The 68,311-nt window shown below is 42.4% G+C and overlaps 3 protein-coding genes across 4 annotated transcripts in view; all 3 read right to left on the reverse strand.

Moving 5' to 3' along the window:
- Nucleotides 1–8,736: 8,736 nt before the first annotated feature.
- On the reverse strand, nt 8,737–32,293 carry LOC114053489 (trem-like transcript 4 protein). Of its 2 annotated transcripts, none has more exons than XM_027876592.1 (7): nt 32,277–32,292; nt 31,999–32,165; nt 30,984–31,325; nt 29,810–29,933; nt 27,202–27,320; nt 25,503–25,561; nt 8,737–8,835 (listed from the first exon to the last, which is right to left on the reverse strand). In XM_027876592.1, the coding sequence occupies exons 2-7, from the start codon at nt 32,048–32,050 to the stop codon at nt 8,791–8,793; spliced, it is 741 nt and encodes a 246-aa protein (XP_027732393.1). In that variant the 5' UTR covers nt 32,051–32,165; nt 32,277–32,292; the 3' UTR covers nt 8,737–8,790. The 2 variants fall into 2 exon arrangements, with proteins under 2 accessions (XP_027732393.1, XP_027732392.1); XM_027876591.1 differs by lacking the exon at nt 8,737–8,835 and adding an exon at nt 21,477–22,372 and having other exon boundaries at nt 32,277–32,293.
- Nucleotides 32,294–46,787: 14,494 nt separating this feature from the next.
- Nucleotides 46,788–52,026, reverse strand: LOC114053502 (natural cytotoxicity triggering receptor 2-like). The gene is made up of 5 exons (XM_027876610.1): nt 51,871–52,026; nt 50,864–51,205; nt 49,711–49,795; nt 47,923–48,030; nt 46,788–47,382 (listed from the first exon to the last, which is right to left on the reverse strand). Exons 1-5 carry the CDS (start codon nt 51,920–51,922, stop codon nt 47,379–47,381), a joined length of 591 nt encoding a protein of 196 aa, XP_027732411.1. The 5' UTR covers nt 51,923–52,026; the 3' UTR covers nt 46,788–47,378.
- Nucleotides 52,027–63,703: 11,677 nt separating this feature from the next.
- LOC114053614 (trem-like transcript 4 protein) overlaps nt 63,704–68,311 on the reverse strand; it is a 16,732-nt gene continuing 12,124 nt past the window's right edge. The window contains exons 3-4 of the mRNA XM_027876705.1: nt 67,946–68,287; nt 63,704–64,266 (exon numbers count right to left, since the gene is read on the reverse strand). Coding sequence (XP_027732506.1) covers nt 64,214–64,266; nt 67,946–68,287 — 395 coding nt within the window. The 3' untranslated portion in view covers nt 63,704–64,213. The remainder of the gene's footprint in view (nt 64,267–67,945; nt 68,288–68,311) is intronic.

The raw sequence follows: 68,311 nt of genomic DNA on the forward strand, positions 1-68,311 counted from the left end.
CTGGTCAGGGCTCTGACCCCCAGGATAACCTAGGGACCCTCCAGAAGAAGTGCCTTGGCCCTTAGAACCTCTATTGCAGCTTGTCTTACACCATAGGCTTTCTGATCTCACACACATCTATCCCATGTCTAGGTGTCCAGTGAGCCTGGGCAAAGGGGAGGGTGAAGGTAAGGAGAACTGGGCCTAGCACTTCATCAACATCCAGGCAAATGGAAATGGAGCTGTCTGGTCTGAGAGGACAACTTCAGGTGGATGGCAGCTGCTGGGGATATGGGGTTCTATTTAAGAAGAACATCCAGGAGAGAAGGCTGCCATCTCCTCCCTTGTCCTCTCCCTGTGGCCAAGAGGAATCAGAGAGATTCTTCCTCTTCTTCCTTGTCACACTAAGTCCTCCCCCCCCCCCAGCATTCTCTGTCCTTTCTCCATCCCCAGGGAAATCATTTGGCTAAAGGGAGTTGGGAGAATGGGGAGGGGTGATCCTGGACACACAGTCTTGTGTTCTAATCGGAAAATATTGTCCATTATTCCTCTGGGGGAGCGACGGTAATATATCTAGGATTGCCATTCATCTAAGCTATGTCATAGGACCATAGAGGATAAATCCACAGCCAAGAGAAGCCTCAAGAACTATTTAATCCAGCTGTTCTCAATGGTCCCACGACCTCTGGAAGAGAGGAGAAGGGAATAATCATTATATGGTGCCTACTATGTGCCAGGCACTATGTTAAGTGCTTTATACAAATATTATCTCCTTGATTCTCACAATTACCCGGGGAAATAAGTAGCATTGTTGCCTCTCATTTTAAAGTTATAGAAACTAAGGCAAAAAGAGGGTTAGTGACTTACCAAGAGTCTCACAATTAATAAGTATCTGAGGCTAGATTTGAATCCAGTTCTAATTGATTCCATGCCCAGAACTCTATCCATTGCACAATAAGTTGCTTCTTACTCCCTAATCCTCTTTTCAGAGGTCTTCTTAGGTCACAACTATTTACATAATTGTACTAAGTCTCTCTTTGCCTCTTAAAATATACCTCCCTTTTCTGACTGTATATCTGTGAGAGTCCAGACTTTTTTTATGTACTTCAGCTAAAGCAATGAGTAGCAACAGATTGAATGGATAACAGATATGAGAATCCAGTTTTGTCCTGTTAAGCCAGATACTGGATAGATTTCCACAGTTACGTAAAACAATGACACTTATACTTAAAAAAATAATTGTTTTCAATTTTGAATTAACATGTAACATGTTTATCATTGTTATTATTTTAATTGAATCAATGAATAGTTGATTCTAATTTATTGGTTTAATTTCTGATGTGGTAAATATCAATGGATGTAACTCATAAAGAAAATCATTTTGGGGATTCTCAGTAATTTTTAAGATTGTATTTGGGTTCTAGGCCAAAAAGTTAGAGAACCACTGATGTAAGAGTTCAGTTGAGAGGATATTCTGAGTATGAACTCATTTGATAACTTGTATATTTTTAAAGCTTTTCCTGCATAAATTCCTGAGAAGGTGGTGAGAGTTACCCCTCTTCAGGTACAGTCTCCTGATCTTTGGAATCTGACCAGCTCACAGATGTATCCAGGTGTGAGGCTGAGCTCAGGGAGCAGTGAGAATATAAATTGTTCTTAAAGACATTAAAAACCTAAGGTGAGGCAACGTAGTATGACCCTCAGCTATGTCAAGTCCCATGTTGGAGAAGAAGGAAATCTGTGCCCTGGCCACATTCATCTTAATGAGACAAGAGAGACCAGGACCCTGTGCAGAAGCAGACACCACGAGGCTCCATGAATGCCTCTCCTAGCCTGACTTCACAGTGATATCATTGGATTAATACATCCTGCTGTCCTGTGGATTAATGTAATGTAACATAAAGTGATTGACTGTGTCAAGGATGACTTTTTCAGTATCTCAAATCTGTCCCACTACCAGAAAAGGGAGAAATCTTTGGTGAGATTGCCTTCTGGAAGGAGTCTATTGACTTTCTTTTCAAAGTTTTGAGCTAACGTAACACAGATGCATATAAAGGGAGTTAATAGCTACCCTTGGTGGAGTTCCTGATACTGATATTCCCAGGGTCTACCATTCATTAGAGGGGGAGGGGAGGGAGTATAATTAGCCACAGAAGGGAAAGTTTAGGTTGCTAAAGGTTATCCTGACCTCCCTCCTGTTAGCAGGGCATCTCTGATACAAAAACTATATGTGTGTTGGAGATTTATTACTTAGCCAACAGAAAATATGTGAGTTGAAGTTTGTTTTGTTTGTTTTATTTTTTTTTTTACTACTGAGTCTTTTAGTGACATAAATCTCTTACAAGAGTTGCTGGACTCTGCAGCCTACACATGGAAAATGACTTAATTAATTTTATCTTCCTCTTTTAAAAGATGAGGGAATGCAGAGGAGTTCAGAGGAGTCAAGTAACATTTCCAAACCAAGTAAAAGCAGATCTGGGGCTAGAACTGAGGTCTCCTAGTTCCCAGGACAATGCTCCTTCTAACATACCATAGTTCCCCCACTTAAAGACTGTGCAATAGGATGCTACTTCTTGCACATTTTTCATGGCAGGCTTATGGTCTTCAATAAAAGACAGGCGTAATGTAATTGCCTCTAGCAAATGGGGCCTTTGATGATTCGTGGTGGGGTAAAACCCTTTTAACAGAATAGAGCGGTTATCATTGGTTCTACTTCAGAATAAGAAGCAGAGGCAAGGCCTGGGACAAATCCTATGGGATGGAAGAAGGGACTATTATGAGGCAATAGATGAGGAATTATGTGTCAGTAAGTCAGTTGGCAAACATTTATAATAAAGGGAGTTAATAGCTCCCCTTGGTAGATTTATAAACATTTATTCAATTTCAATTCAATTCAATAAAGATCTAACTGACAATTATGTCCCAGGCATTGTGCTAAGCACTGGGGATATGAATAAGAAAAAGAGATAATTCCTGCCCACAAAGAGCTTATAATCTAATGGGGGAAGGCAACACAAAAGAAAGCAGAAAGGAGGGATGGGGCTGCTGATAGCAAATGGAGTTACCTTCTGTAAAGGAAGGCTTTGGTAGGAGCTTAGTGATCAGTCCTCCAGCCCTACAATTAATGGTAAGAGTCAGCTAAAGGTTAGTTGAGAAGATGTAGACTATCAAAACCTGAGTCATCCTTTCTGGTGATGAAATCTCAGGTGTTACCTTTTCCTGATGGGAAGGGCGTGTTGTTCCCTGAAGTGGAAGCCAAGCAGAGCTACTGATGGAAAACAGTTATTATTAAGTTATTATTAAGGCACTTTAAAAAGTCTTTCAGATACAAAGAAAGACAAAATCCAGTCCCTGCTCCCAAGAAACTCGCAGTCTAAAGGACAAATCAACATGCAAACAATTATGTACAAACATACTGTACACAGGAAAAAAATTTTAAGTAATCATCAAAGGAAGAAACTAAAATTAAGGGAGAATGAAAAAGGCTTCATGTAGAAGGTGGAATGTTAGCTGGAACTTGAAGGAAACCGTGGAGGCCAGGAGGCTGAGATGAAGAGGGAAAATACTCCAGGTACGGGGGAACTGGTGAAAAAGGACCATCAATAAAGGGAATGTGTTGTGTGAAGAATAGCAATGAGGCCAGTGTCACTGGATCCAGAGTACATGATGGGAAATGGGGGGGGGCGTTAATAAGTAAGAAGACTGGAACTGTGGAGTGGGAGTGAGGGTGGGGGTAGTTATAGGGGCCTTTGAATGTCAAGGAAAGGATCGAATATTGAATCTTAGAGGTCAGAGAAACCCATTTAGAGGTGAGAGAGTGAGAGGTGAGGGTCTATGCTTTAGGAAGAGAAGACTGATGGATGATGGATGGTGGTGGTGTCAGACTTGAGGGAGGGAGACAAATCAGCACCCTGGACTATGACATTGGTCTAAGATGAAGCAATAAGGGTTTGTACCAGGAAAGCAGCAGTTTCAAAGGAGAGAAAATGCATTCGAGGAGTTTATGGATAAAATGGATATGCGTTGGCAAGAAATTTCATGGCTAGAGGACAGGTGGGGGGAGTGAGGAGTCAAATATGAGACCTGGCCTGTCCAGCTGGCCTGGACAATTTGGAGGATTGTGATGTCCTCATCAGTAGGTAAGTTAGGAAGAGAGGAGTATTTGGAAGGAGAATGTTAATGAGTTTATACTGGGACATGCCGAGTCTAAGATGTCTATGGGATATCCCATTCAAGATGTCAAATAGGTAGTTAAAGATGTGTGACAAGAAGCAAGCAGACAAGTTGACTGTGGATAAGTAGATTTGAGAATCTTCAGCATAGAGATGATAATTAAATTTAAAGAAGGAGATGATATCACCAAGTAAAATAGTATAAAGGCAGAGGAGAAGAGGGTACAGGATAGAGCCCTGTGGAAGACTCACCTTTAACTAGTATCACCAGGATGAAGGCCTAACAAAGAAAGCCAAAAAGGACCACTCAGATATTTAGGAAGAGACCCAGGACAAAGTAGTGTCACAAAAAACTAGAGAGAAAAGAGTTTCAAGGAGTAGAGGATTAGAGATAGTTTCAGAAGTTGCAGAGAGGTCAGGAAGGATGAGGAAAAGATGGTTAGATATGCCAAATAAAAGATTGTTAATACAATCTTTGGAGAGAGTTGTTTTATTTGACGTCAAACTATAGAGATTTAAGAAGAGAGTGAGAGGAAAGGAAGAAGGTGACTATTTTCGACAGCCTTCAAAAAGAGTTTTGCTACAAAAGGGAGAAGAGATATGGGGTGAGAGTGGGTATGGGTAGATCAAATGAAGGTTTTTTAGGTATGGGAGAAACAAGGCCACTGGTTGTACAAGGCACAAAAAAAGTGCTTATTAGGGAGAATGTATATCATTAGCGACAGGAGTTATAGAAGGCATGTGTCCTTGTTAACATAGCTTCATAAAAATCAAAGGGAACTACTTGTCAGGTTACACAAGGGAAGACGACATCCCAGAAACTATGAAATCCTCCTTCTTAGCAATTAAGTCCCTTTTTATACCAATTAATAATAGAGGAAAGAAGACACTGAAGGAAATCATGGCTGGTCTTGCAGTTCAGGCAGTGGTCATATATAGTAAAATGGTCATTTCAGAACAAAATGAAATCAGTTATATTCTACCAAAAATTCACTTTCTTTTTTTCTCTTTAAAAATACATTTTTATTATGAATATATTTTAATTATGATTGTTTGTGAAATTGTGACCTTCTGTTATATAGTGTTCTTATGTTGTTAAATTTTACCTTCTAGTAACAAAACTACCCAGTTGTTTTCCTTTTCTGGGCTTCTTTCTGCTCTACTTTGGATATTTTTATAGGTTTCATTGAAGCACTTTCATTTTTCTTCTTTTTGATAGGACAGAAATTATTTTCTCCCTTCTCCCATTCCTTGTCCCTACTTTTAAGTTTATTTGGTATATAACTTGTTTTTTTGAAAGTGATGAAGAAGAACTGGGTTCAGGTATTGTTAGAATTGGATACTAGGCATTAAAAATAACACTGCTATGACACAAATATTTTTATGATTTGGACTGCTCTGATCATTTATTTGTTTTCACTCTTACTTCCTTACACCACCCCAGCTGTAGAAGGGCATGATATTAGAACTTTGGTAGACCAAGGTTTTTGTTGTCTTTCTTCAATGCACCATTAAACTTAGCCTAAGTCCCATCTTCTGCTCATTTCACAGAACTGTTCTCAGAGGATGTAGACCAGTGGTATCAAACCCAAATAGAAATCGAGGGCCACTAATCCATCTATAAAGATCCCTGTGGGTATATATTGACTTAGTTTTAAAATGAAATATCTACGTTCTAGTGTATTTTTATTTATTTTGTTAATATTTCCCAATTATGTTTTAATGGAGCTCTGGCACACTTGGGACAAGCCACATGTTTGACACCTTTTAATGTCTACAGAAAAGTCTTTGAGGAAACACAAGAATATTGAGGGGGAATAAACTCAGGGGAAAAGCAAAGAACATCAATCTAAACCTGGATAATAGGAGAGTACATATCTGGAGAACATCCCTACCATGGAAATTTCCAGTGAGGTATGTGACTAGGATTTGAAATTAGGGCAGCTAGGTGGTGCAGTGGACAGAGCACTGGGCCTGGAGTCAGGAAGACCCAAGTTCAAATCCAACCGCAGATACCTATGAGCTGTGTGACCCTGGGACAGTCACTCAACCTCATTTGCCTCAGTTTCCTCATGTGTAATATGAGCTAGAGAAGGAAACAGCAAACAACTCCAGTATCTTTGCCAAGAAAACCCCAAATAGGGTCACAAAGAGTCAGACACAATTGAAAAATGACTGAACAACAACAGCACTTGAAGTTGAGGAGTAATGGTGACACCAATTCTTTGATTAGCTCTTTTTTTTAAATTATAGAGAGGATCAGATTACTACAGATAATTTCTCTCCCTTTACCCCATAGTTTTTCTTATTTTTGTCCCCTTCTTGGTTTAGCCCATTTAAACTCTGGGGATCCTTACACCAACTCCTATTCCCACTAATGAGTTATTTCCTCAGACTTTAGCTACATCTTCCCCTCAGGGCTCTAGGGGTAACCCTGAGGAGTCAGGTATAAGGTTGATCTCCCAATGGTAACACTCTCCAACTTTATTAGTTCAGAATCATTTAGTCATTCAGCCTTCAGTAGATTTTGTAAATGAGTAATTACAAAGGTGTTAGAGTAAGAACCCTAGATTTGAAACATCACCACCAAAAATCTATGACTTGCTCTTCCATAAGTATTTACAGAGTCCAGGGTAAAGTGGGCCCAAACTTAAAGATCACATCACAGCAAGGGTGTGCTGCTAAATGTTTAACAACCAGATCTGGGGTGCGGTTGGAAGTAGAGGTAGGGGAAGAATATGTCTACAGGACACACTTTTTTTTTTTATTTGATATATTTATTTTTAGTTTTCGACATTCACTTCCACAAGACTTTCAGTTCCAAATTTTCTGCTCATCTCTTCCCTCCCCCCCACAACATGGCTTGCATTCTGAATACCCCTACCCCCAGTCTGCCCTCCCTATATCCCTACCTTCTCTTATCCCTTCCCCTTCTATTTCCCTGTAGGGCAGGATAGATTTCTATATTTCATTGCCTGTATATCTTATTTCCCAGTTGCATGTAAAAACAATTTTTAACATTTTTTTTTAAAACTTTGGGTTCCAAATTTTCTCCCTTCCTCCCTCCCCATCCACTCTCATTAAGAAGCCAACCAACTCAGTATAGGTTATACAGGTATAGTCATGCAAAACACTTCCATAGTTGTCATGTTGTGAAAAACTAACTATATTTCCCTTCATCCTATCCCGCCTCCCATTTAGTCTATTCTCTCTTTTGACCCTGTCCCTCTTTAGAATGTTTGTTTCTGATTACCCCCTCCCCCAATCTGCCCTCCTCTATCATCCCCCTGCTGTCTTATCCCCTTCTCCTCTATTTTCCTGCAGAGTAAGATAGATTTCTATACCCAATTGAGTGTGTATGTTATTCCTCTTTAAGCCAAATCCAATGAGAATAAGATTCACTCATTCCCTCTCACCTTCCCCCATTTCCCCTCCACTGTAAAAGCCTTTTCTTATCTGTTTTATGTGAGATAATTTACCCCATTCTACCTCTCCCTTTCTACTTCTCCCAATATAATGCTCTCTCATCCCTTAATTTTATTCTCCAGATATCACTCCTTCATCTTCAACTCGCCCTGTGCCCTCTATCTATCTATCCATCTATACATACATATAATTTTTCCCTCCAACTACCTTAATACTGACAAAGTTCTCATGAGTTACAAATATCATCTTTCCATGCAAGAATGTAAACAGTTCAACCTTAACAAGTCTCTTATGATTTCCCTTTGCTGTTTACCTTTTCATGCTTGTCTTGAGTTTTGTACTTGAAAGTCAAATTTTCTATTCAGCTCTGGTCTTTTCATCAAGAATGCTTTTAAAATCCTCTGTTTCAGTGAATGTCCATTTGTCCCCTGAAGGATTATATTCAGTTTTGCTGGGTAGGTGATTCTTGGTTGTAATCTTAGCTCCTTTGACCTCCAGAATATTATATTCCAAGCCCTCCTGTCCCTTAATGTAGAAGCTGCTGAATTTTGTGTTATCCTGATTGTGTTTCCACAATACTTGAATTGTTTCTTTCTGGCTACTTGCAATATTTTCTCCTTGACCTGGGAACTCTGAAATTTGGTTACAATATTCCTGGGAGTTTTCCTTTGAGGATCTCTTTCAGGAGGTGATTGGTGGATTCTTTACATTTCTATGTTACTCTCTGATTCTAGAATATCAGGGCAGTTTTCTTTGATAATTTCTTGAAAGATGATGTCTATGCTCTTTTTTGATCATGATTTTCGGCTAGTCCAATAATTTTTAAATTATCTCTCCTGGATCTATTTTCCAGATCAGTTGTTTTTCCAGTGAGATATTTCACAATCCCTTCTATTTTTTATTTTGGTTTTGTTTTACCATGTCTTGATTTCTCATAAAGTCACTATCTTCCAATTGCTCTATTCTAATTTTTAAGGAAGTATTTTCTTCAATGAGCTTTTGGACTTCCTTTTCCATCTGGTCAATTCTGCCTTTTAAGCCATTCTCCTCCTCATTGGCTTTTTGGACCTCTTTTGCCATTTGGGTTAGGCTATTTTTAAGGTATTATTTTCTTCAGTATATTTTTGGGTCTCCTTTAGCAAGCTGTTGACTTGTTTTTCATGATTTTCTTGCATCACTCTCATTTCTCTTCCCAGTTTTTCCTCTACTTCTATTACTTGCTTCTCAAAATCTTGATCCTATTCAAAAAATTTTGATCCTAATAAAAAAAAAACAAAAAAAAAAAAAATTTTGAGGGTGGGGGGGGGGGGGGAGAGAGAGAGAGAGAGAGAGAGAGAGAGAGAGAGAGAGAGAGAGAGAGAGAGAGAGAGAGAGAGAGAGAAGATAAACAGAAAAAAATAGAATGGAGAGAAATACATAGTAATCATTATTGTGATTAAGAAGAAATCATCCATAAAATGGTAGAAGATAGCAAAATGGATTAGAAGCCAGAATCAAGCAATATGCTTTTTTTTTTTCACAAGAAACATACTTGAAATGGAAAGACACACACAGATTTAAAATTTGGGGGCTGGAGCAGAATCTATCATGTTTTAGCTAATGTAAAAAAAAAGCAGGGGTAGCAATCATGATCTCAGACAATACAAAAGGTAAAATAGATCTAAGTGAAAGAGATAATCAGGGAAATAACATTATGCTGAAAGTTACCATAGACAATGAAATAAGGTCAATACTTAATATACATGTACCAAATGGGGCAGTTAGGTGGCACAGTGGATAGATTACAGGTCCTGGAATCAGGAAGACCTAAATTGAAATCCAGCTTCAGACACTTAATAATTATTTGACCCTGGGCAAGTCATTCAGCCCTGTTTGCCTCAGTTTCCTCATCTGTAAAATGAGCTGGAGAAGGAAATGGCAAACCACTCCAGTACCTTTACAAGAAAATCCCAAAAGGGGTCACAAAGAGTAGGACACAACTGAACAACAACATACACTAAATGGAATAGTACACAGATCTTTAAAGGAAAAGTTAAATGAACTGCAGGAGGAAATGGAAAGTAAAACTGTACTAGTGGAGGAGCTCAATTTACCCCTCTCAGAATTAAATAAATTTAATCATAATATAAATAAGAAAGAAGTTGAGGAGACAAGCATCTGAGAAAGAATTCAAACTCAGGTTTTCCTGACTCCAGGTCTAATGCTCTATCCACTATGGCAGTCACCTGTCTCCAAAATCCAGGGAGAACAGAGCATTATGGAGAAGGAAGTGCTTATCAGAGTAAGATACTGCAGACAGGTCAAGAAGGAGGAAGATTGAGGAAAGATCATGGATTTGGCAAGTTAAGAGAACATTGGTAATTTTGGAGGGTACCATTTCAATGAGTGATGAGATAGGAAGCTAGATAACAAGGGAGTTGAAAAAGGAGTGAGAGGATCAAGGAAAAAAAACTGTTTTCTAGACAAATTTTTGTTTTCTTTTTCAGTAGGCAAAGTTTCTCTGCTCAATTTTGCTTGGAACCTTGCAACCTTCAATTTCAAATAGGAGAGAAAAGTACAGCCTCCTTCCCTACCCTTCAGCCCCATCTACCATTATGTATACAATCTCCCTTTCTCTTTTCCTCCTATTTCCCCATCTGCCATCACCATCCTACCCTCCCTTAATTCTTTCCTCCTTCCCCCACCCCACCCCAGATTCCTATTAACATGAGTATCAGGTGCAACTGTAGGCCTGCCTGAGCCATCATGCCTCCATAAGCAAAAAAAACAAAACAAAACAGGGTGTACTGGGGGGATTCCCTGCTCACTATGGCTCTTGGGCTGATGGATGACAGAAGGGTGTTAACTCTGATGCTCCTCTGTCTGACTCTGAGCTTCTGAAAAGAAAGAATTGAGGGAAGGTCGGGGAACACTGTCGTTGGGGAAGTAAGAGTAGGGAGAAGCAGCTAAGTGACTCAGTGGATAGAACACTGGTCCTGGAGTCAGAAAGATCTGAGTTCAGTTTTTTCCTCAGATACTTGCTAGTTGTGTGACCCTGAACAAGTCAATTAACCTTGTTTGCTTCAGTTTTCTCCTCTGTAAAAGGAGATGAAGAAGGAAATGGCAAACCATTCTAGTATCTTTGCCAAGAAAACCCCAAAGGGGGTCACAATGAGTCAGGGGTGACTAAAAAAAAAAGAATGAATAACAACAGAACTGGTGCAATGGTTAGAGCAATGGCCCAGGACAGGAAGACTTGAGTTCTAAATCATGCTCAAATACTTCAAGTCACTTAACCTTTGGGGCAGTGGAGGGACCACTCCTCCATCCTTCCCATTCCTAATACAGCTCTTCTGCAAAGTCAGCTTGACTCTGCACAGCCCTCCACAGAGCTTTCATTCCTGGGTTAAGTGCAGGAGTAGGGCAAAGTTCTTGGATCATTTTCTCTAAAGATTCATTTCCTGCTTCCCAGATGCCCATTTAGGCTCCTCTCTGTGGAGATGAAGGTAGCAAGCCTTACATCTCCTTTACAGATTTTTTTTGGCAAGAAAGCAGAAATGAATCATAAGCCCAATGAGTCTGAAGAGAGAACAGATACCTCCAAGGAGGAGAAAGGAAGGAGAGCCTTGAATCTCCCAGGTAAGGGAATAACTGAAAATACTCTATTCTACATATCAAACTACAGAAGGGATTCAGGTCCCTGAGAGAAGATGGTTAGAAGGACTAATGCATCTCCTGTGTGAAGCAGCATAGTAACGGAGATGGGTACACCAGATGGACCTTTTCTTTGGGATATAAGTGAACCATTGTCCCCTAAGGCCATCAATGTCTCACCCCTAAAATCAATCCAGAGAAAGGAAATTTTGCCAAGGGTTAAGGTAAACTGATGAGCACCAGCAACAGAGATATGAACATGGGTCTAACTTTCCCTAAACAAAATAAAACTGGGAAAAGGGAATCATGGAAGTAGATGTGGGATGCTGACTCCTTAAATTTACCAATGAAGATCACGGAATCCAACTCCTACAGGTTTATAGTCTCTTTCCCAATTTACTCTTTATTTTGTTTATTTTTATCACTTTGCTTATTGTTTGAAAAAGTGAAAATCCTTATAAAACCTCTTGAGGTTTCAGATTGCTTATTTCAGAGACAAGGGGGCATGGGGAGAAGTGAATGTCTGGGTCCCTCTAACCTTGAAGAAGTCAGGCAGAGAGGGAAGGAATACTAATAAATCAAGGGAACAGAGAGGACAGCCCTTAGCATGGGAGGGAAAGAATAGGAGGCAATAGTTTCAGTCTTGTGGGGGTTTTTTGGGGGGATTTTTGCAAGGCAATTGGGGTAAGTGACTTGCCCAGGGTCACACAGCTAGTAAGTGTCAAGTGTCCGAGGCCAGATTTGAATGTAGGTCCCCTGACTCCAAGGCCAGTGCTCTCTCCAATGCATCACCTAGTGGCCCTGGAGGTAATAATTTTAAAGGCAAAAGCCCTGCCTTGAGACTCAACAAGAGCTAGGTTTTCATCTGCTCTTCCTTACTGTGTGACCTTGGGCAAATCCATTTCCCTCTCTGGGCCACAGGTTCCTCATTGCCAAGCAATTGGGAAAGAGTATCTCTAAATTCCCTTCCAACTGGGATAGTCCATGAGTCAGCCGAGTCAAAGGTTTCAGCATCAGAGGGAGGAAACTTGCTACTGGTACCTGAAAGACCTGAAGGTCTCCTGAAAAGGGAGACTGAAGAAGCAGAAATACTCAAATTAAGTTGAGGTCAGCCTCTCCTGGTCTCCAGTGGTTTAGCAAGAGAATACCACCAAGCAGGGTTTTCCATTTGAAACTTTGTTTTATCTTTTAGAAAAATTTAGACCTTAGCAAGTATCAACTAACACAAACATCCAAGACATAAAAGAAAAAATGAGGAAGAAAGTTGTATAAAAAATTCTGATCCATTTTATAATTTTTGAAATATTTCTCTACAGTTTTAAAAGGTAGTAAAAAAAACAAACCCCACCATATCTCTATATCCCCTTCTGTACTTTTTTTCCTTCTGACTTTTTACAGATGTTTTATTTGTGCTTCCCCCCCCCCATGTCCATCACTACCCATCTAACCCACCTCCACCCTAGCTAGCTACCCCAACCAGGAGTAGAAACCCTCCTTTGTATCAAATAGGTATAATTAAACAAAACAAACCAATAAATTGATTGTGATTGAACTAACACATGTCTTGTCCTGCACTTCTAGTTCATTCCTCCTCTTCCAAGCAATAGGATGGGTGTTTTAGCATCATTCCTTGGAAGTCATGATTGGTTATTGCTCATTTCCAAGTTCTGAGGTTTTTTCAAAGTCATTTCACCTTACATTGTTGTTGTGGTTATCACCTGAATTGTTTTCCTGTTTCTGTTCTCATTTCACTTTGCATCATTTATATAAATCTTTCTACATTTCTATGAATCCATCATATTTCTTATGGCAAATAAAATTCCATCATGCTCATATATATTTCCCTAATTCAGAGGTTCTCAAAGTATTATCCATGAACCCCTGGGGATCCCTGAGACCTTTTCAGGGTGGCTACAAGGTCATAACTGTTTTTATAATAATGCTAAGATGATCAAAAAAATAAAGCTCAGTGATCTTAGAAAAACATGGAAAGACTCGTATGAAATGAACAGGACCAATAGAACATTGTATACTGTAACAGCAATATTGTTTTTTTTGTTGTTGTTGTTTTTGGGGTTTTTTTTCTTTTTTTTTGCTTTATGGTGAGGCAATCAGGGTTAAGTGACTTGCCCAGAGACACACAGCTAGTAAGTGTTAAGTGTCTGAGGCTGGATTTGAACTCAGGTCCTCCTAACTCCAAGGCCAGAGCTCTGCGCCACCTTGCTGCCCCAGCAATATTGTTTTAAGAACAACTTTGAGGAAATAAGTCATTCTGACTATTATAAATACCCAAATTATCAATAAAGGACACATGAAGAAAGATGCTATCTACATCCAGAAAAAGAACTGACAAATAGAAGTATGTGCAGAATAATTTTACACATATATACCTGTTTGTGTCTCATGCTAGCCATCTCTATAATGCAAGGGGGAGGGGGAGGAAGGAGGGAAGAAAAAAATTTACATGAGAATTTTATTAGACATTTAAAGGAACAGCAAGTCGTACATAATAGATTTGCAGTTTCATGTACAATCATCTTTTTTTATTACACTGTTACGGAAATGCTTGTTTAATTCCACAAATTAAAATAAAATAATTTTTTAAAAAATGTTTAGTTGTTATTGCTTATTAAAATGCTTCTCTTTTTTCCAACTACACATTTTTGGCAAATTACTTAACTTCTCAGTGTCACAGTTAGCTTTTTTTTTTTTCGTATATATAAACAAAAGCAACATATCCCAACAGACTGAATGCAGATTCAGATATGAGAATCCAGCTATATTCTGTTAAAAGAAGGGAAAGAGGAGTAAGTAGAAAGTGGAATGGGAGAGTTATAGTAGGGGTAAATTAAGGATTACTCCCAAGCAAAATACACTCTAAAGTGTACAAAAATACAGCTCCTTTTGAGGTATCAAAGAATGGGAATCTGAGGGAATGGCTGAACAAGTTATGGCACATAAATATGATGGAATACTATTGGGTTGTAAGAAGTGATGAAAGGGAGAGTTTCAGAGAAATTTGGGGAAACTTGTATGAAATGATAACTGATACAGAGTGAAGTGAACCGATAAGGAGAACAATATGGTAGTTATTATATTAATATTATGATATTATATGATAATTAATACTGATGATCAACTGTGAAAGATTTGGTTACTCTGATCAATACAATGATGAAAATCCTAGACATCTCTAGAGTCAGAACTGATGAACTCTGAGTACAATTTGAAGTATAATTTCTCACGTTGTTTTTCTTGCTTTTTTAAAAAATATTGCTAATATGGAAATATGTTTTGCATTAAATCATATGTAATATTGATAAAATATTGCTTACATTCTCAGTGGGTGCAGGAGAGTGTGAGAGAGAGGAAAAGAATTTAGAACTCAAAATTTGCAAAGAAAAGAATATTAAAAGTGAATAAATATTTTTTTTAAAAAGAGAGAGCTCATTGGTAACTTTGCTGAAGGTAGTTTCCATTGGATGATGCAGTCAGAAGCTAATCTCTGTCTAGAAAGTTTGAAAGAGACTGAGGGGAAATTAAGTGAAGGCACCAGGTATAGATGGCTTTCTCAAGAAGTTTAGCCTTGAAATGAAGAAGTGATGTGGGCTAATAACAAGTGCGATGGTCAAATCAGATGAACAGATGGGGCATAAATTTGTAGATAGGAGGGAATCAGCATGTAGATAGGGAGAGATTAAAGGGTAGTGAAAAGGTAGAGATGATAGAGAATTCAATCTACTGAAAAAGTTTGATCTTCCTGCTACGCAGAGAGGTCTGTAAGTCATGTGAAAAATTTCTTATATAAATTCATTTGTAACAACTCACAGAAGATAGTGGAAGATTGTGAATAATGTCACAATAGTGCCTAGGACACAGAGAGGCAGCATGGAATAATGTATAGAGAACTGGCCTCAGAGTCAAAAAGGATTGAGTTTAAGTCTGGGCTTATATCTTTTTATTTTGAGGTAATTGGGGTTAAGTGACTTGCCCAGGGTCACACAGCTAATAAGTGTCTGAGGCTGCATTTGAACTCAGGTCCTCCTGACATCAGGGCCACTTTGCCATTTAGCCTGACTCTTGCATTATTGCTGTGTAACCTTGGGCAAATTACTTAACCTCTCAGCGTCACAGTTAGCTTTCTTTAAGGATAAATTGCAAAGAAGTTGTGGATCTGTTTAAGCAAAGGCATCCCCCCATACCCCATATTAGAAATCTAGACAAAATAAAAACTTTATAGAATGTCAAAAAGCAGTGGAAGGGGATTTTTGGGAAAATGGTGGTGTATTAGAACCTAGAGGAGCCCAGATCTACTGCAAAAACCTCAATATTTCTCTATAAAGGAACAAGAATATAGAAAACCAAAGATAAACAATTGCAAACTTTTCCACTCAATCCATTATTGCAAAAAGACTCCTGGAAGCGTAGGGCAGAGATAAGTTAGTGTAGGTGTAAGATGAAGTGTGAAATAGCCCATCATGAAATAAGGCTAAAGCTTCACCCAGAATGAAGTGACTTAGGGGACCCATCATCCTGGGAAGAGCCAGAGCCAGAGCATCATCGAACACGGGATCACCTGGGCCCCTCTCTGCTAGACCAGCATTAGACAGCCTGCACCCAATCCAGCATCCTGGTAACCCATACCCAGCTTAGGATTCAGGCATCCTCTTCCTAAACCAACATCATGCAGCCTGGACCTGGTCTACAGCAGGAAATAAAGCGAGACGATTCCTACAGAATGTGGTGCCTGCTGAACTGAAGATCAAGCAAAACCTTTTGACACTATCCAGGAGCACAGAAATAGATTTTGACTCAAGCACAAGTTCTTAGTCCAGAAACTGAGCCTGGAGAGATGAGCAAACAGATCAGAGAGATGAGAAAATATCACCAGACTACCTGGAAATCATGACCAAAAATTTTTATGAAAAAACTTAGATATTACATTTCAAGAAATAAGAAAACTGCTCAGATCTTTAGAATCAGAGGACAATTCACCCTGATTCCAAGTCCTGATCTCTACTACAGCACCTAGATGCCAAGACCTGATTCTGAAAAGGCTTTTGATAAAATCTAACACTTGCTTTAAACACTGAGCACAGGAATAAACTGACTTTTCCTTAACACAATAAATAGTGTCTACCTAAAACCAAAGTAAGTATTATATGTTGGGAAGAAAGGACAACCGTAACTCTAATTCTAAGTTTTAAAAAAAAAATCAGGGGGAAAGCAAAAATGTCCATTATCATGACTACTATTTAATGTAGTTCTAGAAATGCTAGGTATCGTTGTAAAACAAGAAAGAGAAATTGAAGGAATAAGCACAGACAACAAGGAAAGAAAACTATGAAGTTTTACAGATGTCGTGGTTTACCTAAAGAACACTAGGGAATTAACAAAAATTAATTGAAACAATCAATTCTGCTGTTTTGCAGGATATCAAATACATTTTCATGTTTCATCAGCATTTCTATTGCCAACAAAACACAGAAGAAAGAGCTAGAAAGAAACATCAAATGTGACATCAAAAACAAATTAGAGGAGCAAGGAAGATGTTATCTCTAGAATAGATTGATAGGTGAATAGTTTGTGACCAAACAAGTGACAGAGAGAATAACAGAAGAAAAATTTGGACAATTTTTATTCCAAAATTTTAAAGTCTTCTCATTTGCAAAATCAACATTATTAAAATTAAAAGGAAAAGAGGAAACTGGAAAAGAATATGCTGCAAGTTTCTACAATAAAGTCTTACTCCTAAGATATATGTGGAACTGATTCCAATTATAAGAGCAAAAACAATTTCCCAATAGATAAATGGTCAAAGCATATGAACATTTTTCAAAGGAAGAAATTTGAGCTACCAATGATCATATTTTAAAAAAACCTCTCCAAATCACTAATAAAGAAATGTAAATAAAAGTGACTCTGAGGTTCCACTTCTGACTTAGCATATTAGAAAGATGACAAAAGTGAAAAATGATAATTGTTGGAGGGGATATGGGAGGATGGGCACAAATACAATGATGGTGAAGCTTTGCATTGATCCTGTCATTTTGGAAAGCTATTTCAAACTGTGCCCCCCAAAGCCACTGAACTGTGCATACTCTTTGATCATCAAAACTACGACTAGGCTTATTATACCCAAGGAAATCAAAGAAAGAGGAAAAGGACCCATATATGCAAAAACAGTTAGCCTTCTTTTTATAACAGCAAAAACTGGAAACTAAAGAGATAACCATTTATTTGAGAATAGCTAAACAAATTATGGAATATGAATGTAATAAAATATTGCTAGACCATAAAAGATGATGAAATGGATGGTTTCAGAGAAACCTGGGAAGATTTGCATAAACCAATGCCCAGTGAAGTGAGCAGAACCAGTAGAATAATTTACATAGTAACAACAATACAAAGAAAATCAACTTTGACAGACTTAAGAACTCTGATTAATGCAATGATAAACTAAGATTCCAGAGAACTGATAATGAGGTATACTGCTAACCTGTTGATGGAGAGATGATTAAATTAAATAATTAAAAAATGCAGAATAAGACACATTTTTCAGTTACAGACAATACTGGATTGGTTTTTTTTTTTGTTTGTTTGTTTGTTTTTTGCTTAACTATTCTTAATTTTTACAGGACCGTTACCTCCTCTAATCGGTAGGGGATGCTGGTGAGATGGTAATAGATATAAGGGTAGAGTAACAAAACAAAACAAAACAAAAAACAAAGAAAGAAAGAAAAGAGAAAAAGAAAGGAAAGAGGTACAGACAAGCAAGACAGCTTTGAAAGCTGATTAACGGTAACTAGGAACTACCTTTAAGACATTTGGTGACTCAAGCAAGGAGACTAAATATATCTTGGAACAGCTTATCGTCCTCTATAAAAAAGAGCTGGTCAAATTTCCCCTCTTTGTCTCTGTCATAGTTTCTATATGTTTTTGAGTCTGTCCATCTGTCTGTCTCTGTCTTTGTTTCCCTCCTTCTCTCTGACTCTGTCTCATTGTCTCCCTTTTTCTCTTTCTCATTTCCAGACCACAACATAACATAGGAACTGTATTTCTAGGCAGGATTCCCTTGTGCTCCCACCACAAATGGCTAATGGAAGCTTGGGAGGGAAGCAAATAGTCTACGAGTCCTGGTGACCTAATAGGAGATGGCATTATGTAAGAAAAGTCACAAAATGGTTCATGCCCTTTGACCCAGTGAGCTCAGCACTGAGTTTATATTCCAAAGATGTAGACTGCTATAGAATATCCTTTGGAGAAGCTTACCTAGCCTTGTTGATACAGTAAATTGGTGTAAACTTCATATAAGTATAGATCAAGTTGATAACAAATATAAATCACTCTGTAGAGATTCTATTGAGTGAGAAAGTAGATATAAGAGTTGTTAGTTATTGGGAGCAGCAAGGTGGTGCCGTGGATAGAGCATCAGCTTTGGAGTCAGGAGAATCTGAGTTCAAATCTGGCCTCAGACACTTATTAACTGTGTGACCTTGGGCAAGTCACTTAACCCCCATTGTCTCCAAACCCCTCCTCCAAAAAACAGTTGTTAGTTGTTGATGGATATTTTGTCCATAAGTCACTTTTGGGTCATATTTTTTTTTCTAATCATTCAATATCTTCTTCTTTTTTAGGTATCTTGTAGTTTAATCTCCCAGTATCCTCAAAATTGTGTCATCTACACAGGAGCTTCCTTCAGTTATATTTGATCTGTGTTAGTGCCATTTCCAGTATAGGAATAATTTTTTTTATATTTTTACAACCTGATTATTTTACTATACTTTATGCAAATTCAGGGTTTTTTTTCTATTGCTCATTTTTTATGAGTCAATTCTGTCCCTGTTAATAATAATTATAACATATTGCTTCTTAAGGTTTGCAAAGTATATAATATAAATTTTCATTCCACTATCTTCCTCTTTAAGATTTTGAAAAGGAACATCACCTTTGATTTCCATGACTCTCTGCTTGGCAAGAAACTCAAATGCTTGCTGGCTGGGGTAGTATCTAAACTCTTTTGAACTCATACAGGTGATTGCTTTGAACTTCTATAACAAACGGTGTTAGTTCATGTCCATGACTTTTCTTTGTTCCATTTCCCATTTTTCAGTATCATTGACTTATTTGAATGAGCCAAATTGGAGCTATTTCAATTGGAAAGGGAAAAAGACCAAACACTTATTAAGTACCTACTATGTGCCAGGCACTATGTTTAGTGCTTTACTAATGTTATCTCATTTGATCCTCACAACAACCTTGGGAGGTATGTGCTATTATTATTCACATTTTACACTTAAGGAAACTGAGGCAGACAGAGGTTAATTAAACCTAGCATCAAACAGCTAGACAGTGTCTGAGGTTGTATTTGAACTCAGGTCTTCCAAACTCCAGGCCCAACACTCTATCCATGGCACCACCCATTTTCCATAACTTCTAGCATGTCATATCTTGTTATTTTTACCTTTCTAGATCAATGTTGATTTTTATCTTTAGTTAGATTGCACACAAATAGCTGATTAAGAAATGACTCTTACATCAGTAACCAGTTGTTTTTTGTCTGTTAAGGTTACATCCACTTTTTTTTGCAATGTTGTTTCATATTGAATTCCATACATGTTGACTTAAGTTTAGAAGATCTCTGAATTCTACAGAAAAATTTCTACATCTCTTCAATCTCTGAAACAGATATTGGCACATAAGATTCAATGATCTTTGTTGCAGTTTTTGTTTTTTTCTTTAACAAATAATAATAATTATATGGGAAAGTGGGGTGATGCAGTGGATAGAACACTGGGCTTGGAAACAGGAAGACTTGCCTTTATGAGTTCAAATCCATTCTCAGACACTTACCAGCTGTGTGACCTTGGTCAAGTCACTTAACCCTGTTTGCCTCAGTTTCCTCATCTGTAATAAGATCTGGAGAAGGAAATGGCAAACCACTCCAGTATATTTGCAAAAGAAAACCCCCAAATGGGGTCACAAAGAGTCAGACATGACTGAACAAGAACAATATAATTATGTTTCACCTTCACATTCCATCTAGCTGTCCATCCTGGCAATTTTGGTATGTTGCCATCTTGGTATATTTCCATGGGCTAACCACCCCTTAACCCAAAAAAAGACAATAACGATTTTCTACTCCATGCTCTGAGCACAATAGTTAAATAAATGGTACCATTAATTTTGGAAAGCTTCTGTCAATTGATTACTGTATGGATCAGCTCAACATCCTGGTAACTCCTTAGACCAAATCTCCTTTCTTTGCTACCACTCTCCTATATGTGTACTCTTCCCCAAATAGAATACAAACTGCCTCTCTTTTTTGTATATGTATCCTTACCACTTAGCATAGTGCCTGGCACATAGCAGGTGCTTAATAATTGCTTTCTTATTCATTAATTTATACATGCAAGCACACATACATGCATTTTTTTCATCATGAACACTATGAAAAGAGGAGAACAAATGTGCTTTGAAAAAATGTTTCTATTGCCTTTGGGTACATAATAAAGTCAACTCCACGATCTTCATCAACTTGATTTGTCTTTCCAAGACAACTTATGAACCTCCTGTTTACCATCCAACTCCCTTATTGTTGCGGTTTTAAAAGTGGAATATTGTCTTGGTCATACCTACCATAGGCATTGCTAAAGACATCAGGACACTAGAAGTAGATGCCTGCTAATTTTGGGCAGAGGTCTCCCAGATTCTTTTCCTGGATTCCCTGAGGATTTTGCCTTGACCTGAGAACTGTCAGGGAGCCTGATTTGACTAGCAAGAGAGCTTGAACTCATCCACCAGATTAATGAGAAATAAAAGCTTTAGATAGATGAGTGGTCAAAGGATATAAACAAATATTTTCTTTTTTTTAAAATAAAGGGATGGGGGCAGGTAGGTGGTGCAGTGGATAGAACACCAGCCCTGAAATCAGGAGAACCTGAGCTCAAATCCAACCTTAGACCAAACACTTGACACTTACTAGCTGTGTGACCCAGGGCAAGTCACTTAACCCCTATTGCCCCCCAAAAAAAAATTTTTTTTAAAAGACTTTAAAAAAAAGGGATGACAAATTGTACATAATAGATTTCCAGTTTCCTGTGCAATCATTTTTATTATACTCTATTATGGAAATGGTATTTTTATTCCATAAACTAATTTAAGTTTTACAAATAAAATAAATTAAATTAATTTTTTTAGTTAACCCTCTCTCCTCCCCAATTGAGGATGAAAGAAAAACAAAATCCCAGTTACGAACATATATGTATAGTCGAGCAAAACAAATTTGAACTCATATCCTCCCATTCAACTTATTCCCTTCTTCTGACTCTTCTTTCATTTCACTAAGAGCTGGGAAGAACCCCTCTTGTTACTTGTCTCTTCTATTGTCCTCCCCTCTGCTCTAAGGCTCTCAGAAATTGGAAAAATATGTCATCTTCTTGGTGCCTTGTCCCTTCCTCTGTACCAAAACCCTCATCCTTCTCTCCCCCATATACAGTAACTCTGCTTCACAGAGGGTCCTTGTTCTCACTTCCAAGGGTTCAAGTTTTTCACATGGGACTGATTAATCCTTAGGGGTGGTGGGGGTAGGGAAGGGGTAAGTAGGCCTGCTGAGTAAGAATCCCTCATATAGAGAAGGAAGACTGAGCAGCAGAGAGGGCCCACAAATTTGTGGTGGGTAAACGAGCCCATTAATATATGAATATGGAGAAATCAGCCCATAATGTATGAGACAATCAATCCCTTAATATATTAATATGTTGATTTTTCAATTATCCTCAAATCATTTCCTGCCTTGGTGTTCCCAGTGAAACTATTGCCACCTCAATAGCAGGGGCTAGGTCTCCTCATGCTTTCTCTCCCATGCCCCTCATGTCTCCTATCACTCCAAAACTTGAGGTTCTATACTAAGTATGTCCTTCAATGACTATCCAGTCCTTCACCACTGCCTCCTGAGGGGAAACTTATTTGAGAAGCTGGCGTCCAGTTCTTGCAATGCTGGCGTATTCCACAGACTCACTGCAGATAGGAGTCAAATCAGGGTTGTGCCCCATCTGTGTGTTGGCATAGATTGAATCCCCAAGGCTGAGCTGGGTTGCATGGACCACCGAGGCATATTGGATGACTTCAGAACCCTCGTCTTGCATTTCTATGGTGACGTCCTAGCAGCCAGAGAGAAAGAGAGAGAAATAGAGAGAGAGAGAGAGAGAGAGAGAGAGAGAGAGAGAGAGAGAGAGAGAGAGAGAGAGAGAGAGAGAGAGAGAGAGAGAGAGAGAGAGAGAGAGAGCTTTAACCAGAAAGTAGAGATTAGGGTGGGGGAAGCTGCCAGTGCCAGCTTTGGTGATCTCATGGTGTAGGTTGTGGAGAGTGGAGGAGAGGAGAGGGAAGTCAGATATTACAATGGGGAAGGGAAACATGCCTCAGAGATGTACCTGGGAATATCCTAGATTCACATATAAAATATTGGCGCTATCTATTACTTTCCCTCATTTTATAGAAGAGAATACTGAGTACAAGTGAGGAGAGATGACTTTCCTAAGGTCACACATGGAGTTAGTGATATAGCCAGAACTAGATCCAAGATGTCCCAGTCACATTCATTTATTCAACAAGCATTTATTAAATGACTACTGTGTGCTTTGCACCATGCTAGTTGCTTCCTTAGTCAGTCAGTAAAAATTTACCAAGTGGCTACCATGTGCTAGGACTGTGCTAAGTGCAGTTATTTTAATTGGATATTGGGGAATTACATGACATAGCTTATGATGCAATAGGAATCATACTAGGGAATTCAGATCAAGTCTAAACTTGAATTCTGTAGCTGCCATACACAATGGAAGTAGTTTATAAGGTTCTAGCATGCAGCACAGTGTTTACAATGAGCATTGGGACCTCTGTTTCAGTCCTAGACCTCTCAGGAACCTTTGATACCATCAGTCACCCATTTCCTGATATTCTCTTTTCTCTAGGTTGCTATGACATTATCTCATTCTTCTCCTTCCTGTCAAACCATTCCTTTTCACTCATCTTTGCTGGATCTTCATCCAGTTACATTCACTAATAGTGAGCATCCCCTAGGGCTCTATCGCAGACTCTCTTCTCTTCTCCTTTTCTACTATTTCACTTGGTGATCTCATCAGGTCTCATGGATTTGTCATCTCTGTGCTAATGATTCTGAGATCAACTTATCCAACACTTACTTCCCTCCCAGCCTCCAGACTCAAATCTCCAAATGTCTATTGGATATCTTGAACTGGATAGCCATAGATATCTCAAATTCAAAATGTCTAAAACTGAATTCATTATGTTTCTCCACAAACTCTCCCCTCTTCTAAACTTCCCCATTGCTGTATAGGGGACTAACATCTCTCCTCTCTCTGTCTCTCTTTCTCTGTCTCTCTTTCTGTCTCTCTCTCTCTCTCTCTCTCTGTGTCTCTCTCTGTCTCTCTGTCTCTCTCTCTCTCTCATCTTCTATACCCAATCTGTTACCAAGGCCCCTGTTAATTTTACCTTTATAATATCTCTCTCACATACTCTTTTGCCTCTTTTGACTCTGTCATCACCCTAATGTAGTGCCTTATCAAGTAGTTGTTGTTATTCATTTGTTTTTCAGTCCTGTCTGAGTCTTCATGACCCATTTGGGGTTTTCTTGGCAAAGACACTGGAGTGGTTTGCCATTTCCTTCTCCAGCTCATTTGACAGATGAGGAAACTGAGGCAAACAGACTTAGATGACTTGCCCAAGGTCTCATAGCTAGTAAGTATCTGAGGCCAGATTTGAACTCATGAGGATGAGTTGTCCTGATTCTAAATCCAGTGCTTTATCCACTGTGCCACCTAGCTGAACTCTTGGGCTATTACAATAACCTGCTGATTGGTCTTCTTCCTTCAAGACTTTTCCCATTCCAGTTCATCCTTCACTCATCTGTCAAAGTGATGTTACTAAAGCTCAAGTCTAATTATGCCACTCTACTCCCCAACTCCTCCAAATTCAATCAACTCCAGTGGTTCCTTATCACCTTCAGGACAAAGTATTACCATCCTTTGCCATACAAAGCCCTTCACAATCTGGTACCCTCTACATTTTTAGTCTTCTCACTCCTTATTCCCCACATCTCTGAAGTACTCTGTGATCCAGTGCAAACTTCCTTGCACAAGACAGTCTATCTCTTGATTTGGTGCATTTTTGCTGGCCATTCCCCATGCCTGGAATTCTCACCCTCCTCATCCCCACCTTCTGCCTTTCCTGTCTTCCTTCAAGTCTGAGCAAAAATCACATTTTTACAAGGTCTCTCCCAATACCCCTTCATGCTAGTGCCTTCGCTTTGTTGATTATCTCTAGGGAGACAGTCAAGAAGCACTTATTAAGCACCTACTATGTGCTAGGCATGGAGAATACAAAGGAAAACAAGAGATTGACCTTCCTTCCTCTCAAGGAACTCATAGTCTAATGGAAAAAACAAAATACAAACAACTTCATAAAAGCAATCTACAAAGAGGTTAAATTGGAAATAATCAACAGAGGCAAGGCACTAACCTTCTATAATTTATCCTGTCTATATGTAGAGTCAGAAGGAACCATGGAGGTCATTGGGTCCAACTCTGACCCCCATCCCCATTTTACATGTGAGGAAACTGTGGCCAAAGGAGTTACCTTGTGACTTACCCAAGACCACACAGCCAGACATATCTGTGGTGAGGTTCAAACCTATATCTTTCTCACTCCAAGTTTAGTAATTTACTAGTCATCATACTAAATGGCTGTGTGACTGGATAAGTCAATTGTCCTCTGTAGGTCTCTGGTTCCTTATTTCTAATATGAGAGGGTTAGGCCAGATAATCCCTAAATTCTTTTTCCCTCTCTAGACCCTATGATCCTATCGTCTGCTTGGAAGTGGTTTGTTGTTTGTTTTTTTTTTTTTTTGGTCCAGAATGATGATTTCACTGGGGAACTCCAAAGGAAGAAACTCACTTTACTAGTGCAGATCAACCACTGTTTTCTGACTTAACTGTCTTAAGAGCATTAGCTGCCTGGGGCCCCCAAGAGGCTAAGTGGTTTTTCCAAGGTCACCCACCCAGTGTGTGTCAGAGGCAGGACTTGACACTAGGTCTTTCCTACTATTTTGACAGTTCTCTATCCACTGGGTCATACTGTTTTGTGCCATGGAGAGAGCACCCTCCCACTCCAGGTCATAGGACTGTTGTCAGGGGCAAATGAGATAAAGTATGTGAAATTGCATGGGAAGGTACAGTGCTCTGTGGATACAAGTAAAGGATGATTAGAATTACTTACCCTGGCCTTTTGCTTCTGCTCCTCAAGGTCATCATAGACATGATGGCAATCATCATCACCTGTCAAACACATGCCTTTAGAGGACCTACCCTTTAGGAGAGAGCTGAGATCTACTCCACTCCCTCCCCTCCCCAAAATTGGGACCTACCCACTGAAAGAAGTGTTTGTTGTGTTTCATGATACTTTTCACCATTCCCCCAATCAAAACTTGCCTGTTTTGTGATCCACTTCTACTTAGTGCCTCAAAGAGTGTCTGTGTATGCTTGTGTGTGAAAGAGAGACAGATAGAGATAAAGACAGAGACACAGAGGCAGAGATATCAGAAAGAGACAGAAAAAGAGATAGAAACAGAGACAGAGAGAAAGGAGAGGGGGAGAGAGAGAGACATACAGACAGGCAGACAAAGACAAAGAGAGAGACAGACAGACAGAAAGAGAGAGGGGAGTGGGAAGAGGCTGACAGATAGACAGAGACAAAAACAGAGGCAGAGAAAGAGAAAATCAGAGAGAGAAAGAGAAATCAAGTTTCTTCTCTATTCAAAAGCCTTCAGTGGTTCACTGTTGCCTCTTGAATAAGGTATAAATTTCTAGCTTGGTATCAAGGCATTCTACTATCTTATTATCAAGTACCTTTTCCATACTTATTTTGTATTACTCATCATTAACTCTATCCCACCTTTCTCATCCTGACTCTTGCTGTCTCCATGCTTGTACTCATGATGCCTCTTGGACCTGGAATAAGAATTCTCATTCCTTAAGCCCATCTTCCTCTACTGAAGTCCTTCTATTGCTCCCTGGGTTAGGACAGGTGCCACTTGCCCTATGAAGTCTTTCTTGGTCCCCTCACATTGGACCTCTTATTTGGCTCAAAGTGACCTCTTCCTTTTCAAACTTCCATTTTGCTGGACCTCAGCCATGACTGTCTTTCACTTTCTCTCTTTTGATCCTATTCATAAACAAGTCTTTCCCTCCATTATCAGGAGAATTCTAATGTAAGCTCCTGGAGGGTAGGCTTTGGGTCATGTCTTTCTTTGTATTCCTAGAACCTGACATAGTGCCTTGCTAATTAGAAGTCCATAATAAATACTTGTGTCTTTAAAATGATTTGTGATGGATAGGATAGGAAAAAAAAGAGGGAAAGAGAAAAATTGCTTTTGTAGGAAACCTTTTTTACTTGAGATTTCTAGCAATTCATTTATTAAATTTACATGCAGTGATTGATTACCTTTTGTGTGCAAAGCACTCTGCTAGGCTCTGAGAATGAAAGGAAGGGGGAAAGGGGAAAGGTATAAACACTGAGTAGTACCTACTATGTGCCAGGCTTTGTGCTAAGGACTTTACAAATATTACCTCATTTTATCCTTACAACAAACCTGTGAGAAAGGTGCCTGAATGAAAGAAAGATGAAAAAGAAGACAAGACAGTATCTGGTCCTGGGAAGCTCCCAGTGTGTCAGGGGGCAGATAAGAAAAGTAGACACTAACTATGAAAAAAATTAGAATGAGATAATTGTCATAGAGGAGAAAAAGAAAAGAGGATCAGCAGAGTAGTGTGCACAGGCTATGTGGAGCCCAGGGGCCATCTTTCCTCAGCCCTTGAGTCAGCAATGCTAGAGGGACATGAGAGAGCAATAAAGGAGAGTGGGTAGGAGGGAGCTGAAGTTTCCTTGGGAAGAGGCCAAGCAACCATATGTGTCTTACCTGTCCCTGGTTTTTGGGAGACTTTCACGGTATACATGATGCCCGCACTGAGGAGCCCAACTAGGAGCAAAGACACCAGCACTGAGCCCCATATGATGAATTTCTGGTTGTCTCTTGGGCTAAAGGGAAGGAAGACCAGTCAGGTGAGACAACATCAAATAACAAGATCATGCTGGGGAAGGCAGTTTGCCCTGTGCCTGAGCTAAGAGAAGAGCTGACGTTTGTCTTTAGGGCTTCTTCCCACCCTTCTCCACAGGTGCCCACAGGAAACCTCAAGTTCCTTCTAGCTGCTTGGCACCCTGATTCAGCACCTGGCTTCTGCTAAATCCAAGCAGCTGATGAAAGTTTATTAAAAGTTCTAAAATTTACTAAACATGCAATACTTAAAATTTAAACAGGTAACTTATCAGATTTTAAAAATAAGTTTGTAACATTTATACTTCTGAATGCATTGAAGTTTAAAATTTCACTAGGACTTTTGAGATGCTTTGTATATTTAGCTCTATAGAAGATGGATTCGAAAAGAGAGAGACTGGAATCAGGGAGAACAATTAGGAAGCTTTTGCAACAGTCCAACAAGAGTTGCCAAGGGGCTGAACTTCAAACTCATCTGCAGGAAACCTTTTCTGGTCTTCTTACACACACACACACACACACACACACACACACACACACAAACACACATACACACACACACAGACACACACTGTTAATACCTTCACTCTGGGACTACTTTCTATTTATATTTTATGTTAATATATTTTATATATTTTTTGCATGTTGTCTCTCCCCATTAGAATATGAGCCTCTTGCAGGCAGGGACCAGTGTTTTTGCTTTTTTTTGTGTGTGTACACCCAGGGTTTAGCACACTGCCCTACCCATAGGCGTGCTTCATACATGCTTATTGAATCATTAGCTAAATCAGAGTGGTGGCTATTTAGGTGGAAAAGGGAAGATGGGTGAAAGAAAGACTGTGCAGGTAGAATGAATAAATTGGGAATCTGACTACATCAGGAGGGTGAAGGAGAGTGAAGAATCATGGGAGACTCTGAGGCTGCCAATCTGGGTGAGTAGAAGGAGTGGAGACCCTTAATAGAAGTGGGAAAGTTGGGAGGAGGGGTTGATTTGGGAACAAAATGGTAGGAGTGGGTGGGGGAAATAGTGAGTTCAATTTTAGGCTTGTTGAGTTGGAATTGCCTACATGAAATTCAGTTTTAAATATACAATAGCTATTTGGTGATGTGTGACTGGGGCTCAGGAGAGACTAGGGAAGAATATATATATATATATAAATATATATACACACACACATGTGTGTATACATATATATGTAGATGTGCATGTGTGTATGTATAAATGTGTATATACACATATGTGTATATATATATATATATATGTCATCTGAATAGACAAGATAATTCAATCACTAGGATTAATTATCTGATGCATCTTCTAGATAAAGGGATCTCAATACTTTTTGTATCCTGGAGTCCTTAGTGACTCTGGTAAAGCCCATGGACCCCTTCTCAAGAGTGTTTTTAAATGCATAAAATAAAATACTTAGGACTACAAAGAAAACCATGTATATAGCAATATAGCTAATAAAAAAATTTTATAACAAGTTCACGGACCCCAAGTCTAGAAACTTTGACCTAGAGACTGTATATAGAGAGGAAAAGCAGGGTCAGGCTAGATCAAGAACATCCACACAGAAGGGAAAGACATGAATGAGAACCCAGCAGAAGAATCTGAGAAGGAGCTGAGAGGAGCTGAGAGAGCTGAGAAAGAAGTTTCATGAAAAGCCAAGAAAGAGTTTCCGAGAGAAAGGGAGGTGGGGCTGGGGCAGGGGTCATCAGCAGAGTCAGATACTACAGAGATATCCAGAAGGATGAGTATTAAGAAAAGAACAACTAAGGCTGTCCTTGGTAACCTTGGAGAGAACAGTTTCAGTTGAGTGATGAAGTCAGAAGTAAGGGGTTGAGAAATAAGGGAAAGGGGAAGTGGCAGCAACAAGAATATTTTTTCTGGGCAGGCATGTTCTAAGCAGTCTTTTTGGAAGGTAAATTTTCCTTGTTTCACAATTTTGCCTGGTTCTTTAATCTCTAAGAGGAGAGAAAGGGAAAGGCAATCAGTCATGAGGGAATGCTGCTCAGCTTAACAAGAAGAGACAGTTATTTAACAGAGAGGAATTTGAGGATTTGTCTGCTGTATCTGGAGATGAGGAAGTCTGATAAACAATACCCACTGTGAAAAATGCAGTGGTGCAGGAGGGGCAGGGCTTAGCAAAGGACCCAAGGCAGTGTGGGTTCAGGACTGAAAAATACCAGGCCAAGGCCAAAAGAAATCAGATTTCAAGCCATTTTAAACTTGGAAATAAGGGAAAGGGAGGAAGCTAGTAAGTACAATTTCACTAGGCCTAAGGGAAACCTTAGCTCCTTCTATTTACCCTTTTGTTCTTCCATCTAGAAGGGAAGGCTGGAAAGAAATCACTTTAGACTAATAGTTTGGGGCAGCACAAGTGGCTTAAATGTGGCTTAAAACAAGCCACATTAACTGCTGAGGCCGAGAGCTCCTGAGACACAATGGATTTCCAAAAAGGAGTTGTACCTGCTGGTGGCCAAGAAGATGGCAGAGGTGGTGACAGATGTCTCAGTGGTAGTTTGAGAATGTTTGGTGGTGAAAGATGTCTCAGTGGTAGGCTGAGAACCTTTGGTGGTCTTCGATTTTGTGGCTGAAAGAAGAACAGAGGAAGAAAACACTTGGCCTTGACCCCACATCCTCACATGCCTCCTCTTCCCTGGAGAAGCCAGAACACTAGGCTGCTGGCCCCAAAAATTCATTGGGCCTTGAAAAAGCTTTAGGCATCATATGAAGGCATGCTGTGGGCTAATATAATATAGTATATCATATCCCATTCATTATGTGTTGTTATGTATTCTAGCCTATTGTTTCTACTGCTAATGTCACCATCAGACTCCTTTGCCACCCCCAGGCACTCTGATGGCCTGACCAAGCATATCCCTACAGGATGCTATCCCCTAGGAGGTGGCTGTGGTTGGTATCCAGAACGAAGACAATGCTAAAAATTCTCAGATGCAGAGCATTTGTAATTCACACAGAATTTCCCACACTCACTGTTACAAACACATCTCTCCCCTCCAACCTCATTTTATAAATGAGGAACTAGGCCTGAGAGAGGTGGAATGACCTCTCAGGGTCACAGCATTAATCATTTTCGCAACCAAAACTTGATCTTATGTCCATGCTCTTGCATTAGAAAATGCCAGGAGCCGCTCCAACAATACCTCTGGTGGAACCACCCCTGTCTCCCTTCTCTCCTGGGGCCAGAGCTTCAAGCATCCTAAATCAGTGAAGCACAATTCTATGTCTGTGTATATGTTGGGAGGACCCTGTGTGAGTCTATGCCTGTGTAAGTCACAGTCGCTTTTGTATGAATGAGTGTGAGTGTGTGACACAGGACACCCAAGACTTAGAAGCCCCAGGACAAATGCTGGCCCTGCATGGGAATGAGATCAGAGAAGAAAATGCCTCACCTTCCCCAGGGACCAGAAGAGGAGCTACTGTCAGAACCATGGAAAGAAGTTATGAGAGGATGGGAATAGGGAGGGGCAGGAAGCTGAAGGAATGAAGGAGGGGGAGCAGCTTCTCCCTGGAGACCCCAAAGAGACCCAAACTCACATCCTAGCTCAGGGTCATGTTCACATCAGGTATTTCCTAAGCTCTGCTGGAACTGAAGGGGATTGAGTTGGCAGGGACTTACCTGGAGAAACCTCCAGCCTGATTGTCCTGAGAATATCAATAGTGTTCCTGACAGAGTCATGGATTCCACACCAATAGATGCCTGAGTCCTTCACCCTGAGGTTAGACATGGTGATGGTGATTCTACCAGTGTAGGTGTCATCTGCCAGGGAGGCTCGTGAGTCCCGACGTTGCTCAGGGAAGCCTGACTTTCTGATAATTACTGTTGTACACCACTGTTCATCTTCTCTCACTTTACACCAGATTTTCCACCTCTTCTCAGCTCTCTGGGGATTGTAGCTGCAGTTCACTCTGAGTGTCTGCCCCTCCTGGTACTTCACTGGGAACACTTGTCCCTGTGAACCTGAAAAGCAGATCATCAGGTCAGGGGGAGCCCAGCTGGGCCTCCCTTCAGTCCCCTCCCTTCCTTGCCTTAAGAAAAGGGATAAGGTAAGGGGGCTGGTCTCCTTAAATAATATATTCTTCTTAGAAATCAAGCCTTAAAGAGCCAACCTCTCAACCAAGGGAGTCTCCTAATCAGTGGTGTGCTAGTAAACAATTAACAACCAGTTCTCTCAATTCTTTCTCTTTCCCTCCCTGTCGTTCTTCTTCTTCCATCCCCTTCTCTGTCTTTCCTTCGTTCTTCTGTCTCCTCTCTCACTTTATGTGTGTGTGTATATATATATATATATATATATGTGTGAACTCAAGACACATTTTAAAATTTAAGCTACATTATGAACATTGTTCCATCCCTTTTTTTAAGACTAGCCAATTAACTGAACAACAAATCACTTCTTCATTTCTATGCAGTGTTTGCTAATTTTCAAACTGTAAATGCTCCCTCTGGAAATTGAACAATCAGCTTTTCCAAGGCAGTGTGAGCTGGCTCCACCACATGACTGCTCCCGTCCCTTCCCAGTCCTTCATTGCAACACAACATTGTACTCCCTCCCTTCTGCCACTCTCCTCTCTCTTCTCTGCTCCCTGTCAGTCATCACCTCTACCCTTCCCTAACCTCCCCTACCCCCAGATACCCATTAACAGCAAAGGCAGCAGCAGTAGCAGTTGGGCTGCCTGGGCCATCATGCCTCTGTGGGTCCAGAGTCAGGAGACATGGGAGGTGGTCTCTTCATGCTGTCCTTGGGCTGATGGATGGCAGGAGGGTGTTGGTCCTGATTCTCCACTGCCTGATTCTGAGCCTCTGAGAGGAAAGAAGAAGTAACAGAGAGTGGACAAAACTAAGGTTGGGAAAGTGGCAGGAGTGGAAAGAGGAAACATGCTGACCTCATACGAAAGAGGTAAGAGCACTTACATCTGGCGAATTCCTCTGGTCAGGGCTCTGACCCCCAGGATAACCTAGGGACCCTCCAGAAGAAGTGCCTTGGCCCTTAGAACCTCTATTGCAGCTTGTCTTACACCATAGGCTTTCTGATCTCACACACATCTATCCCATGTCTAGGTATCCAATGAGCCTGGGCAAAAGGGAGGGTGAAGGTAAGGACAACTGGGCCTAGTACTTCATCAACATCCAGGCAAATGGAAATGGAGCTGTCTGGTCTGAGAGGACAACTTCAGGTGGATGGCAGCTGCTGGGGAAATGGGGTCTATTTAAGGAGAATATCTGGGAGAGAAGGCTGCCATCTCCTCCCTTGTCCTCTTCCTGTGGCCAAAAGGAATCAGTGGTACACAGAGACATTCTTCCTCTTCTTCCTGGTCATACTAAGTCCTTCCCCCCCAGCATTCTCTGTCCTTTCTCCATCCCCAAGGAAGTCATTTATCTAAAAAGAATTGGAAGAATGGGGATGGACAACTGATAGACACAGAGTCCTATAGTCTAATCAGAAATTATTGTACATTATTCCCCTGGGAAAGAGAGGGATAGATCTAGGATTGCCTTCCATGTAAGCTGTGTCCTGGGATCATAGAGGATAAATCCACAGCCAAGAGAAGCCTCAAGAACAATTTAATCCAGCAGTTCTCAATAGTCCAAAGACTTTTTGAAGAGGGGAGGGAGGGATTAAGCATTATATGGTGCCTAATATGTGTCAGGCCCTATCCTAGGTGCTTTTTGTAAATATTATCTCATTGATCCTCACAATTACTCAGGGAAGTAGGTACTCTTGTGACCCCTCATTTTATAGTTGAAAAAACTGAGGCAAAAAGAGGATAAGTGACTTATCCAGGGTCACACAACTAATAAGTATCCGAGACTGGATTTGAACCCAGCTCTGACTCCATCCCCAGAGCTCTATTCACTGTACCACCAGTTACCTCTCAGTCCCAAACCCTCTTTTAGAGGTTCTTCATCTGTCACAACTATTTACATAATTGTACTGAGCCTCTCTGTGCCTCTTTAAAAATACTTTCCCTTTCCAACTCTCTATCAGTTTGAGTCCAGATTTTTTTATGTACTTCAGTTAAAACATCAGATTGCAACAGATTGAATGGAGAGCAGATATGAGAATCTAGCTTTGTCCTATTAAGCCAGAGAGTGAAGAGATTTCCACAGTAACGTAAAACAATGACAGTTCTCAATGATATTTTTGAAAAATAGCTGTTTTTAACTTTAAATATTTTATAAACATGTCAGAGGTTTATTATTATTATTTTAATTGCATTAATTAATGAATATTTGATTAAAATTTATCACTTTTAATTTATGATATGGCAAATGTCAATAGATAGATCCCATATACAAAAACATATTGGTATTCTCAGTAATTTTTAAGAATGTATTTGATTCCTGAAACCAAAAATTTCAAGAACTGCTGGTATAAGAGTTCAGTTTGGAGGGTGTTCTGAGTATGAACTCATTTGGTAACTTGTATATTTTTAAAGCTTTTCATGCATAAATTCCTGAGAAGGTGGTGAGAGCTACCCATCTTCATGTGCAGTCTCCTGACCTTTGGAATCTGACTAGCTCACAGTTGTATCCAGGTTTGAGACTGAGTTTAGAGAGCAGTGAGAACATCCATTAATCTTAAAGATGATAATAACCTAAGGTGAGGCAAAGTAGCATGATCTCCCTGCATGTCAAGTCCCATGTGGGAGAAAAAGGAAATCTTAGCCCTGGCCAAGTTCATCTTCATGAGACAAGAGATACCAGTGCCCACGTAGCAGCCAACACCATGAGGGTCCACAAATGCCTCTGCTAGCCTAACTTCACAATGTTATCTTTGGGTTAATACACCCTCATATCCTGTGGACTAATTTAATGTAACATGAACTAACTGATTGTGTCAAGGGTGACTTATTCAGTATCTCAGAACTACCCACTAACAGAAATGGGAGAAATCTATGGTGAGTTTGCCTTCTGGGAAGAGTGAGGAAGGAGTCTATTGGCTTTCTTTTCAAAGTTTTGAACTAAACTAGCATAAATGCTTATAAATGGAGTTAATAACGACCCTTGGTGGAATTCCTGATACTATTTCCAGGGTCTACCATTCATTAGTGGGGTAAGGGGGGAGTGTAGTTAGCCACAGTAGGGAAAGTCATACAAAGGCTATCCTGACCTCCCTCCTGCTAGCAGGCCAAGGAGACATATGACTGATTCAATCTACAGAAAATATGTGAGATTTTTGTATTTTTATTTTTTCTACTGAGTTCTTTATTGAGATGGATCTCTTACAACAATTGCTTGACTCCACATCCTACAAATGTAAAATGGCTGACCTAGTTTACCTCCCTCATTTGAAAGATGAGGAAATAGAAATTCAAAGGAGTCAAGTAATATTTCCAAACCAATTAGAAGCAGATCTGGGGATAGACTCAATGTCTCCCACTTCCCAGGAAAATGCTCTTTCTAACACACCATACATTCTGGATTCAAAGACAATGCAACAGAAGGCTTCTCCTGGCATACTCCTCATAGCAGGGTTATGGTCTTTAAGAAAAGACAGGGGTAACTTTTTTGTCCCTTACAAATAAGGCCTTTGATGATTAGTGGATGGGGTGCAGTTGCTTTAATAGAATAGAGCAGCTGTCATTGTTTCTACTCCAGAATAAGGGGCAGAGCCAGGCCTGGGTAGATCCTGTGGAATGGGAGAAGAGACTCCTTGTGAAGCAATGGATGAGGAATGATGTCAGACTGTAAGACAGTCAGGAAGCATTTATCAGAAAAGGCCATGATCTCCCACTGCATCCAAGGTCATCTCAAGTCATCCTGATCCATATCTTGCCTCTGGACCCAGAGGTGTCTGGAGGAGATAGTGAAGCCGGTGGCTTTGCACAACCCCCCCTCACTTAAATCCAATTCACTTGCAAGTCATGGCATCACCTCCCTGATGTCATGGTCCTCTTCCAGAAGGAAGGACAAACAACAACAATCAAGTGCTTGCTATGGCAAGTGGTTATTTAATTTCAGCTTCATTCAATAAATATTTATTAAGTACCTACTATTGACCAGGCAACACGCTGAGTGTGAGAGCTACAAATAAGAAAAAGAGACAGTTCCTGCCCACAAGTAGCTTGTCGTTTGTTGTTCTTCCTTCATTCTCAAAGACGACCAAAGACATCACAAGCATACTGTCTTGGTTTGTGAGTGGATTGTATTTAAGTGATGCAGAGCAACTCAAATCATGAGCCTCACTCTCTCCTCCAGAGTCATAGGAGTTCAGTGGCAAGACATAAGCCAAGATGATGGCTATGGTCCAGGATGCAGTTGGAGATCTTGGCCTTTTTAAGCTGGGATCTTTCCCAGGTCTCAGTTTGTCTGAGGCAAAGCTCATTCTCCAGGAGCTTACAGTCCAAGGCAGGGGAAGTCAACACACACAAAAGAAAGCAGAAAGGGGTTACTAGGAAGGCTGGGAGCTCTCTATAAAGGAAGGCATTGAGAGGAGTTTAGTGCACAGCCCTCCAGCCCACCAATTAGAGAGAAGAGGCAATTGAGAGTAAGTTGGGAAGGTGGAGACTATCAAAACCTGAATCTTTCTTCTGGTGAGGAGATCTCAAGTGACCATCTTCTCCTGGGAAGAGGACATGATATTCTCTGGAGTCAAAGTCAAACAGAGCTGCAGATGGAAAAGGAAGTTGTTAAGTTACTATTAAGGCACTATGTAAGGTACTTAGGTTACAGAGAAAGATGAAATACTGTCCCTGCTCTCAAGGAGGTCATAGTCCAAAGGGTGAGACCTCATGCAAACAAACCATGCTACACAGGAGAAATTAAAATATCAACAAAGGGAAGAAACTAGAATTAAGAGAGGATGGAAAAGGCTTCGAGTAGAAAGTGGTATGTTAGGTGGAAGCTGAAGGGGAGCCAGGAGGCTGAGATGAAGAGAGATAGTGTTCAAGGCATGGAGGAGAGCCAGTGAAAATATACCATCAGGAGGTTGAATGCTTTGTGTGAGGAACATGCCATTGTCACTGGAGCCCAGAGGACATGGTGGGGATTGGGAGGGTGTAATGAGTAAGAAGAATGGAAATGTGTAGTGAGAAAGGTTGGTTATGAAGACTTTTGAATGCCAAATAAAGGACTGTGTATTCAATCTTAGAGTTGAAAGGGAACCCCTGAAATTTGTTGACTGAGGGATGACTGGGTCAGATATGTGTTTTAAGAAATTCAGATTGAACTTCTGGGAGCCAAGATAGCAGAGTAAGCAGTAAATTGCTGTCACTCTCCCATATTGACCTCTGAACAACAAGAAAATACTGCTCCAGCAAAAATCCTAGAACAGCAGAGCCAGAGGAATGATGAGGTAGAGTAGTCTCTTTGCCTGGGAAACTTAGGCAGATCAGCAAGAAAGGTCTGTCTCGCTCTGCTAAAAGGGGAGTGCATTCCAGGACAGGAAGCATCTTATCAAGCCTGAAGCAAGCCACACCTCAGCAAACTAGTGGGAAATCCTGAATCCCAGGGAGGTAGAGCAGACAAATGCCAACACCAGGACTCCCCACATGCCTTAGCATAGCCAGGGGAACCAACACACTCTGGCTCAGAGAACCACCACGTGCTTCAGAGCAGCCCTTGGCAGGCAGGCATTCAATGGCCAGACCTCCACATGATTCAGTGTAGTCCTGGGGAAATGCAGAAAAATCCCACTTGGCCTTAGCAAACACCAGACACTACCACTAGGACCCTAGCTCAGCACCAGGTAAGCTGCCAGACCCCAGCACACAAAGCCAGTGACCAGGCCCCTGGTGCCCAGTACAAGAAGCTTGAGACACTGCCGCCTGAGCTCTAGCAAGAGAGCTCAACTCCAAAAGCCAAGAAATAGACAAACAAGATGAGCAAAAAGCAAAAATGAACATCAAACATAGAAAACTACTATGACAGGTGTCACCCTGTGGTGACAGGGATGATTAAAATGCAAATTCAGAAGAGGAAAACAGTATTGATATACATGCATCTGAAACCTCAAAGAAGAATATGAATTGGTCTCAAACACAAAAAGCCTTCTTAGATGAGTTCAAGATGGATTTTAAAAGCCAAATAAGAGAGGTGGAAGAAAATTTGGGAAAAGATTAAAGAGGTATGCAAGAGAGAGTCAATAAGGTTAAACTTTTTGCATCTCTACATGGGAAGATGGCACTCATTATTTGACAAAAACTGCTGGGAAAACTGGAAAATAATATGGCACAAACAGACCAGCATCATACACTGTATACCAAGATAAAGTCAAAATGGTTGCATGATTTAGACATAAAGGGTGAGACTATAAGCAAATTAAGAGAGCAAGGAATACCTGTCACTATGGAGAACAGAAGAATTTATGACCAAACAAGAGATAGAGAACATTATGAAATTCAAAATGGATAATTTTGATTACATTAAATTAAGGAGTTTTTGCAAAATCAAAGCCAATGAAACCATGATTAGAAGGGAAGCAGAAGCTGGGAAATAATTTTTACAGCCAGTGTCTCTGATAAAGGCCTCATTTCTCAAATATATTGAGAACACGATCAAATTTGTAAAAATACAAGTCACTCCCCAATTGATAAGTGGTCAAACGACATGAACAGGCAGTTTTCAGATGAAGAAATTAAAGCTATCTACAATCATGTAAAAAAATATTCTAAATTACTATTGATTAGAGAAATGCAAATCAAAACAACTCTGAGGTACCACCTACCCCTATCAGATTGGCTAACATGACAAAACAGGAAAATGATAACTGCTGGAAAAGATGTGGGAAAATTGGAACACTAATGCATTGGTGGCATTGTTAACTGATCCAACCATTCTGGAGAGCAATTTGGAACTATTCCCAAAGGGCTATTAAAATATGCATGCCCTTTGACCTTGCAATAGCACTTCTAGGGCTGTATCCCAAAGAGATCATACAAATGGGAAAAGGACCCACATGTACAAAAATATTTCTAGCAGCTCTTTTTGTTGTGGCAAAGAATTGGAAATTAAGGGGATGCCCATCAATTGGGGAATGGCTGAACAAGTTGTGGCATATGAATGTAATGGAATACTATTGTTCCATAAGATATGATGAGCAGGATGTTCTCAGAAAAACCTGGAAAGACTTACATGAACTGACGCTGAGTGAAGTGAGGAGAACCAGGAGAACATTTTACACAGTAACAGCAACCTTGTGCAATGACCAACTTTGATAGACTTTGCTCTTCTCAGCAATATAATGATATAAGAAAATTTCAAAAGACTCATGATAAAAAATGTTATCCACAGCCAGAGAAAGAGCTACAAAATCTGAATGAAGATCAAAGCATACTATTTTCTCCTTTTTGCTGTTGTCATTTTTTCTTTCTCTTGGTTTTCCCCTTTTGTTCTGATTCTTCTTTTACAAAATTACTAATATGGAAATATGTACATGTATAACCTACATCAGATTGCTTACTGTCTTGGGGATGGGGGAAAGGAGGGAGGGAGTGGCTAAAATTTAGAGTTCAAAATCTTACAAAAGTGAATGCTGAAAACTAAAATGAATAAATAAGTAAATATAAAAAAAAAACAAGAAAAAATTCAGATTGACAGATGAGTGTAACATGGATTAGAGGCAGGGAGACTAATCAGCAACCTGAATTACTGCAATGGTCAAGGTAGGATTTATGAGAGCATGCACCAGGATGATAGCAGTATCAAAGGAGAGAAAAGGGTATGTTTGAGAGATTTTATGAAGGTAAAATCAACAGGCATTGGCAACAAATTTCACTGCGGGAGGGGAGGATAGGACAGTGAGGGGTTAAATATAACACCTACATTGCCAGCCTGGGTGCTTGGGAGAATTGTGATGCTCTCAGCAGTGACAGTGAAATTTGAAAAAGTTAGCGAGGGGAAACATGACAAGTTCAGTTTCAGGACATGCTGAGTATAAGCTGTCTGTGTGATATCCCATTCAAGATGTCCAATGGTAGTTAGAGATGTGAGACTGGAGGTCTGTAAAGAGGTTGGGGCTAGATAAGTAGATTTGAGGACCATCAGCATAGAGATAATAATTCAGTTTATAGGAGGAGATTGAGATCACTAAGTGAAATAATATAGAGGCAGAAGAGAAGAGAGCACAGGGCAGAGCCCTGTGAAGACCCACTGTTAACTGCTATGACCTGGATGAAGATAAAACAAACAAGACTGGAAAGGACCAGTCAGATAGTTGGGAGGAGACCCAGGACAGAGTAGAGTCACAAAAACCTAGAGAGGAAGGAGTTTTAAGGAGAAGGGCATTCTAGATAGTGTCAGAGGCTGCAGAGAAGTCAGGAAGGATGAGGATTGAAAATAGACCATTGACCCCTCCTTCCGCTTTCAGTGTCCCTAACAGCACCACCCCAGCTTGAGAAGGTCCCCTTGGTGAGTCAAGCCTGCAGATGGAGAATGTGGCAGGAAGGGCTGCTCTCCCTACCTGGGGAGGGAACTTGAGGTGTGGAAAGCCCTGCCTCAGGCTCTGGACCCCACAATTTCCAGTGATATGTCAAGTAGGAGACCTTAGAGAACAGCAGCTTTTGAAAGACTCTCAGCTCAGAGGTGCTGCTGAGAACAAGCTCTACTGGGTAGAGGACAGAGAGCCGGGTGGGACTGAGGTGTTCCTAGCTGTCCTCAGACTGGAAGAAGTCCCCAGGCCACCACTTTCTCCTTCTCCTCTTCTTCATCATCCTCATCATCCTTTTCACTGGCTGAAGCATCAAAGGAGGGCCAAGGGAGAAGGAAAGGGTGGGCAGGAACTGTGATCCCTATCCTGGTGTCTGGCCTAATCCCCCCACCCCACTTTAACAGTGTTTTGGGAGTGGGAGCCTTCAGAGGCACTCTGGCCTGGAAGATAGAAGGACTGGGAATTTTCCAGGGGGAGCTGGCCCCCAGCACTGGTTTCCTTGGAAGGACTCCTTCATCTTCAAATAACCTCTGACACTTAAGAGGCGGGGTCAATGTTCTCAAAAAAGATAAAAGTTGACTGGTGACTATTAAATGAGGAAGCCAGGGTAAATTATGAAATTCTTTTAAAAAGATTAAAAATACTTCTATCTGGGAAGGAAAAGGGAGTTGGAATCAGAGTAAAACACCAAGATTGGTTTATTGAGAGGGGATTTTGAATGACTCTGGAGAAAAGAAATTGGGTCTTAAGGTAGGAAATATCTAGAATTATGGGGTGGGGGAAGAGAATAGAAAAGATAAAATACAAACAAGGGCAATAACAGACTGCATCCTTTCCAGTTCCTGCATTCAACCCTTCCCTTCCCCACTCTTTTCTTTATCCCCTCTAAGCCTCCAGGGCTGCATCTTCAAGCTCCACACCTTTCCAAGGTTTCCTAGCCGCCATCACCCCTTCCCCAGCTCCTTTTTTCCGAAGCTTAAATATGCTTCCTTCTCTTGTGAAGGCTCTCTGGACACAGGGAGTCCCTAAAAGTCGGCTGCCTTGGGTGGGAGTCAGGAGAAAGAGGTAAGAGGAGGGGTGGAGAGAAGAGGTTAAGCTTGTCCAGGTCTACCTGACAGAGGAAGGAGAGCCCTTCCTGTGGGGGAAAGGAGAGAGAAGTTAGAAGGGGCTCAGAGTTCGTTCTGGCTGCGGGAATGAGAACGGAGAGGGGAATCTTGTCCTCGATTTGGGGGAGGGGGGGAAGGCTCGCTCTCCACCTCAACCTTCCATCTTACCCCCCAGAGGCAGGAGTCCCTCCCCAGTCCGGGAGTGGTTAGTGCTGAACATTCTGAGGGGAGGGGTCTCGGTCCTCCCCAAGCTGAGCAGGAAGGGGAGCTGGAAGAGTGACGGAGAGGGAGAGGGAGGCGAGCACAGACGGTTCAGGCTCCCGGCTCACCCTGGCCGCAGCTCCTGCTTCTCCCTTTCGCCGCCTACTGGACTTAGTGCTTCCCCTGCTCTGCAGCCGTCACCGCCTCCTTCGCTCCCACCACCGCCACCTTTTCCCTTTCCTTCTTTTCCCTTCCTCTCCCCTTCCCCCGTCTCGCCTTCACATTCCTTCCTCTTTCCTCCTCTCCTTTTCCTTCCCGCTAGCCCCAGGTCAGGAAAGATTAAAGCAGCAGGAGGTGAAATTTGCCTTCTTCGGGAAGCTGTTCCACTAGCCTTCAGCAGCCTCTGAGGACGTGCCCAGAAGGGCATGGAGCAGGGAGGGTCACAGTCAGAGGACATTCTCACTTTTCTCACTGGAGCCAGAGATCAGGCAGGTGCAGTAGGAGGTAGAAGTCTGGAAGGCAGGGGGAAGTCTTGTGTTTGGGGCAGAGGTCTCTTCTCTTTTACGCTCAGGGACACACCAAGCAGGAGGTAGAAGGTGCTCAGTCAGTGAAAAAACATTTATTAAGACACTGTGCTAAGTGCTGGGGTTACAAAGAATGACAAACACCAGTCCTTGATTTTAGAGAGCTCGCAGTCTAATAGCGAACCAACATGCAAACAATTACGTGCAAGCATGCCAAATAAAACCTGAATTGGGGAAAAAGAACAGAGGGCAGGAACTTGAATTAAAGGTTAATGAAAAAAGCTTCCCGTAGGAGCTGGGATTTTAGGTGATGCGAGCCAGGAGGCAGAGATGAGGAAGGAGAGCATTATATGCGTGGAGCTCTTCCAGGGAAAATGCCCCAAGTCCGGGGATGGAGTACGAGGGCAGGCCTTCGGATCCTAGATTATGTAAGTGGAAGGACCGTGGTAATCCCGGTCTGGGGTGGAGGTGTGGAAGATGGTTGTAATGTGTAAGAAGGTTTTGAATGGGGTGGGGCGGAGCCAAGATGGTGGAGTGAAAGCAGTGACTTGCTTGAGCTCTCCCACAAACACCTCCAACTATCTGTAAAAAACGGCTCTGAACAAATTCTAGAGCAGCAGAACCCACAAAAAGACAGAATGAAACAAATTTCCAGCCCAAGATAACCTGGATGGTTGATTGGAAAGGTCTATTTCACTGGGCTGGGAGAGGAGTGCAGTTCAGGTGGGCCATGCAGGCAAAGACCAGGGTTCAGCAAACCTGAAGCAGGCCTCAGGGGACTGAATCAAGGGTAGTTGTGACAGTTTCCAGACTTCTCAACCCATAAACACCAAAGATAACTTAGAAGGTTAGTAGGAAGGGTCTGTCAGACCTGGATGAGACAGGACCACGGTCTGGCCCCAGCCCTAGTGCAGCCCCAGGGCGGCAGCTGCTTCCAGAGCTCTTGGCCCACAGACAGTGGGGGAGGGGATCAAGCAACTGGTCAGAGAGGGATTGCTCTACTCCATCTCTCTTTGCTGGTACTGAGGCAGGATTCCCTTGCTTTGCAGGTGCTAGGATCTGAGTCTCAGTTCTGGGTGGTGGTCCTGGGGTGAAGTGGAGAGGGAATCCTCCTCACAGTTCCAAGGCAGAAAAGAGTGCTTGTGGTCATTCATAGACCAGAGCATAGGCCTGTGTGATTAAGGAGGAAAAATGTGGGCAGAAAATTTGGAACTCAAAATCTTGTGGAAGTGAAAGGTGAAAACAAAAATTAATTAATTAAAAAAAGGTTTTGAATGCTGGAGTATTGTATATTTGCTCCTGGAGGTGGTGGGGAGCTACCAGGGTATATTGATTAGGGGTTGGGCATGGTGGGACCTATGCTTTAGGAAGGTAACTTTTGACAGCTCAGAGGAAGGTAGAGGAGGCAGAGACCTGAGGTACCCAGCAGGATATTACAGTAGAACAGGAATGAGGAGATGAGTGTCTGCAGCAGGAAGGGGTGAATGAGAGAGATATTAGGGGGTTAAAAGCAACAGACCATGGCAGCAGATTAGGTACAGGAACATGGGAGTGGTGGTCGTGGTGAGTGAGAATGAGGAGTCCAGATAACAGGAAATTTACCAGCCTGGGTGATTGAGAGGATGGTGGTGGGATCCTGAGTATAGTAGCTTGGTATTCTAAATCTTTCTTTTTGCGTGTTTACACTTTTTTGTTTTTTTAATTTGACTTGGTTTGGATTTGGGCTATCATGTTCCTGAGAGTTTGTAATTTGATGCTTCTTTTATAAAGTGATTGGTGAATTCTTTCTATTTTCATTTTGCCATCTGGAAGGCTTTGTTGGTTCATAGGGACAGAACTATAGGCTGTCCTTTGGTCTGGTATCCATGCCCTGCTTCTTGCTCTGTGGGCTGGGCTAGATGCTGGAACTGAAACCCTGCTCTGTTCCTGGAATCTGAGCCATAATACTGCTCCTTGCTTTGGAACTTCTTCTTTCTAAGTAGGCCAGGACATCACCTAGGGCCTCCCTACCCTGGGACACCAACCTCATGGGCAGGGCCTCTTCTCAATCTGCCCTGGATCTATGACCCAGAACTGGGTAAATGGACAGCAAAGCTGACAGTTGGCACCTGTCTCCTCTACAGTGCCCTGGTCTTGGTCTCACATGCTTTGGTGTGGATATAGGACATCCTCTTGACCTGGTGCACGGCCTCTTCCTGGGCACTGGAGTGTTCTGGTCTAATCCCATCCCCAGTGTCCACAGGCCTCTCTGTCTGTCTCTCTATGATACCTTGAGCTGGACAAATGACTCAATGGGACTTGCTCTGGATTTCCTCATCAGGATTCAGTCTGGTGCCTTTTCTAGGTCTTTTTGGAGGAATTTTGTGGAGAGGAGCTTGTCTGTCTGTCTTCCTGCTAGTCTGCCATCTTGCCTCTACCTCCATAAGCCCTGAGACTGACCTCAAGCTCCTACCTTGGTCTGTAGAAGGACTGACCTACAAGTGGAACTTGTCTTATTGCACTGGTTTTCTGTTCTCACACCCATGAACCTTATGTTTAAGACCCCAAAGAATCTGGGGTTAGGGAAGAGAATGAGGGGACAAAGATGCTAGCATTGGTTCTGGGATTCAATCAGGGCTCAGACAAATGAAAAAGGCGTTATCTGGCCTGAGAGGGAGCACTTCAGATGGACAGTAGCTGCTAGAGGTACTGGGATATATACTTAGGAAGGAGATCTGTGGCAGAAGCAGATGGATATTCCTGGATCTCCTCACTATCTCTACCATTAACCTCTTCGTATGGCCAGGAGGGGCCAGTGGCAAATGAGAGACTGCCACTTCTCTTCTTTGTGCTCACACTAGATCCTCTCCACTCAGCCTTATCAGCCCTTTTCCCAGCTTCAGGGAAGGGATTTGGCTAAAGTGGATTTAGGAATAAGGGGAAGGTCATGTTCATCTCCATGGGACAAGAGAGCCCAGGCAGCTGAAGCACCATGAATGTCTCTTCTGGCTCGACACCCCCATGATATCATTGACTCTATGCAGCCTGCTGTCCTGTAGATTAAGTGTCCGTAACTCAAACTCATTGATTGTGTCCAGAGTTACTTGGTCAGTGTCTCAGATCTGCCTACTGCCAATCTATGGTGAGATTGCCCCTTACAGAGGTAGAATGTGGACACATCCCCCTATTCTGCTGTAGCCATGGTGGGCAAAGGAGAAAAGGAGTCTCACAGAGACTGCATCATCCCCAAGTGTCTGTTCCTTCTATTTTGTCTCATGTTTCCCCAGAAGTTGCCAGGAGAGCCCAGCCTGTGATTCATGGGCTAGTTTGTGTAGTCCTGTCCCTACTCCTGCTTGGTAAGGGATACTCCAATCCAAACTCCTACACTAGTCTTCTTGATTCATTGATCCTCCAAGGAACCAAACCCATCCTTTCTTATCCTGTTTTTTATTTCTTATCTCTTTTACCTTTCAGTGGAATAGTCTCTTCTTTATCATCTGTGATGTTAACCACCAAATGCCTTCAAAAAATCTGTATGATATAGACATTCCTCCTTTGGGAGAAAAGGGAGGGAAGCCTTGATGAAATACCCTAAAGATGGGGAATTTTCTCAAAATGGATACAGTGGAAGATGTTTTGTGAATGCCCTTGTACCAGAGAGCCCAGTGCTCAGGAATTGCTTTGTTTTTTATGAGGGTGCCAGTCTGGGTACCCTGAGGAAACATTCCTCTTGTGTGGTAGCAATGGACTGTAGAAATGAATGAATGAATCCATAAGAGTGTGTGTGTGTGTGTGTGTGTGTGTGTGTGTGTGTGTGTGTGTGTGCGCGCGCGCACACGCGCGCGCACCTGGGTGCTTGGGTGCTAGGGTGCTAGAACTACTGGAGTTTTCCGAGTTAATAGATACTGGTTGGTTGGTTTTCATCCTAAGTTCTAAAAGAGGACCAAAATGGTATCAGTATGCTAGAGACAAGTTTCAGTGTGTCCAGCTGTGGCTGATCAGACCAATACAAGCTCTGAATGCTCTACCACAGGTTGGGCACAGATAGTTCCTGTGAACATTTGGGGTAGATTCTCTACATTTGCACATCCTGTGTTTCCTTTGAGCTGTTTCAATTCTGCTTTGCTCACAGAGCACAGCACCTTCTCTGATGGGAGCTATTTAGTCCATAGATGTAGGAGATCCACAATTGTGTGTTTATTTGTGACTTGTCCTAAGTCCTCCCCACCTTTTGTCAAAAGACCTTTTTCACAACATTACCCAAATCAGGACATAATAACTTGACAAAACAGGATGTAACAAAGCCATGCTGAGATCCCTAAATTCTCAAAACCCTTCTCTGGTTATGTGAGGGGTACCTATTCCCTGTTCAGATCTCTCTTTATTAGAAGTCCTTATTCTCTTTCTTTTATTAAAATTTTAAAAAAAATTTTAAGTAACAAAAATCTATGCCATTTTTCTTCTGCCTGCTTTCTACTCTTTCCTCACATCTGAACTCACCCTCAAGATAGGAAGAAAAACAAAACCCCTGGACTAAATGTTATTCAGTCAGTTTTCTGTCATGTCCAATTATGTGTGAACCCATTTGGGTTCAGGGTACATGAGAGTTGCCATTTCCTTCACCAGCTTCTTTTACAGATGAGGAACTGAGGCAAACAGGGTTAAGTGACTTGCCCAGGGTCCCACAGCTAGTAAGTGTCTGAGGGCAGATTTGAACTAAGAAAAATGAGTCTTCCTGAATCCAAGCCAAGTACTCCACTGTGCCACCTAGCTGCCTGAAAAAATAACTGTATTGGAACTACTTTTCAAAATATTTATGGAAAGAAGTCACATAACCCAGGCTGAGATCCCCTGGTCTATAAGAGCTCACCCTGGGACAGTACAAGTTGAGGAATGATAAATATTATGAAAGGAGAAAGAGAATGTCAGTGGATTTTAAGAGGAAGGGGGCCTCAAATCTGGTTGTGAGATCACACACGTCTTCTTAAAGGAATTAAGATTGCTAAAGTGTTCCAATGAATAAATAGGTCCTACACAGGTTCCTAAGCAGCAGGACCTTAGAAATAGGGAGAATAGGAAAGAGCAATGTAGGCAGGTGAACATGACCCTGTTCTGGAGTAGATGTGTCCAAATGTGCATTTGGGCTGCATACCTCCCACAATGCTCCCAAGTGCATCCTGAACCAGATTAAGATGTAATTGGGAAATAGGTAAAGAAAATAAATTAAAATACAATATAATACAGATACTGTTAATAACTGGTTTTATAAGTCAAAACATAGCACACAGAGATCCTTATGTATAGGTTAGTGGCTCCCATTTATACTTGAGTTTTATATGATGTTCTACAGAACGTGAAGAGCCCAACTTGGCCATAGGGGAGAGTCTCTTCAGGTAAATAGTGAGAAAGAAGATTGGATCTATATTTGAGGGCCACACCATGAAAGGTCTTGAGTACTTGGATTTTGAACTTCATTTCAAAGGCAATGAGGAGTCATTCTAAGGCCTAAGAGAAACAGACTGACCCATCTACCGAGTAATAAGAATGCCAGGAATAGACATGGGGAGCTTCACATCATAAAAGAAAAAAAGAGGTGAGCTCTGAGGTCCACTCAGAACTGAAAAGGCATGTAAACAGCTTCAAGGATCTGGGCAGGGAATCAGCATGGGTATGGTGGCTGGTTGCTCTGACCCGAAAGGGATATCCCCATATTGCCTGTGGCCTGAGCCAAGCTCAAGATGGCAGGAATATGCATCAGTTTGGGATGTACGTTGCAATGAATTCATTTCATTTCAGGTCATTTTGATCCTGAGAAAGCTCCGAGTGACTCCTTCCTTTACCTGAGGAAGGAAGAGAAAGTTCAGATAATAAATATATCCTGATTTTCCTTCAGCCTGATATTATTCCTTTTTTTCCTCTTGTTTTCAATTCTCACCCAATCCACCCAGGACAAATGTCTAGGTAGAGACCTCATCTGTAGGAGAAGAATCAATGACAGAGAGGAAAAGAAAAAACTGAACAGGCCTCCATTTCCAGTTTCTCATTACCTCATATCCTTCCCTCTCATTTGGGATACAAGCTCAGTGTGTCTCCTGCAAGCCCTTCTCATGACCTCCAGCTTACAGCCTTCGGGACAATTTCAGAAACAGTTCTTTATATTCAGGATGACATTTCCTCCTGTTTGTTTATCACTGTTGGTTTTTCAAGGAATTCTCAGCCATACTACCTCAGGTCTGGCACTAAGAATGAGACTTTTAGAAATGCCTGGGCATCTTTCCTTCAGAGCTTGGGGCTCAAGGGAGCTGCTTCTGTCTGCAGATTGAAAAGGCCATGCTTCCTGGTGGAGTTAAAATGAGGTCAGATTGAGGGTCCCCACTCACCTACTGGACAGAACAAGCAGAGCTGTGAGGACTAGGCCTTTGGTCACAACGAGCACACATAGTACTTGGACAACTGGGGAACTGGAGAAAATGGAAGAGTGTGATGGCCTATGGGAGAGAGTAAAACAAGAAAAGTGAGATAAAGCTGGGATGTGGCAGAGGGTATGGTGGTGAAGTGAGTGACTCCTTAGGTCTAGGCCTTAGCCCTACCTGTGGAGGTTCCTACATTCCCGCTGCTGATTGTCTCCTATGTGTGCTATCTCCTGTATAATTTATCCAGTACATAGATTTTTCTACAGAATTGTTTGCATCTTGTCTCCCCCGTTTTTCTGTGAGCTCCTTGACACCAGAGATGGTCTTTTCCTTCCTCTGTATCCTCAGAGCTTAGCATAGTATTCAGCATACAGCATTAATAAATTCCAGTTAACTTATTGGCTGACTTGCTGATAGAATCATCAATAGGTACTGTCTACATTTGGTGCACAGTGTGTCCACTGTAAAGGGTTAATGGATGGAGGGTGAAGAAGAGGAGGGCTCCCTGGCTCCTCAAGGGAACACCAACAGGTCTTAGGCTTCAGAGAATAAAAGAACAAAGAGGTAATGAGGGCCAGCCACCAAGGAGAGGGAAGGGAAGAGAGAGGAAAAACAAAACATCCTTCAGTAGGAATCCTAGTCACCACTTCTCCTCCCTTTGTGACTTTGGCATATCTGAAGATTTGATTTGTTCTGTTTAGTTTTCTCTTATCACAGGGCCCCAAGGCAGGGCTGAGGTCTCTGAATGAATCCAGGAGTGTTTATGAATTAAGTGCCTGCCCAGAGCCAGGAGCTGTCCTAGATGGTGGGAGAGCAGGATAGAAATGAAGTGATGTAGCCCTGCAAGGAGCTTCCCTGTGTTCTGGGGAAATGTGAACACATTCACCAACAAGTAGATGCAACATTCAACCAGATAAATACAAAGAAATGTTTAGGGAAGTCAGTGGCAATTAGGGGGAATGAAGAAAGTCTCTTTGAAAGTGTTTGAGTTGAGCCTTGAAGGAAGCTCCAGGTAATTAAAGGCTGAGGTGAGGAGGGCTTGCATTGAAGTATGGGACAGAGACAGTTCACAGGCTTAGAAATGAGAGTTGGCATGTTGTGTGTGAGGAAAAGCAAGGAAGACTGTTTTAGTGGAACATGGAGGGTGTGGAATACAACAAGGTTCTCTGAATCTAGAAAAGTTGGCTGAAGCCAGAGTCTGAAGAGTGTCAAATGCAAACCCAGGAGTTTGGATTATATCCTGAAAGTCACAGGCAGCCGCCAGAGCTTTCTGGGGTGACATAGCCAGAACTCTGCCCATCAGTCATGAGGCAATGCTGCCTAGCTTATCAAGAGGAGAGAGTTGTTTAACAGAGAGGAATTTGGGGATTTGTTTGGTTTATCTGGAGGTGAAGAAGTATGATAAACAATACCCATTGTCAAAAATACAGGAGGGACAGAGCTTAGCACAGGACACAAGGCAGTGTGGATTCAGGACTGAACAACATCAGGCAAGGGCTAAAAGAAATCACAGTTCAAGCCATTCCAAATTTGAAAATGAGAGAAGGAGGGGAAACTAGTAAGTACAGTTTCACTAGACCCAAGGGAACCCCTGGCCAGGTCCCTTTGTTCACCCTTTTGTTCTTCCATCCAGAGTGGAAAGCTGGAAAGAGGTCACTTCAGACTAGAAGTTTGGGACAGCACAAGTGAGCCTCACATAAACTGCTGAGGGTGGGAGATCTTGAGACACAATGGATTTCCAAAAAGGAATTGTACCTGCTGGTGGCCAAAGGCATGGCAGAGGTGGTGAGAGGTGAGTCAGTGGTAGTTTGAGAATGTTTGTTGGTCTTTGATGTTGTGGCTGAAAGAAGAACAGAGGAAGAAAACAGTTGGCTCTTCACCTCACACACTCCCATGCCTGCTTGACCCGAGAGAAGCCAGAACAATTAGACAGCTGGCCCCAAAGAAGTGTTAGGCCTTGAAAAAGCTTTAGATATCATATGAATGCATGCTCTGAGCTAATATTTTGTCGTGTATCATATTCCATTCCTTATGTATTGTCAAGTACTCTAGACTATGGTTTTTACTGCTAATGTCTCCATCAGACTTCTTTGCCGCCCAAAGGCTCTCTGATAGCCTGACCAAGGTTATCCCTGTAGGATGCTTCCTCTACACCTAGGAGTTGGGTGTGATTGGTAATCAGAAAGAAGGCAATACTAAAAATTCCCAGATGTAGAGCAGTTATATTTCATAAAGAGTATTTCCCACACTCATTGTTACAATTGCAATCTCCTTCCCCTCACTTCCATTTTACAAATGAGAGACTAAGTCTAATAGAGTTAGAATGACCTCTCTGGGTCACAAGATAAGTCAGTTTCACAACTAAAACTTGACCCTATGTCTATACTCTTCCATCAGAACCTGCTAAGATCTGCTCCATCAATACCTCTGGTTGAACCATCCTCCTCTCCCTTGTCTCCTGGGTCTAGAGCTTCAAGCACCCTAAATCGGTGAGACACAATTCTGTGTGTCTGTGTATACACTGGGAGGATCCTATGTGTGTCTGTGCCTGTGTAAGCCACAGGTACATTTGTATGAATGAGTGTGAGTGTGTGATACAGGACACCCATGACTTCAAAGCCATGGGAAAAATGTCTGCTCTGCATGGGAATGAGATCACGGAAAAGAATGCCTTGCTTTTCCCAGGGACCAGAAGAGGAGCTACCATCATAACCGTGGTCTGGAAGGAAGTGAGGAGAGTACAGGAATGGGGAGGGGCAGGAAGGTGAAGGAATGAAGGAGGGGGAGCAGCTTCTCCCTGGAGACCCCAAGGAGACCCAAGCTCACATCCTAGCTCAGGGTCATGTTCACACCAGGTATTTCCTAAGCTCTGCTGGAACTGAAGGGGATTGAGTTGGCAGGGACTTACCTGGAGAAACCTCCAGCCTGATTGTCCTGAGAATATCAATACTGTTCCTGACAGAGTCACGGATTCCACACCAATAGATGCCTGAGTCGTTCACCCTGAGGTTAGACATGGTGATGGTGATTCTACCAGTGTAGGTGTCATCTGCCAGGGAGGCTCGTGAGTCCCCACGTTGCTCAGGGAAGCCTGACTTTCTGATAATTACTGTTGTACACCACTGTTCATCTTCTCTCACTTTACACCAGGTTTTCCACCTCTTCTCAGCTCTCTGGGGATTGTAGCTGCAGTTCACTCTGAGTGTCTGCCCCTCCTGGTACTTCACTGGGAACACTTGTCCCTGTGAACCTGAAAAGCAGATCATCAGGTCAGAGTGAGCCCAGCTGAGCCTCCCTTCAGTCCCCTCCCTTCCTTGCCCAAAGAATAGAAACAAGGTAAGGTGGTCTGGTCTCTTTAAATAACATCCTTTTCTAAGAAAACATGCATTGAAGAGACAGCCCCTCACCCAAGGGACCCTCCTAATCAGTGCTGTGCTAGTAAACAATTAACAACTAGTTGTCTCAATTCTTTCTCTTTCCCTCCCTCTGTCCCTCTTCCTCTTCTTCCCTCCCCCTTCTCTGTCTTTCCTTCTTTCTTGCTTGTCCTTCTCTCTCACTTTATATAAACATATGCATGTACATATATATACTCTTGATACATTTTAAAATTTAATCTGCATTATTAACACTTTCTCCATCCCTTTTTTAAGACTAGCCAATTAACTAAACAATAAATCACCTCTTCATTTCTATGCAGTGTTTGCCAATTTTCCAAAGGCACTCACTGGAAATTGAACAATCAGCTCTTCCAAGCCAATGTGAGCTGGCTCCACCACATGACTGCTCCCGTCCCTTCCCAGTCCTTCATTGCAACACAACATTGTACTCCCTCCCTTCTGCCATTCTCCTCTCTCTTCTCTGCTCCCTGTCAGTCATCACCTCTACCCTTCCCTAACCTCCCCCACCCCCAGATACCCATTAACAGCAAAGGCAGGAGCAGTAGCAGTGGGGCTGCCTGGGCCATCATGCCTTTGTGGGTCCAGAGGCAGTGGACATGGGAGGTGGTCTCTTCATACAGTCCTTGGGCTGTTGTATGGCAGGAGGGTGTTGGTCTGGATTCTCCACTGCATGATTCTAAGAGGAAAGAAGAAGTAAGAGAGAGTGGGCAAAGCTATGGTTGGGGAAGTGGGAGGAAAGGAAGGAGCAGAAATGCTGACCTCAGAGGAGAGGGTGAGAGCACGTATGTCTGGGGGATTCTACATGTCAGGGCTCTGACCCCTAGGACAACCTAGGGATCCTCCTCAAGAAGAGCCTTGGCCCTTAGAGCCACTAATGGAGTTTGTGTTACACCCTAATCTTCCTAATCCCACACACATCTGTCCTATGTTTAGGTATCCAAAGGGTCTGCCATAGGGAAAGGGAGAGGGGATGAGGTAGGTATAAAAACTGTGCCTAGCATTTAATTAAGATCCAGGCAAATGAAAATGGAGTTATCTGGTCTGATAGAATAACTGCAGATGGATGGCAGCTGCTGAGGGGGGCTTTATTGGGGGGGGTGCTATTTAGGAAGGGCATCCAGACAGAAGGATGCCATCTCCTCACTGCCTCTTCCCTTGTCCTCTCCCTATGGCCAAGAGGAACTAGCGATACAATGAAAGACTCTTCCTCATCTTCCTGGTCACACCACATTCTAAGATTTTGTTTTACTTTTTTATGTTTCTTATATTTCTTTTCCCCAGTAAAATGATTCTGCTAAAGGGATTTGGGAGAACAGGGAGGGCTGACTGATGGACACAGAGTCCTGTGGTCTAATCAGAGATTACTCTTCATTACTCCCCTGGGGAATAGATGGCAACCAGCATTGCTATCCATGTAAGCTATGTCACGGTACCACAGAGCATAAATCCACAACCTAGAGAAATGTCAAAGACCATTTAATCCAGCAGTTCTTAATTTGTAATCCAAGGATCTCTGGAAGAGGGGAGGGAGGGGAAAAGCTGTAATATGGTACTATGTGCTACTACGTGCCAGGCACTATGCTAAGTGCTTTTTACAGATGTCATCTCACTGATTCTCACAAGAACCCAGGGAAGCAGGTACTATTGTTACCCCTCATTTAACAGTTGAGAAAACCGAGGCAAAAAGAGGGTAAGTGACTTGCCCGGGGTCTCACAATTTATAAATATCTGAAGCTGGATTTAAGCCCATCTTTAATTGACTCCATACCCAGAACTCTATCCACTGCGCAATCAGGTGCCTCTCAGTCTCCAATACTCTTTTAAGGGTCTTCATAGGTCACAATTATTTACATAATTGTTCTAATTCTCTATTTGCATCCTAAAATAAACCTTCCTTTTCCAACTATATACCTGTGTGAGTCCAGATTTTTTATGTACTTCAGCTAAAACAACAGGTTGCAGCAGATTGAATGGAGAGCAGACATGAGAATCCAGCTTTGTCCTACTAAGGCAGTTAGTGAAGTGATTTCCACAGTTATGTAGAAACAATAGCACTTCCTACTGATATTTTTTTTAAAAGTTGTTTTTAATTTTAAATGTCTTAGTAACATGTAATAGGTTTATTATTGTTTTAATTGAATTAATGAATTAATTTAAATTTATCAGTCTTAATTTCTCATATAGTAAATATCAATAGCTATAACCCATAAACAAAATCATATTGGGGTTCTCCATAATTTTTAAAAGTGTATTTGTGTCCTGAGACCAAAAAGTTCAACCACTGGTGTCAGAGTTCAGATAGGAGAATGTTCTGAGTATGAACTCAATTTAGTAACCTGTATATTTTTAAAATTTTCCTGCAAAAATTCCTGAGAAGGTGGTGAGAGCTACCCCTCTGCATGTGTAGTCTCCTGACTCTTTGAATCTGACCAGCTCACAGATGTATCCAGGCCTGAGGCTGAGCTTGGGGAGCAGTGAGAACATCCGTTGTTCTTAAAGATGATAAAAACCTAAGGTGAGGCAAGGTAGTATGATCCTCAGCTATGTCAAGTCCCATGTGGGAGAGGAAACAAATTTGTGCCCTGGCCATGCTCATCTTCATGAGACAGGAGAAACCAGGGACCCACATAGCAGGAGACACCATGAGGCTCCATGAATGCCTGAGTTAGCCTAATTTCACAATGATATCATTGGGTTAATATATCCTGCTGTTCTGTGGATTAATGTAATGTAACATAAAGTGATTGACTGTGTCAAGGGTGACTTGTTCAGTATCTCAGATCTGCCTGCTACCAGAAAAGGGAGAAACCTATGGTGAGATTGACTTCTAGGAGGAGTGAGGAAGGAGTCTATTGGCTTTTTTTTTCAAAGTTTTGAGTTAAATTAAATAAAATAAATTAAATGCTTATAAGGGAATTAATAGCTACCCTTGGTGGGATTCCTGATATTATTCCCAGGGTTTACCATTCCTTAGTAAGAGAGAGGAGGGAGTACAATTAGCCACAGAAAGGAAAGTCATTGAGGGTGAGTTGGGAAGGTGAAGACTATCAAAACCTAAATTTTTCTTCCAGTGAGGAGATCTCAAGTGACCAGCTTCTCCTGGGAGGAGGAGTCAAAATATTCTCTGGAGTCAAAGTCAAACAGAGCTGCAGATGGAAGAGGAAATTGATAAAGTTACTATTAAGGCACTATGTAAGGCACTTAGGTTACAGAGAAAAACAAAATACTCTCCCTGCTCTCAAGGAGGTCATAGTTCAAAGGGTGAGAATTCATGCAAAAAACCATGCCACAGGGGCAGCTAGGTGGGGCAGTGGATAGAGCATGGCCCTGAAATCAGGAGGACCTGAGTTCAAATCTGACCTCAGACAAAACACTTACTAGCTGTGTGACCTTGGGCAAGTCACTGACCCCCAATTGCCAAAAAAAAAAAAACCAAAACCATGCCATACAGGAGAAATTAAAATAATCAACAAAGAGAAGAAACAAGAATTAAGAGGGAATGGAAAAGGTTTCATGCAGAAGGTGGTATGTTAGGTGGAACCTGAAGGGGAGTGGAGGGTGAGATGAAGAGGGACAGCATTCCATGCATGGGGGAGAGCCCGACTAACCAGCAACATGAATTACTGCAATGGTCAAGGCTGGAGTTTATGAGGGCATGCACCAGAATGATAGCAATTTCAAAGGAGAGAAAAGGGTATGTCTGAGAGATTTTATGAAGGTAAAATCAACAGGCATTGGCAACAAATTTCACAGGGGGAGGGGAGGATAGGACAGTGAAGGGTTAAATATAGCACCTACATTGCCAGCCTGGATGATTGGGACAATTGTGATGCTCTCAGCAGTGATAGTGAAATTTGAAAAAATGGAGGATTGGGGAGGGGAAAGATAATAAGTTCCATTTTGGAGGTGTTGAGTTTAAGCTGTCTGTGTGATTTCCCATTCAAAATGTCCAATGGTAGTTGGAGATGTGAGACTGGAGGTCAGTAAAGAGGTTGGGGCTAGATAAGTAGATTTGAGAATCATCAGCATAGAGATGATAATTCAGTCTATAGGAGGAGACTGAGATCACCAAGTGAAACAATATAGAGGCAGAAGAGAAGAGGGCAGAGGGCAGACCCACTTTTAACTGGTTTCACCTGGATGAAAGTCCAGCAAAGAAGAGTGGAAAGGACCAGTCAGATGGTTGGGAGGAGACCCAGGACAGAGTAGAATTAATGGGAACGGGAATAAGGAACAAAAAGTTATGTATCTGTCTCAAACCTGTGCCTACACATGGGACACCCAGGTTTGCTAGGCCGTTAATGAGTTTTTCTGGTTCACCAATAGCTTTGTGGAATTCTTGGTAAAACTTTTATTGCTTACAGAGGAGAAGAGAATTCTAGATAGTGTCAGAGGATGCAGAGAGGTCAGGAAGGATGAGGACTGAGAAAAGACCATTCGATCTCTTCTTCAGACTTCAATTCTCCTAAGAGCCCCAGCCCAGCTTGGAAAGTTTCCTTGGTCAGTAAAGTCTGCAGCTGGAGGATGTGGCAGAAGGGGCTGCTCCCCCTTCCTAGAAGGGAGAAGGTTCTTGGAGGGCACTTAGATCCCCTCACTTGACCCCACAATTTCCAATGGTATGTCAAGGAGGAGCTCTTAGAGAACAGCAGCTTTTGAAAGGCTCTCATAGATCAGTCATATTGCTGACAATAAGCTCTACTGGGTGGAGGACAAAGAGGAGAGAGGGAGGACAGCAGTGCTGAGGTGTTTCTACCTCGGTTTGGGGAAGTTGTTAGGCCCTTCTTCTTTTCTTCTTCATCATCCTCATCCTCTTCACTGGCTGCAGTTATCAAAGCAGGGCCAAGGGGGAAGAAGTCGGCAGGAACTGTGATCTTTGTCCCTGTGTCCCGTCCAAACCTCCCACTTCATTTAACAGTGTTTTGGGAGTGGGAGCCTTCAGAGGCACTCTGGCCTGGAAGATAGAAGGACTGGGGATGTTCCAGGGGGAGCTGGCCCCCAGCACTGGTTTCCTTGGAAGGACTCCTTCATCTTCAAATAACCTCTGACACTTAAGAGGCGGGGTCAATGTTCTCAAAGAGATAAAAGTTGACTGGTGACTATTAAATGAGGAAGCCAAGGTAAATTATGAAATTCTTTTAAAAAGATTAAAAATACTTCTATCTGGGAAGGAAAAGGGAGTTGAAGTCAGGATAAAACACCAAGATTGGTTTAGTGAGAGGGGATTTTTGAATAACTCTAGAGTAAGGAAATCGAGTCCTAAGGTAGGAAATAACTAGAATTATGGGGGGGGGAGAAAGAGAAGAATAACGGAGTCGATAAAACACAAACAAGAAAAATGCTAGCCTGAAGCCTTCCCAGTGCCTGTATCCCCACCTTCCCTTCCTCACTCTTTTCTTTACCCTGTAAGCCTCCAGGGCTGCATCTTCAAGCTCCACACCTTTCCAAGATTTCCTAGCCGCCATCACTACCTCCCTTCCCCAGCTCCTTTTTCCAAAGGCTGAAGATGTTTCATTCCCTGGAGAAGGCTCTCTGGACAATGGGAGTCCCTAAAAGTCGGCTGCTTTGGGTGGGGGTCAGGAGAAAGAGGTGGGAGGAGGGGCGGGAGGAGGTTGAGCTTGTCCACATCTACCAGACGGCAGTGGGGGGGAGAACAAGAGGAGTGAGAAGGGGAGGTTCACTCTGGCTGCGGGGATGGGAACCAAGGGGGTAATCTTGTCCTCGTTTTGGGGGGGAGGGGAAGGCTCGCTCTCCACCTCAACCTCCCATCTCACCCCTCAGAGGCAGAAGCCCCTCCCCAATCTGGGAGTGGTTAGTGCTGAACATTCTGAGAGGGGAGGGGTCTCGCGGCCAGCCGGGTCCTCCCTAAGTGGAGCAAGAAGGGGAGCTGGAAGAGTGACGGAGAGGGAGAGGGAGGCGAGCACAGACCGCTCAGGCTCCCGGCTCACCCTGGCCGCAGCTTCTTCCTCTCTCTTTTGCCGCCTACTGGACTTAGTGCTGCCCCTCCTCTGCTCTGGGTCAAGTTCCTCCAGTTTAGCAGCCATCACTTCCTCCTTCGCTCCCACCACCGCTACCTTTTCCCTTTCCTTCTTTCCCCTCCCCATCCCTTCTTCACAGCCTCTCCTCTTTCTTCCCCTTCCCTCTCCATAGCCCCAAGGCCAGAAGGATTAAAGCAGCAGGAGGTGAAATTTGCGTTCTTCGGAAAGCTGCTCCACTAGCCCTTAGCAGCCTCTGAGGACGTGCCCAGAAGGGCATGGAGCAGGGAGGATCGCAGTCAGAGGACATTCTCACTCTTCCCACTGGAGCCGGAGGCCAGGCAGGTGCAGTAGGAGGTAGAAGTCGGGAAGGCAGAGGGATGTTGTGTGTTTGGGGCACAGGCCCCTTGTCTCTTACGCTCAGGGACACACAAAGCAAAAGAGGGAATATGCTCAGTCAGTGAAGAAACATTTATTAAGGCACCGTGCTAAGTGCTTGGGGATACAAAGAAAGGCGACAATCTGTCCTTGCTTTTAAAAAGTTCACAGTTTAATGGCGAGCCAACATGCAAACAAATTATCTGTAGGCATTCTACATGCAGCATGAATTGGGGGAAAATGAACAGAGGACAGGTACTTGAATTAAAGGTTAATGAAAAAAGCTTCCTGTAGGAGCAGGAGTTTTAGGTGAGGCTTGATGGTAGCAAGGGAAGCCAAGACGGAGTGATGAAGAAGGAAAACATTGAATGCCTGGAACTCAGCCAGGTAAAATGCCCAAAGTCAGGAGATGGAGTATGAGGACAGGTCCCTGGATCCGAGAGTATGTAGGTGGAGAGAGGGTGGGGATCGGAGTCTGGCGAGGGCGTGAGGGCGGGGTGTAACACGTTAAGAAGACTGGAAAAATGAGGAGAAAGGGCTAAGAATGCCAAAGTATTGTATATTTGCTCCGGGAGGTGATGAGGAGCTACCAGAGTATATCGATTAGGTTTGGGGCATGGTGGGACCTATGTTTTAGGAAGATCACTTAGCAGCTGAGGGGAAGATAGAGCAGGGAGAGACCTGAGGCGCCCAGCAGGTTATTGGAGTACTACAGGAATGAGGATATGAGTGTCTGCAGCAGGGTGGTGGCAGTGTCAGAGCAGAGGAAAGGGTGGATGAGAGAGATGTTATGGAGGTAAAATCAATGGGGCTTGGCAGCAGATTGAGAATGGGCTCATGTGTGGGGGAAGGGGGTGGCAGTGGTGAGTGAGAGTGAGGAATCCAGATAACACCTAGATTACCAGCCTGGGTGACTGAGAGGATGGTTGTGGGATCCTCAGTGTAGTAGCTTGGTATCTGAAATCTTTCCCTTTGGGTGCTTACAGGTTTGTTTTTTTCTTTGACTTGGGCTGGATCTGGACTATCATTCATGTTCCTGGGAGTTTGTAATTTGATGTTTCTTATAGAAAGTGTTTGGTGGATTCTTTCTATTTTCATTTTGCGCACACACACACACACACACACACACACACACACACACACCCATTCCCCCCCTTCTAAGAGCTCTGGGCAATTTTTTTTCCCCACCATTTCTTGGTGGAGACAGGGCTGTCAGGTACTCCAATATTTATTAAATTACATCATCTTAATCTGGGTTCTAGCATCATTTTTAAAATTTAAAATGTTCTTTTTTCATCTTTTGCCTTGATTTCAATATTTCTTATTGTCCATTGGTATCAGTATCTTCTGTTTGGTCCTTTCTAATTTTCCAATAATTTGTTGCTTGGGAAAGCTTTTTATTTCTTATTACAAGGTGTTAATCCCCTTTCTAATTCTTTCTTGCATAGCTCTCATTTCTTTTCCAATTTTTTTCCCTTAAGTACTCTCATTTCAGTTCTAAAAACAATTTTTAACTCTTGGATCATCTCTTCCAGGAATTCTAATTGTGTTTGTGCCCAAGCTGTGCTTTTCTCTGAGGCATTGATTATAGGTGTTTTTTTTTTAATTATTCTCTTCTTCAGCAATTGTGTTTTGAGCTCCCCTAATAACTAAGTGACACTTTGTTGTCATTGTCTTCTTGTTAGGGCTGGACTCTGGGGCATTGCTGGAGTGAAAATCTGAGCTGACCCTATTGCTGCTTTAGTGAGTATTGAGTGCTCTGTAATTCCAAGATCTCAGGGACAGGTTGAGGACCTAAAAGGCTGCAGGTCTCCCCATATAGTCTGATCCAGGGCAAGTGCACTTGCTACCTCCCTGGTCTAAGTTCCTGACCTGAGTTTCAGCCTGAGCAACAGTGGAGTGTTGCTGGACTCTGCCACAATCAGCCAGCTGGAAGGCTTTGTTGGTTCATAGGGACAGAACTGTAGGCTTCCGTTTGGTCTGGTATCCATACCCTGCTTATTCCTCTGCAGGCTGGGCTAGATGCTGGACCTGAGGATGTGCTCTGTTCCTGGGGTCTGAACCACAATACTGCTCCTTGCTTTGGAACTTCTTTTCTAAGTGGAACAGGGTACCACCTAGGGCCTTCCTACACTGGGACACTAACCACAGGGGCAGGGCCCCTTCTCAATCTGCCCTGGACCTATGACCCAGAACTGGGTAAATGGACAGCAAAGCTGACAGTTGGCACCTGTCTCCTCTACAGTGCCCTGGTCTTGGTCTCACATGCTTTGGTGTGGATATAGGACATCCTCTTGACCTGGTGCACGGCCTCTTCCTGGGCACTGGAGTGTTCTGGTCTAATCCCATCCCCAGTGTCCACAGGCCTCTCTGTCTGTCTCTCTATGATACCTTGAGCTGGACAAATGACTCAATGGGACTTGCTCTGGATTTCCCCATCAGAATTCAGTCTGGTGCCTTTTCTAGGTTTTTTTTGGAGGAGTTTTGTGGAGGGGAGCTTGTCTTTCTGTCTTCCTGTTAGTCTGCCATCTTGGTTCTACCTCCCTAAGCCCTGAGACTGACCTAGAGCCCCTACGTGGGCTTACAGAAGGAGAGAACTACAAGTGGAGCTTGTCTTATTGCACTGATTTTCTGTTCTCACACCCACGAAGACCCCAAAGAATCTGGGGTTTGGGAAGAGAGTGAGGGGACAAAGATGTTAGCATTGATTCTGGGATTCAATCAGGGCTCAGACAAATGGCAATGGAGTTGTCTGGTCTGAGAGGGAGCACTTCAGATGGACAGCAGCTTCTAGGGATATGGGGGCATATCCTTAGGAAGGACATCTATGGCGGAGATTCCTGGATCTCCTCACTGTCTCTTCCATTAACCTTTCCTTATGGCCATTAGGGACCAGGGGCAAATGAGAGACTGCCCCTTCTCTTCTTTCTGCTGACACTAGATCCTCCCCACTCAGCCTTATCAGTTCTTTTTCCAGCTCCAGGGAAGGGATTTGACTAAGGAGGTTAGGAACAAGGGGAGGGTTGGATGTTGAACATACAATCCTGCAATCTAACCAGAGATTATTCCCCTCCCTTGATCCCCTTGGGGTCCAGAATGCAATTGCCATATCAATTATAAAAGTCATTTCAACTAGGTCCTAGGGTCTTAGACGATAGCTCAGGACCTGAAGGAAAGCTCAGAGACCATCTGATCCAGAGGTTCTAAAAGTATGGTTGAAGAACCCTTTGGGGCCCCTGAGACCTTTTCAGAACATCTGCTAGGTTAAAACTATTTTTGTCATAATATCAAGATTCTGTCTCTTAAAATCCTCATTCCCTTCCTTGGGTGAGGCCAAATTTTCCCCATGTATTTCAACACAAACAACAGACCGAAGGCAGAAGCAGATAGGACAATCAAACTGTCTCTTATTAATTCTGACATTAAAGAGTGCCACTCTTCTCACTAATTTTGCATTGTTTTAGAAAATATTTTTCACTAAAAAATTTTAATGTATAATAGATTTATTATCTTACTTTAAATGAATTAATAAATATTTTAAAATTTTGCCAGTTCTCATTTATAATACAGTAAACATTGCTAAACAGAGCCCCCATAAACAAGAGCTCTTTAGTGTACTCAATAATTTCGATTAGTGTAAATGGGTCTTGGGACCAAAAAGTTTGAGAACTTCTGGCATAGGAGTTCGGCTAAGGGAATGCTTTAAGCTTGAACCCATTGTGTGATTTAGCAATCCAACTATTCTTTCAGTTGTTTCTAGATCAGGTCTTGGGACTGTGGTGAGAACTAAGCCTCTGCACATGCAGTCTCCTGACCTTAGAAACCTGGTCAGCACATGGACATATGCAAGTATGAGACTGAATTTAGGGACCAGTCACATGCTCCATTGCCCTTAATGGTGATAAAAACTCAGGCTGGGACAAGGTGTTAGGATCTTCAGTATGGTTAAGCCCCAGCAAGTGGGAACCCAATATTGCTAGGTCCTAGTCATTTTCATCTCTATGGGACCAGAGAGCCCAGGCAGCTGAACAGCAAAAGACGCTAAGAGGCACCATAATGCCTCTTCTGGCTTAACTCCCCAGTGATATCATTGATGCAAGAGAGCCTGCTGTCCTGTGGATTGAATGTCCATGACCCAAACTAACCGATTGTGCCCAGGGTTACTTGTTCAGTGTCTCAAATCTTCCTACTGCCTGAAATGGCAGCACTCTATGGTGAGATTGCCCCTCAGAAAGGTAGAACTTTGATACATCCCCCCATTCTGCTGTAGCTGTGGTATTTGGGATGGTGGGCAAGGGAGAAAAGGACTCTCCCAGAGACTGTATCATCCCCAAGTGTGTATCCCTTCCATTTTGTCACATGTTTCCCCAGAAGTTGCCAGGAGAGCCCAGTCAGTGCCTCATGGGCTAGTCTGTGTAGTCCTGCTCCTGCTTGGTAAGGGATACTCCAATCCAAATTTCTGAACTGGTCTTCTTGATCCATTGATCTCTCAAGGAACCAAACCCATCCTTCCCTATCCTATTTTTTAATTTTTTATCTCTTTGCCCTTCGGTGAGGTAGTCTCTTCTTTATCATCTCTGATGTTAACCCCCAATTGCGCTCCAAAAAAATCTGTATAAATAGACACTCCTTCTTTGGGAAAAAGGGTGGGGGAGCCTTGATGAAATACTCAAAAGATGGGAAATTTTCTCAAAAGGATTCAATGGAAGATGTCTTGTGAATGTCCTTGTACCAGAGAGCCCAGTGCTCAGGAATTGCTTTGTTTTTCACGGGGATACCAGTCTGGGTACCCTGAGGGAACATTCCTCCTTTGGTAGCAATGGACTATAGGAATAAATGAATCCATAAGTGCATGTGTATGTGTGTGTGCACACGCGTACATGGGTATTTGGGTGCTTGGGTGCTAGCACTTACTGGAGTTTTCCAAGTTAATAGATTCTATTTAGTCCATAGATGTAGGAGATCCACAATTCTGTGTTTATTTGTGACTTACGGTAAGTCTTCCCCACCTTTAATCAAAAGATATTTCATAATATTACTCAATTCATAGAATATCTTGACAAAACAGGAGATAATGAAGTCATGCTGAGATTCCTAAATTCTCAAAGTCTCTCTCTAGGTACATGAAGAGTACCCGTTCCCTGGTCAGATCTCTCTTTCTAAGAAGTCCTAATTTTCTTTCTTGTATTAAAATTTTTTAAATTTTATTTTTTTAAAGTAACCAAAATCTATGTCCTCTTCACCCTGCCTGCTTTCCACTCTCTCCCCACACCTGAATTCACCCTCTAGGTAAGAAGAAAAAGAAAACCACTGGACCAAATGTTCGGGCCTTTTCAGTCACGTCTGACTCTTTGTGACCCCATTTGGGGTTTTCCTGGGAAGATACAGGAGTAGTTTGCCATTTCCTTCACCAGCTCATTTTACAGATGAGGTAACTGAGGCAAACAGGGTGAAGTGACTTGCCCAGGGTCCCACAGCTAGTAAGTTTCTGATTTGAACTCAGGAAGAGGAGTCTTCCTGACTCCAAGCCCAGTACTCTATCCACTGTGCCACCTAGCAGCCTGAAAAACAATTATATTGGAATTACTTTTCAAAACATTTACAGAAAAATGTCACATACCCCAGGTTGAGATCCCCTGGTCTATAAGAGTTCCCCTCAGGAAAGTACAAGTTGTAAAGGAAAGGAAAAATAGAATGCTGTGGGTTTAAAAGAAGAGGAGGGGCCTCAAATCTGGTTGGGGGATCACAAAGGTCTTCAAGGAGTTAGGATTTCTAAAAGGTTCTAACAGATAGGACCCCAGGAAGCAGGACATTAGAAATAAGCAGAAGAGGAAGGAGGAAGGCAGGGAAGCGAACATGACCTTGTTCCGGAGGAGATGTGTCCAAACATAGTGTGTGGGCTACACAATGCCCACAATATTACCAAGTGCATCCTGACCCAGATTAAGACATAATTGGGAAATAGATAACAAAACAAATAAATATACAATAAAATGCAGATACTATTAATAAATGTTTTTTATAAGTCAAACATACAGGTTTAGTGGCCCCCATTTATACTTGAGTTTTATATGATGTTCTATAGAATGTGAAGAGCCCACCCTGGCCACAAAGGAGAGTCTCTGCAGGGAAATAGTGAGAAAGAAAATTGAATCAATAATGGAGGGCCAGAACATGAAAGATCTTGAGTATCAGGAATTTGATCTTCATTTCAAAGGCAATGAGGAGCCATTCTAAGGTCTCAGAGAAACAGACTGACCCATCTACAGAGCAATAACAATGCCAGGAATAGATGGGGTGCTTGTCATCATAAGAGGAAAAAAAAAAGTGAGCTCTGAGGTCCACTCAGAGTTGAAAGGGCAGGCAAAGGGCTTCAAGGATCTGGGCATGGGTATGGTGGCTGGATTCTCTGTCCTGAAAGGGATATCCCCATATTGCCTGTGGCCTGGGCCAAGCTCAGGATGGCAGGAACATGCATCATGTTGGGGTGTACATTGAAATGAATTCATTTCATTTCAGGTCTTTTTGATCCTGAGAAAGCTTAGGGTGGCTCCTCCCTTTCCCTGAGGAAAGAAGAGAAAGTTCAGTTAATAAATCTTTCACCATTGTCTAAAGCCTAAAATAAAATTTTTGCATCCAAGCCTGACAACTCTTATTTTCAATTTTCACCCAAATCCACCCAGGACAGATGTCCAGGTAGAGATCCAACCCTAGGGGCAGGATTAACGGCAGAAAACAAACACACAAGCTGCCATTTTCACTTTCTCATTACCTCAAGTTCTTCCCATTCCTTCTGGCACACAAGCTCAATGAGCCTCCTGCATGCCCTCCCCATGCCCTCCAGCTCACAGGCTCCAGGCCAATGCCAGAAACAGCTACTTGTATTAAGGATGACATTTCCTCCCCTTTATTTATCACTGTTGGCTTTTCAAGGAATTCTCAACTACACTATCTTAGGTCTGGCCCTAAGAATAAGACTTTTAGAAATGCCTGGGCATCTTTCCTTCACAGCTTGGGGCTCAGGGAGCTACTTCTGTCTGGGGATTGAAAAGGCCATGCTTCCTGATGCATTTGAATTGAAGTCAGATTGAGGGTCCCTACTCACCTGCCCAGCAGAACACCTGCCCAGCAGAACACCTGCCCAGCAGAACAACCAGAGCTGTGAAGACTAAGCCTTTGGTCACAAGGAGACCATATAGTACCTGGATCACTACAGAACTAGAGAAAATGGAAGAGTGTGATTTTCCATTGCAGAGAGGAAAACAAGAAAAGTGTGACATGTGGCAGGGGGCATGTTAGTGGAGTGAGTGACTCCTTAGGTCTAGGCCTCAGCCCTACCTGTGGGGAGGTTCCTACATTCCCGCTGCTGATTATCTCCTAACTGTGTTATCTCCTGTATAATTTATCCAGTACATAGAATTTTCTACAGAATTGTTTGCATCTTGTCTCCCCCATTTTTCTGTGAGCTCCTTGACACCAGAGATGGTCTTTTCCTTCCTCTGTATCCTCAGAGCTTAGCATAGTATTCAGCATACAGCAGGTACTTAATAAATTCCAGTTAACTTATTGGCTGACTTGCTGATGGAATCATCAATAGGTACTGTCTACATTTGGTGCACAGTGTGTCCACCGTAAAGGGTTAATGGATGGAGGGTGAAGAAGAGGAGGGCTCCCTGGCTCCTCAAGGGAACACCAACAGGCCTTAGGCTTCAGAGAATAAAAGAACAAAGAAGGAATGAGGGCCAGCCACCAAGGAGAGGGAAGGGAAGAGAGAGGAAAAACAAAACATCCTTCAGTAGGAATCCTAGTCACCACTTCTCCTCCCTTTGTGACTTTGGCATGTCTGAAGAGTTGATTTGTTTTGTTTAGTTTTCTCTTATCACAGGGCCCCAAGGTAGGGTTGAGGTCTCTGAATGAACCCAGGAGTGTTTATGAATTAAGTGCCTGCCCAGAGCCAGGAGCTGTCCTAGATGGTGGGAGAGCAGGATAGAAATGAAGTGATGTAGCCCTGCAAGGAGCTTCCCTGTGTTCTGGGGAAATGTGAACACATTCACCAACAAGTAGATGCAACATTCAACCAGATAAATACAAAGAAATGTTTAGGGAATTCAGTGGCAATTAGGGGGAATGAAGAAAGTCTCTTTGAAAGTGTTTGAGTTGAGCCTTGAAGGAAGCTCCAGGTAATTAAAGGCTGAGGTGAGGAGGGCTTGCACTGAAGCATGGGACAGAGACAGTTCACAGGCTTAGAGATGGGTGCTGGCATGTTGTGTGTGAAGAAAACCAAGGAAGACTGTTTGGCTGGAACATGGAAGGTGTGGAATACAACAAGGTTCTCTGAATCTAGAAAAGTTGATTGAAGCCAGAGTCTGAAGAGTGTCAGATGCAAACCCAGGAGTTTGGATTATATCCTCCAAGCAACAGGAAGCCACTAGAGCTGCCCATCCCCATGAGGGAATGCTGCCTATCTTATCAAGAAGAGAGTGTTGTTTATCAGAGAGGAATTTAGGCCTTTGTCTGGTTTATCTGGAGATGAGAAAGTGTGCTAAACAATAACCACCATCAAAAATATAGTGGTGCAAGAAGGGAAGGACTTAACACACAGGTGACGATCCTGTGGCCTTAAGGCCACATGTGGCCTTCTAGATCCCTAAATTCAATTGTTTGACTTACTACAAATTTTACAGAACAAATCCTTTTATTTTCATTAATAATTTTTGTCCTCTTTCATATTTTTATTTTATTTGATTACTGCTAAATATTAATGGGGCCTTCCAATATGAAAATGTTCCCCACCCCTGGCTTAGCATATGACACAAGGTAGTATAGGTTTAGGACTAAAAAATGCCATGCCAGGGCTAAAAGAAATCAGATTCCAAGCCATCTTCAACTTGGAAATTAGGGAAAGGGGAAAGCTCATCAGTACAGTTTCACTAGGCCCAAGGAAACCCCCAGGTCCTTTTGTTTGCTCTTTTCTTTTCCCTTCCAGTAGGGAAGAGTGGAAAGAGGTCACTTTGGACTAAGAGTCTGGGGCAGCACTAGTGAGCTTCACATTAACTGCTGAGGCTGAGAGCTCCTGAGACACAATGGATTTCCAAAAAAGAGTTGTACCTGCTGGTGGCCAAGAAGATGGCAGAGGTGGTAAAAGGTGTCTCAGTGGTAGGCTGAGAACCTTTGGTGGTCTTTGATTTTGTGGCTGAAAGAAGAACAGAGGAAGAAAACACTTGGCCTTGACCCCACATCCTCACATGCCTCCTCTTCCCTGGAGAAGCCAGAACACTAGGCTGCTGGCCCCAAAAATTTGTTGGGCCTTGAAAAAGCTTTAGGCATCATATGAAGGCATGCTGTGGGCTAATATAATATAGTATATCATATCCCATTCATTATGTGTTGTTATGTATTCTAGCCCATTGTTTCTACTGCTAATGTCACCATCAGACTCCTTTGCCACCCCCAGGTACTCTGATGGCCTGACCAAGCATATCCCTATGGGATGCTATCCCTAGGAGGTGGCTGTGATTGGTATCCAGAACGAAGACAATACTAAAGATTCTCAGATGCAGAGCATTTGTAATTTACACAGAATTTCCCACACTCATTGTTACATACACATCTCTCCCCTCCAACCTCATTTTATAAATGAGGAAATAAGCCTGAGAGAGGTGGAATGACCTCTCAGGGTCACAGCATTAATCATTTTCACAAGCAAAACTTGATCTTATGTCTATGCTCTTCCATTAGAAAATGCCAGGAGCTGCTCCAACAATACCTCTGGTGGAACCACCCCTGTCTCCCTTCTCTCCTGGGGCCAGAGCTTCAAGCATCCTAAATCAGTGAAGCACAATTCTGTGTCTGTGTATATGTTGGGAGGACCCTGTGTGTGTCTATGCCTGTGTAAGTCACAGTCGCTTTTGTATGAATGAGTGTGAGTGTGTGACACAGGACACCCAAGACTTAGAAGCCCCAGGACAAATGCTGGCCCTGCATGGGAATGAGATCAGAGAAGAAAATGCCTCACCTTCCCCAGGGACCAGAAGAGGAGCTACTGTCAGAACCATGGAAAGAAGTGATGAGAGGATGGGAATAGGGAGGGGTAGGAAGCTGAAGGAATGAAGGAGGGGGAGCAGCTTCTCCCTGGAGACCCCAAAGAGACCCAAGCTCACATCCTAGCTCAGGGTCATGTTCACACCAGGTATTTCCTAAGCTCTGCTGGAACTGAAGGGGATTGAGTTGGCAGGGACTTACCTGGAGAAACCTCCAGCCTGATTGTCCTGAGAATATCAATACTGTTCCTGACAGAGTCACGGATTCCACACCAATAGATGCCTGAGTCGTTCACCCTGAGGTTAGACATGGTGATGGTGATTCTACCAGTGTAGGTGTCATCTGCCAGGGAGGCTCGTGAGTCCCCACGTTGCTCAGGGAAGCCTGACTTTCTGATAATTACTGTTGTACACCACTGTTCATCTTCTCTCACTTTACACCAGGTTTTCCACCTCTTCTCAGCTCTCTGGGGATTGTAGCTGCAGTTCACTCTGAGTGTCTGCCCCTCCTGGTACTTCACTGGGAACACTTGTCCCTGTGAACCTGAAAAGCAGATCATCAGGTCAG

Source organism: Vombatus ursinus, unplaced genomic scaffold (genome assembly GCF_900497805.2).
Source record: "Vombatus ursinus unplaced genomic scaffold, bare-nosed wombat genome assembly UNPS02014811.1, whole genome shotgun sequence".
Classification (NCBI taxonomy): Eukaryota; Metazoa; Chordata; class Mammalia; order Diprotodontia; family Vombatidae; genus Vombatus; species Vombatus ursinus.

Coding starts and splice junctions, on each gene's coding strand:
- LOC114053489 (XM_027876591.1), bottom strand. CDS start 32,050: ATGATGGCCCAGGCAGCCCAACTGCTACTGCTGCTGCCTTTGCTGTTA. Junction 27,321..29,809: donor ATCTTCTTGGCCACCAGCAG/GTACAACTCCTT, acceptor CCTTCCCTTTAG/CCCAAGAGACAACCAGAAAT. Junction 22,373..25,502: donor AGCAGAAGCAAAAGGCCAGG/GTAAGTAATTCT, acceptor TCTGGCTGCTAG/GACGTCACCATAGAAATGCA.
- LOC114053502 (XM_027876610.1), bottom strand. CDS start 51,922: ATGATGGCCCAGGCAGCCCCACTGCTACTGCTCCTGCCTTTGCTGTTA. Junction 51,206..51,870: donor CCTGCCTTTGCTGTTAATGG/GTATCTGGGGGT, acceptor TCTGCTTTTCAG/GTTCACAGGGACAAGTGTTC. Junction 48,031..49,710: donor ATGCCTTTGGCCACCAGCAG/GTACAATTCCTT, acceptor TCTCTCCCATAG/GCCATCACACTCTTCCATTT.